General features: G+C 44.7%; 4 protein-coding genes across 9 annotated transcripts; 2 read left to right on the forward strand and 2 right to left on the reverse strand.

Moving 5' to 3' along the window:
* The first annotated feature begins 7,685 nt into the window (after window positions 1-7,685).
* bend7 (BEN domain containing 7) lies at window positions 7,686-13,070 on the forward strand. The gene is given in 11 exon segments (XM_065009969.1): window positions 7,686-7,755; window positions 8,971-9,048; window positions 9,140-9,484; window positions 9,768-9,917; window positions 9,920-10,248; window positions 10,360-10,467; window positions 10,541-10,658; window positions 10,775-10,888; window positions 10,968-11,012; window positions 12,369-12,419; window positions 12,565-13,070. Coding segments are annotated over 11 exon segments (1,467 nt in total). The 3' UTR covers window positions 12,624-13,070.
* An 11,182-nt stretch (window positions 13,071-24,252) lies between these two features.
* sephs1 (selenophosphate synthetase 1) lies at window positions 24,253-36,757 on the forward strand. Of its 3 annotated transcripts, none has more exons than XM_029634424.1 (10): window positions 24,253-24,339; window positions 27,188-27,316; window positions 27,630-27,726; window positions 27,812-27,915; window positions 30,705-30,812; window positions 30,907-31,061; window positions 31,243-31,333; window positions 34,618-34,717; window positions 35,002-35,214; window positions 35,307-36,757. In XM_029634424.1, the coding sequence occupies exons 2-10, from the start codon at window positions 27,221-27,223 to the stop codon at window positions 35,519-35,521; spliced, it is 1,179 nt and encodes a 392-aa protein (XP_029490284.1). In that variant the 5' UTR covers window positions 24,253-24,339; window positions 27,188-27,220; the 3' UTR covers window positions 35,522-36,757. The 3 variants fall into 3 exon arrangements, with proteins under 3 accessions (XP_029490284.1, XP_029490286.1, XP_029490283.1); XM_029634426.2 differs by having other exon boundaries at window positions 24,306-24,353; XM_029634423.1 differs by having other exon boundaries at window positions 24,332-24,418.
* A 382-nt stretch (window positions 36,758-37,139) lies between these two features.
* Window positions 37,140-47,775, reverse strand: LOC115109485 (carnitine O-palmitoyltransferase 1, liver isoform-like). 4 transcript variants are annotated; one of them, XM_065009773.1, is made up of 20 exons: window positions 47,588-47,775; window positions 44,153-44,249; window positions 43,703-43,842; window positions 43,213-43,384; window positions 42,960-43,061; window positions 42,667-42,804; window positions 42,412-42,489; window positions 42,193-42,300; window positions 41,769-41,853; window positions 41,361-41,556; window positions 41,043-41,228; window positions 40,784-40,889; window positions 40,089-40,175; window positions 39,779-39,895; window positions 39,418-39,582; window positions 39,130-39,264; window positions 38,420-38,572; window positions 38,210-38,323; window positions 37,922-38,014; window positions 37,140-37,797 (listed from the first exon to the last, which is right to left on the reverse strand). In XM_065009773.1, the coding sequence occupies exons 2-20, from the start codon at window positions 44,228-44,230 to the stop codon at window positions 37,705-37,707; spliced, it is 2,346 nt and encodes a 781-aa protein (XP_064865845.1). In that variant the 5' UTR covers window positions 44,231-44,249; window positions 47,588-47,775; the 3' UTR covers window positions 37,140-37,704. The 4 variants fall into 4 exon arrangements, with proteins under 4 accessions (XP_064865845.1, XP_064865844.1, XP_029490280.1 ...); XM_065009772.1 differs by having other exon boundaries at window positions 44,090-44,249; XM_029634420.2 differs by lacking the exon at window positions 40,089-40,175.
* Window positions 47,776-48,599: 824 nt separating this feature from the next.
* On the reverse strand, window positions 48,600-52,962 carry LOC115109486 (kelch-like protein 42). The gene is made up of 8 exons (XM_065009775.1): window positions 51,963-52,962; window positions 51,593-51,781; window positions 51,254-51,438; window positions 50,747-51,098; window positions 50,504-50,649; window positions 50,051-50,205; window positions 49,732-49,889; window positions 48,600-49,638 (listed from the first exon to the last, which is right to left on the reverse strand). The coding sequence occupies exons 1-8, from the start codon at window positions 52,212-52,214 to the stop codon at window positions 49,456-49,458; spliced, it is 1,620 nt and encodes a 539-aa protein (XP_064865847.1). The 5' UTR covers window positions 52,215-52,962; the 3' UTR covers window positions 48,600-49,455.
* Between the last annotated feature and the right edge of the window lie 17,959 nt (window positions 52,963-70,921).

Consider the following 70,921-nt stretch of genomic DNA (forward strand, 5'->3'; position numbering starts at 1 on the left):
CCCAGCATGAGGAGGGCAGGCGTGCAGGAGGTGGAGTCTTGGACGGCGGAGCGGCATGCCATGAGGACCATAGGCAGGTGCTTGTCCCAGTCACGCTGGTGTTTGGAAGAGACGATGGCCAGCTGCTGTCCAAGCGTTTTGTTGAAGCGCTCCACAAGGCCATCAATTTGAGGATGGAGAGGAGTAGTGCGGGTCTTGTGCATACCCAGCCTCTCACACATGGTGGCGAACACACGGGACTCAAAGTTTCTGCCTTGGTCGCTGTGGATGGACTCTGCAGCTCCAAACCTGCTGAACATCCCCGCTGTCAGGGCGTCGACGATGGTCTCTGCCTCCTGGTCAGGCAGGGCATAGGCCTCGGGCCATTTTGTGAAATAGTCCATGGCCGTGAGCACCCAGCGGTTTCCACTGTCTGTGGTGGGGAACGGCCCAACTACATCCACTCCCACCCTCTCCATGGGAGCCCCCACTGGGAACTGTTGGAGCTGAGCATGAGAGCGGCCTGGGGGCCCTTTCTCGCTGTGCAGTTGTCACAGCGGCGACAAAAGTCCTCCACATCCCTCTTGTGCTGCCCCCAGTAGAAGCCCTGACGGAGACGGCGCAGTGTTTTTGTGACCCCAAAGTGTCCAGTCCCCACCCCCATGAGTACTCTGGAGCACAGCCTCCCGCAATGCTTTTGGGACCACCACCTGCCACCTCTCCTCTCCCGTAGCTGACTCCTTCCATGCCCGCTGTAGCACGCCATCAGCCAGCCGCAGTCTCTCAAACTTCGACCACAACCCTTTGGTCGCGAGTGAGAGCGCTGTCACCTCTTCCCATGGTGGCCTCACCTGCGCCTCTACCCACTGTAGCGCTGGCTGTAGGTCTGTGTCCCGTCCCTGCTGCTGCCGCCATTCAGCCACATCGACAGTCTGCAGCTCACAGCAGACAGGCCCGCTCGCCTGACACACTGTGGCACAGACACCCTCCTCTGCCCGCAGCTCTCTCTCCCGTCCCTCTCTCCGTTCACAGTGGCGGCAGCCGTCTGCAGTACAGGGCCGACGGGACATGGCGTCGGCGTTGGAGTGGCGTGCCCCTGCCCTGTGCACCACCGTGAAGTCATACGGCTGAAGCTCCTCCAACCAGCGTGCCACCTGCCCCTCTGGCTCTCTGAAAGACATGAGCCACTGGAGAGCAGAGTGGTCAGTCCTTACAGTAAAGGGCAGACCACCCAGGTAGTACTTGAAGTGTTTGACGGAAGCCACAACAGCCAAGAGCTCCCGCGGGTGACACAGTAGTGGCGCTCATGTTTGTCAAATGTTTTGCTGAAGTACGCCACCACTCTCTCCCCCTCTGGCCCCACCTGGGCCAGCACCCCACCCATGCCCACATTGCTCGCGTCTGTGTCCAGGATAAAGGGCAAGGTGAGGTCAGGGGGGGCGAGCACGGGGGCCTCGATCAGTGCACGTTTGAGGGTGTTGAACGCCTCCTCACACTCCACTGTCCAAGTGAAATCCTTGTCCTTCGGCAGCAGGCGGTTCAGTGGAGCAGCAACGCTTGAGAAGCCCCGTACAAACCTCCTGTAGTACGAGGCCAGGCCCAGGAAGCTCTTCAGCTGTCGGTGGGGGTGGGCCAGTCTCTGACAGCCCCTACCTTGTCCTCCATGGTGCTGATCCCCTCCTTCCCCACTCGGTGGCCCAAGAAGGACACCTCTCTCCTCATGAAGTGGCACTTCTCGGGGTGGAGCTTCAGACCTGCGGCAGCCACCCTCTCCAGCACACGCCGTAGCGCCCCCAGGGCTGACTGGAAGGAGCTGCCATGGGCCAGGATGTCATCGAGGTATACCAGACACTGCTGTCGGGGGATGCCATCCAGCACCCTGTCCATCAAACGCTCAAAAGTAGCTGAAGCGTTGCACAGGCCAAAGCACATGACCTTGAACTGCCAGTGTCCTCTGTTAGTGGAGAACGCAGTTTTGGCTCTGGCCTCTGGGGAGAGGGGCACCTGCCAGTAGCCACTGCGGAGGTCTAGTGAGGAGAACCAGGAGGACCCCCTAACCAGGTCCAGCGACTCATCGATACGTGGTATGGGGTATGAGTCCTTCCTGGTTACCTCATTCAGCCGCCTGTAGTCCGCACAGAACCTCAGCTTGCCCCCCTTCTTCGGAACCATGATGACTGGCGCCGCCCAGGGGCTGTCTGAGGGCTCAATGAAGTCTGCCCGCTGCATCTCCAACACAGTCTTGTCTGCCGCCTCCTGGCGTGCCAGCGGGATACGGCGGGGACGCATCTTGATGGGTCGAGCATCACCTGTGTCGATCTCATGCTGCACCAGATGAGTCTGACCCACCTCTTCCTCACTCAACGCAAAGCTGTCTCTGAATTCAAACAGCAACTGCCACAACCGTTCCTGCTGCTCGGGGTCAAGACCAACACAGTTCCTCCCCATATCTCCCTCACTGCAGACAGTGTCCTCTCCTCTCCCATCTGGGGTAGCTGGGCTGGGGGTGCGGCCCGGGCTCACAGAGGGCTGTATCATGGAGGTAGCTGGGGGAATGTAACACACCGCCGTAGGTGACAGGGGGACTGGGGAAAAGTCACACACAGCTGTGGGGGGGGGCGCAGCCATGAGTCTCTGCTGCTTTAACTGTTGGAGTAAAGGGTTTGTTGGGTTGAGTGAATGTGACATTAGGGGGGCCATGGTGACTTCCGTCCCTCCCTGGAAGCTCAGTGTGCCCCTATTTAGGTCTAACTGGCAGCCTGTGCTCCTAAGAAAGTCCAACCCCAGGATACAAGGGTCCTGCACAGCCGCCACCCACACAGGATGACGCACAGTCCTGCCCCCTACTGTCAGAGTCATTATTCCCTTCCCTTTCATGGGTGCCAGCTCACCTGTGACTGTGCGGAGCTGCACAGTTGTAGGCTCACACTGAGTCCAACCTGGCACAATATCTGGCCTCACCAGGGTTACTGTGGACCCAGTGTCCACCAGGGCGGAGCAGGGCACCCCCTCCACAGTGACAGGGACATGACAAAAGTCCCCAACACAGGTCCGGCCCACCACAACAACAGGCTCCATCCGCTTGCCCTCGTCTGCTTCTGGGGAAGTGGAGCCTTGCTTCCCCGTCTGTGCCGGTGGGCTCCTCCTGAAGATGATGGTGGTTGGGATAGAAAGCCAGGGGTCCGCACTACCCGGTCTATGCGGACCCCGAGCCGTTTCCCTGAGCTCTGGGGGACATGGGGCAATCCCGGCGCAGATGGCCTGGCTGGCCACAACCCCAGCAGACCCTGGGACCAGGGCGTGTGTTTCGTTCCGCCTGTAGCGACACAGCACGAATGAGTTTTGTCATTTCGGCCACCCAAGCAGGCTTTTCCGGCTCCGGGCTGCTCTGCCCCCCAGCTCGCACAGAGGGTGTGTCTCCCTGCACCCCCACCAAAGCCCCAGCTGAAGCCCCAGCCCACACCAGCTCCCTCTCCAAAGCCATCTCCAAGGCTGTCTGCAATGACTCAGGATGAGCCAGCTGGGTCTGTATGCGCAGCTCCGTAGGAGAGAGCGCCTGTATGAACTGGTCCCGTGCTAGCTCGCTCTGCACGGAGGGGGGCATGTGAGCATATGCCCGCCGAGAGAGGCTCTCAATGTCATTAGCTAGCACCCGTAGAGGCTCTCCAGGCTGCCTGCGTCTATTACTCAGTTCGGAGCGCAGTAGCCCGGGCTGTACACACTGTCCATAGCGCCTCCTCAGTGCTCCCACTAAAGCACCATAATCATGCCTGTCCTCGGGGCTAATCAATATCAAACAGGCCAGAGCTTCATCCGTGAGGCATAAAGCCAACTGCAGTGCCCTTTCTTCATCCGACCACCCCTAAAATGAGCTAACAGTTCAAACTGAGCATGAAAAGCTTCCCAATCCGCCTTAGCGGAATACTTGGGGTCTTAACAGATACGGACGCAGCCGGGAACTGGGCGCCGCCATGTTTGTTTACATCCTGAGCCCCAGATTCCTCGTCACGCCGCGTCGACGTCACCACTTCGGTCCGCCCACCAGAATCCGCGCGAAATACAGTCGACGAAGCACTCATGCCCGCTTCATCCGCCATCGCTCTAACGTCCTCCCTCAAGCGGCCTCTGCGCTCCGACGCCCTGGCGATCTCCTCAGACAGAACCCCCGACGTCCATTCACACGCACCTCCTTGGCCATAATCGTCCCCTACCTCCACCTTCACTTTCGGATTCCCTCGAAGCATTTTCAATCCCCGTTCTCACCTACGGTAGCTAGCCACATAAGTCAGCTAGCTAGCTGGCTAACTTGTATCAACGTTTTTACTTCTGACACCAATGTAATAACCTGACTAGATCATAAATGAACAATTGTCCAGGCAGAGGCTTGAGTTTGCGAATTGACGGTTTATTAAACCAACTTTACACAGGCTACTGTTTGGGCCGTAGCACACGCCAAAAAGATGACACAGAACCCACAAGCCAATCGTGACCTTCTCTTGTGAAGCCCAGACGTAAGAGAGAGAACAAAAGCTGAACCTGGTCATAACTTCCAATGCTCCACCCCCCTGCCCAACCCCCCTCCACGCCACTCCGCCAACCACCAGGATGCCCGGCATCAGAACATTCCAGGCATTCCCGTGATTGGCAGATAGCAGGTTGATTGACATGTCGGACCCCGCGAACACCGGGTACTGGTCAGTACAACACAACCACCTCCTAGCCTAACACATAACACACAGCTGTCTGTGCGGGTCGCTACAATATTTAAGTTAACTGTTAACGCTAGCTAGTTAAATCATTCTAACGTACCCTGACAATATAACCGGTAGTGTTGTAGGCCTAACTATTAGTTCACGTTATTTTGTATTATACGTTTCAGGTACACAAAAGACGAGCCGATGGGAGTGACCACCCTCACCCCTGCAAAATACCTGTCCCGTCGCAGATTTAAACAAACCACTGCCTCAGAACCACCATGATTCAGAAACTGTCGGATCAATGGCGACCGTCATTCAGGACAGGTGGGGCAGCCTCACCTGTTTTGAGCGACACACTTTTTTTTTTTTAGGGGGTGCGGCGCTTGCCTGTTTTGCTTGTTATTTTGGCATTAATATATGTTATATCAGTTTGCAAACAATGTAACAAAAAAATGTAATTGAGTTAATAAAGCCGCATACAAACATGGTATCTTGCTTTCTTGCGTAAGGCAGCTCAAAAATGCAGGCGTTTCAGCCTAGCGCAGTGCTGTGGTGGTGTGATTGGCAGGAGAAAATACGTGAACTTCTTAATCGAAATTACGGGTGTAGTCTTATACCATAATTTGTACATCTCAATTGTCCGTAGAAACCACATTTGTTTCAGCAAGTCTGCCATATCAGCTATGCATTTTTTAAAGGCATTAAATGAGGCTGAATGAACTGTTTCGCTGCCAGACAAGGCTCAGCTGAAAGCCAGGTTTAGCAGTTGGAATGAACTTTGCTGTTGGGACAGCTTTATGTAGGCCAGTTTGTAGGCACCGTTTGTCACCGTTATAATGCAATTCATGTGTTGTGTAGTGGCTTTGCCATCCAGATATACATGCTAAAATCGCCTGTGTGATTGCTTGACTATAGGCGCGAGGAATACTCTGTCAAGAGGACACAGATTCGCAATCTCTTCAAAAATACTGGAGGCCAAATCTGGAAGCATTATTCTCAGACAGCACAGCAGCAGCTCCCCCATCTAAAATAACAAGCTTCCATTTCCAGCTGCGTGGAGCCAACAACAAACGATAACATATGACCATTTTTAAAACGTGTACACAATAAATAGCAACATTCAGATCAACATGAATAAATCATTTGAATGTGTTGGTCACTTTAGACGTGGCGCTAATGCTCGGTTTTTGCCTACATTTAATGTAAGCTTGCTAGCTAGCCTGTGGTTGTTGCATAGTAATGAGACTTTTGTCCGGACTACTTTTTCTGGCGGAATTGATTTATTAAAGCAACATTTTCAATTTAGATGTGTAGTTCCTTGCCATACTGTGTTGGCAACCGGTTTATAAAGGTACCTCGGGTGTTAATTGTATATGGCCTATATACCACGGCTAAGGGCTGTATCCAGACACTCCCTTAGCTGTGGTAAATAGGCCATATGTCTTATTGCTTAACAATATAGCCCAGTAATACCGAAATAAAATCGTATAGAAACTAAATATACTGTTACAATAAAGTTTGTACGAACATTATCATGTATTTTGTGTAGGCTACAACATGAGACAAAATCACTCTTGAGCCATGGAATGCATATATCGAACATGTTGACCATATCTTTAGTGTACAACATGAAGTTTCCCCCTCCGTGTCAATAAGTGGAAGAGGCAGCTGAGTAGTGGGTGCACTGAGCACCTACCCTGGGCACCCAGCTAGCACCAGGACTCAGGCCAGAGTCAGCATTGAGTGTCGTCAACTGGACCAACACCATGCCGACTTTGAGGGGGTGGATGGGTATTATTAATAATTAATATGAATTTATTAATATGACTTTGCATCGGTACACTTCTGATGGGATTCTGGCAAGATACCGATTCCAGGGTGGCGCAGTGGTCTAAAGGCACTGCATCTCAGTGCTAGAGGCGTCACTACAGACCCTGGTTCCAGGCTGTATAATAACGGCCTTGATTGGGAGTCCCATACGGCAGCGCACAATTGGCCCAGCTTCTTCAGGGTTAGGGTTTGTCCGTCATTGTAAATAGAAATTTGTTCTTAACTTACTTGCCTAGGTAAATAAACAATACAAAAAAAGTTATGGTAGACAGAATCAACCCGATTCTGGGCAGTCATTCAATATGGCACCCGGATTCGACTGATTAAATCAGTTCTGGCTCGCCAGAATAGGGCCACGATTGGGCCAAGTACTTGTTTTCTAGCTAGGCAGTAGCTACATAAGAATCATACACGTGCAGAAATATATGTATAATTAGCCACAGCAAATCGGGTTCCAGAAAATCCGAAACCGCAGCCACATCGTTCACCAAAACTCTTACCTAATGTAGCAGGAGCCAACAGTGTTGAAAAATAAAATTATAATAATATGAAATTAAGAATGTGTTATTAAGACTGAATAATCAAGTCCTATAAAAAAAATTACATCACAAGACAGAACAATACTCTATTGCCAACAGAATATAGAATAGAATATATTGATGTAGCTATTCTAATTTCTCAATCCTATTAATATGTTCAATTGTTATTTAAGTGATAATCCCCGAGATGCCGCTGTTTAAAGAATATATTGGCACTGTTGTAGTTAGGCCGGAGACGAAGCCGGCGTCTCCGGCATTATCATTTGAGTGTTGACCCTCCAGTCCAGAATATAGCAGAGAACTGGATTGTTGCGACCATCAGGTGGCGCAAAGGCATAGATGTGACGAATTTGTAAGAATTAAGTCATTTATTTATTTACATAGCCAAAAAACGGACAGCCCTCTGAGGACAACCCATTTAAAAGATGATTGTGATGAAAAACAATAATTAGTTCCTCAGTTATTATTTGAAGAGCTTTTACAGAGTGAATGTTTGATGGAACTATAAAAGATCTTGAAGGCGAATTTTAACGGAGCATTATTAGGGCAGACGGTCAGTGATCTTCTGTGTGCGGATGCACTGCGCGCTTCGCTTTCTGATGAGGCATCCTCGGCTCTTCAACACACAGATCCTGTAAAGATGGAGTTTAGCGAGAGGAAAAGAAGAAGGAAATCTCAGAGCTTCAAACTGGTCCATGAGCAAGAGCAAGGTAGGGGATACGGGAGACTGCGTGTCTGTCTGTGTGTCTGTGAACGTCTGGCGCTGTGAGCAAGTCAGTGCTACACTGTAAACAATAGGATAGAGATGGCTACGTCAGTACATAGGTATGTACCTGTTATGCATGTATAACTCACTCGTCATGGTTTACAAAAAATAGATAGGTGAGTGAGTATTTAAAAAAGGAAATTCAACCAACGCAACGAACTAAGAAAATCCAGAGAGCATTTAGGCAGTGGATCAGTGATTTTGTACAGAATATGATTATAATATTATTTTATGTGTTTTACTCTTGTATTTGTCTAGCCTTTAGGGCACTTTTTTGTGAACTAGTGAGAATAATCTTTCTGAGAGCTGAGAGAGTGTTTTTAGTGAGAAAGATTTCGTCATACAATACCACCCACAGGTGGTGGATTCTGGGTTGAATGGGAGGAGGGTGGAGAATCATTGGTTTACATCACAGCCCACATAATTACCATAGCATAGTGTATGATGTGGGCCTAGACAGGAATGCAATGTTTTCATACATACACTGAGTGTACAAAACATTAGGAACACCTGCTCTTTCCATGATAGACTGACCAGGGGAATCCAGGTGAAATCTATGATTCCTTATTGATGTTACTTGTTAAATCCACTTCATTCAGTGTAGATGAAGGGGAGGAGACAGGTTAAAGAAGGAAGTTTAATCCTTGAGACATTTAAGACATGGATTTTGTATGTATGCCATTCAGAGGGTTAATGGGCAAGACAAAAGATTGAATTGTCTTTGAAAGGAGTATAGGTGCCAGGCACACCGGTTTGAGTGTGTCAAGAATTGCAACGCAGCTGGCTTTTTCACGATCAACAGTTTCCTGTGTGTATCAAGAATGGTCCACCACCCAAAGGACATCCAGCCAACTTGAGACTACTGTGGGAAGCATTGGAGTCAACATGGTCCAGCATCCCTGTGGAACACTTTTGACACCTTGTAGTCCATGACCCAATGAATTAAGGCTGTTCTGAGGGAAAATGGTGGTGCAACTCAATATTAGGAAGGTGTTCCTAATGTTTTGTACATTCATTGTATGTCAACCCTCATATGTATATTATCATCAGTCATACAAACATAATTTTATTTATTTTAATGTCATTATTTTGGATTTACACCAAACTACCCTGATTGTACCCTAGATATTACAGTTCTCTGGTGTTTTTATTTTCACAGATTTTGACGCAAGGAGTTTTGACAATGCCGTCAATATACATGTCAATGGAGCATCAAAAGAGACTGCCATGCCAGAAGGTATGATATTCATGCTCTTTATTTTAGTCAGGAAAAATACACACACACACACACACGTCCTCTCTTTCTAAGTCCTCTCTTTCCTCCCCAGCCTGGTTGGGTGATGAGGGTGTGGAGATTAAGAGACAGATCACAGGCATGATGCGTTTGCTGAGTGACAAGGCCGGCCGGATGTACCAGCGTGTGGGAGCAGAGGGAAACAGCCTCAAACAGGAGCCCCAGGAGGAGCACCTGAGCTGGGCGCAGCCGGCTGCTTTACTCCCAGACCTGGAGGACCCCCAGATCAGTGTCTGGAGCTCAGCAGGGGAAACAGAGCCCAGTCCCATGTCTATACCCAATCCAGTCCCCAACGGCCAGGGGTCTGGCCAATACGGCACACGCTCCAAGACCCAGAGGATGCTCAACACAACCACCAAAGGCACAGTCAAAACTAATGGTAATGGGGGGGGGGTCTCTTTATGAGGTCTAGAGAGCAGAAGGCCTATCTTCCATCCAGACAATGTCTGCAGAACCAGACAGCCACATCATTATACAGAGCAGTGACATCATAAAGAGGCCTCTATCAGTCCCTGTCTGGTAAGGCAGACAGACAGTGGAGAAGCTTGTGTCATTTAAACAGTCAGACAGAGGCATGGGGTGTCAGAGCTGCCTGGGCAAAACGTTTGTCCCATGTAATGACACGTGTGTGTATATGTGTGTGTCTGTGTGTTCCCGTGCAGATGTGGCTCCTGCAGTGGTAGAGGCTCCCTGCTGTATGTGTAACTGTAAGAGCACCTTACAGGCCATTCTACAGGAGCTACGCACCATGAGGAGGCTAATGCAGACACAGAAAGGTTCCCAGGAGAAGCAGGAGCACAGGGCCCCTCCCTGCCCCCTTGCCCTGTCCCTACAGCTCCGCGTCGCAGACCCCGCAAGAGACGTCCTGTCCACAAGGTTGCTCCACTGAGCGCACCCAGCAAGAGGGCAGCTGTTCCCCCTCCCCCCCCCCCGTCCCCTGCCTGTGTACCCCTGGAGTCTGGGGGAAGGAGGGAGAGTGGGAGCAGAGAGCTGGAGAGACCTGTGCACACCCCTGCCTCACCCTCTACCTCCACCTCACCCGAGCTCTCCATTCAAACCCTGTCCATGCAGAACAAGCTCATCCCTGGTGACGACACACACAATCCTAACTATAGACAACCCAAAGGTCTTCAATCCTCAGAGGTATGGGTCACTGTGTGTGTGGGTGGGGGGTGGGGGTGGGGGGGTGTACTATCAGTCTGTCTGTCTCTGTTGTGAGACGAATATGCCTCTTTTTCTCTCTCTCTCCCCCAGAGTGAGGTGCGTCTAGCGGAGGACTATGAGGTGTTTATTCCCAAGGCCCAGCTGGACTCAATCCTGGTCAACTACACACGCTCTGGAAGCCTGCTCTTCAGGAAGTTGGTGGGTCTTATTAATCTTATCACTGGCTTTATTCACTTTATTTATGTTGATTGACACACCATCTTGGTCACAGGTGTGCGCCTTCTTTGACGACACCACGCTAGCTAACTCACTGCCCAACGGCAAGAGGAAGAGAGGTCTGAACGACCAAAGGAAAGGACTGGACCAGAACATTGTGGGAGCCATTAAAGGTAGGAAAGAAACACACCATGAGAGTGGAGTGGAGAGAGATCGGGCATGGAGCGAGAGAGATGTAATATCTACTTGTTTTGTTGGGTTTTCTGTAAATCTCCCGTGCTGTGTCTAGTGTTTACAGAGAAGTACTGCACAGCTCACAGAATAGAGAAGCTGCCAGGCCCTCGAGATTGGGTCCAGATACTACAGGACCAGATCAAACTTGCCCGCAGACGACTAAAGAGAGGTGTGTGTGTGTGTGTGTTTGTGTTTGTGTGTGGGTTCAGAATGTATCTTACTGAAACTCTGTTGTTTTGTGGACTCAGCAGAGGCTACAGACCCTCAGGACATCTTCAACAGACCGTGCACAGGTACACACATATGCACACACATGACAACAGTCGCTGCACCTGACATTACCCCTTCCCCTCCTTCGCTCACCCATCTGTCCCTGGTTTATGCATCTTGGGTGTAATGGCTCTGTCTTTGGCCGGTATGTTTAAGTGAGGCGATCCCCCTGACATTTGACATTCTCTTCTCAGACTCCCAAAATGTCAGCTAATTTGTTTCACACGGTGCTACTCTCTCTCCTGCTCCTCTCTATTTCAACTTACTCTTTCACACACACACACACTCCCCTTCTCTCTCCTCTGTCTCCTACGCTCTTTCACCAATCCCTCTACTCTCTTTCTCATGTCTCCCATCTTTATCTCTCTCGCACTCTTTATTTCTTATTATTTCCCTCGCTCCCTCTCTTTTTCTCTTTTTTGCCCTCCACATCTGTTTCTGTCTTCCCTCCCTCTCTGTCTACCCTGCTCCTTTCTCCCTCTGTCTGTCGGTAGTTCTCTATTACCTCATTGTGTATCAGTCCAGAAGTTCTGTAACATTAGGGTGGGGGATGTGGACACTGTCCAGAGGATGTACTGAACTGTGTTAGACTGGACTGAGCTCACCCCCTTTAACTCTCCCCCTTTTTGCTCTCATATGAGAACAGCAGTACACTGGAGACTAGCAAACTCTCTACATTAACAGTAGTCAGTGGTGTAAAGTACTTAAGTAAAAATACTTGAAAGTACTACTTAGGTAGTTTTTGGGGTATCTGTACTTTACTTTTACTTTACTACATCCCTAAAGAAAATAATGTAGTTTTTACTGCAGACATTTCCCTGACACCCAAAAGTACTCTTTACATTTTGAATGCTTAACAGGACAGGAAAATGGTCCAATTCACACACTTATCAAGAAAACATCCCTGCTCATCCCTGCTGCCTCTGATTTGGCGGACTCACTAAACACAAATGCTGCATTTGTAAATTATGTCTGAGTGTTGGAGTGGGCCTTTGGCTATCCTTTTGATACTTAAGTATATTTTAAAACTAATACTTTCAGACTTTTACTCAAGTAGAATTTTACTGGGTGAATTTCACTTTTACTTGAGTCATTTTCTATTAAGGTATCTTTACTTTTACTCAAGTATGACAATAGGGTACTTTTTCCACCACTGACAGTAGTATCGTAGTAAATGCTGAACATCTGTATGTTTGCTTCACACAAAACTGTGATACAGCCTGAAATCAAACCAGGGTCTGTAGTGACGCCTCTAGCACTGAGATGCAGTGCCTTAGACCACTGAGCCACTCGGGAGCCTAGTTAAATAAAGGTTAAATAAATAAATACATTTTTTAATGTGGATTGATAACTATGGTGATATCATATTCTTGCAATAGAATCTCCTCAGCTGTCTGGAGAGAGGGAGGAGAGGGAGTTTCTAACAACAGGTAACACCACACACACACACACACACACACACACACACACACACACACACACACACACACACAGAAACACACACACTCAGGTTATAATTAGATAATTTAATTACATTTGATATAACACTGTTTTAATTGAAAATGTGTCCTGTAGGCTGTGACTACAACAAGCCAGCATGTTTGGTTAAGGTGGGGAAGAATGTGACTGATTGATTCCGGTGCTGTGAATCAACAACTTGCAATGAAGATACAACGCACTGTACTTTATGTCTTTGTTGCTCCACTAACTTGATGCGTTGTGCCACTTTAGAAAGTCCATTTTGGAAGATGTATTGTTCTTTTACAGCTATGTCAAAATTGTATTGTGGTTGTAGAGAAAAAAACGGAACAGTGACCAAAATAAGTTGGTTAGTGAAATGTAGTTAGTTTCCATGGACTGCTTTGTTTTACATATGCACACCACATGCACACACACACAGACACACACAGAAATACACACACACACACCAGTCTGACCAGTATAGTCTAGCTGGTTCTGCTGGCTGACCAGCAAAGTCTAGCTAGTTATGCTGGAAGACCAGCATGGTCTAGCTGGTCTGACCAGCATGGGCTAGCTGGTTAAGCTGGCAGACCAGCCTTCGTTGTGTTTTCACTGGTGACCTACCTGCATTGTGTTTTTGCTGGTGACCAGCCTTCGCTGTGTTTTCGCTGGCAGACCAGCATCTGTTGTGTTTATGCTGGTGACCAGCCTTCGTTGTGTTTTCGCTGGTGACAAGCCTTCGTTGTGTTTTTCGCTGGTGACCAGCCTTTGCTAGGTTTTGGACACTGGTGATCATTGAAAAATATGCTAGCTGATACCCAGAGACATAAAAATGGTATCCACAATTTCATCTGACTCTGGGGAAGTAGATAAAGCGGTTCATTGCCAAATCTTTCACGTATCCCTTTTCACGTATCTTGTTCAAAACAAGATTCATGTTAGAAATGAAAGGATTGTCTAGAGTCGAGGTCATGTGGGAAACACTCCCAGCAACAAGCAAATGTGCCTCCCCACCATAGACCAGGGTTCAAATCCGACTCCACCCTTAATGCTATGTGTCTGTCTAAGTAATGCAAAAAATACTAAATGTAGAGTGGAATTCCACTCTCCATAAAATTAATGAGTTTTTTTTTTTAGTGCAGGACTTAAATTAACACTCAGTGTAAAATAACCCCTTGGTGTTAATAACCAGAGTTGAGCGTGATTGTATCATTTCTAGTCTGTAGTAAAACATTGACACTCAAAACCACACCTGTCATATTTCCCAGCATGCTTTATTGCAGGTATATTTTTTAAAATTTACTCTGGCCTTGGCATGTGCGCTCTAGCCAAACGCTTGCAGATACAGTGCGGGTATTTGATTTGATTTGGTAGGCTGTGCGGTGGTCTACATGATGAGATTATTATGAATAAGAGCGAGAATATATTTTTGGGTCAAATGGCAGTCAAGCATCAATCATCATGTCACCTGAATAATACCCTCAATATTTATTGTAAAGGTGCATCAATATCACTGTTCACTTTCACCACCCTGTGAAGTTCATCATAACCTTTTTGATCTGTAGCCTAATAAACTGCATGGTTTCCCGAGTCATATTGGGAGGACTACACACCATATCATCTCATGACTCCAAGTTTACTTCGAAATGATGGTTATCATATCAATATTTGCGCATAAAGGCGATTCCAACACAACTTCTTTCATAGTTAATTTTACCAACACAAAAAGATTCCACCATGTCGAACGAACAAATGATCTGTCAGCATTTATAAAATTGTACTGAAACTACCTGTTTTCATCACAGCTGACGTGATTATTTTTTAAAATATGGTATGACTTTACCCACATTAAAACTGGATGGAAATATGGTGACTGACAGTCACTCAATTAGCCCATGTCAACCAACATTTTTTAGACTGCTAAATTAGTCTAGCCAGCTATCTAAACTTAGTAATCATGGTTGAATTACATGATTTTGTTTATCACTCTCCCTCAGATATCATATTAAAAACTGCAAACATTTCTCTCCACCCTATGGAAAAATGTGAAGATTTGCAGGAAATTAGCTGTTAAATTGTAAAATATTTTATATGCCCAATGGAAAAATATGTAGAGTGGCAAAATTATTTTTTGAAAAATATTATTTCAGGAAATGAACTTCAGTTTTTTTTCTCCTGTCCAGCGGGGACACTAAAATGTTAGGGCCGGCTTTGACTGCATATGTGGGTATGGATGTGGTTACGCAGACCCGCAAGCCACTGTGGGCCCCTCATGATGAGTTCAGATTTTTTTGTGGCCCCCATCCCGACCCAAAGTTGCCCATCCCTGGTTTAGGTGGTTTTCTTTGTCCAATTCTCCCTACCTTGGCAGTCATTCTAAATGCAGGTTGAAAATTCAAATTGCTGGGTATTACATATCACTTTGCAAGCCAGCATAATGTGACATGCCTGTTGTGCCTGTTGTGGCCTGCAAACCAGGAGTTTCAGACCACTGTGTAAGGGTAAAACTAGGCTGTTGAGGTATAGCCTTATGATACAGTATGTAATGTATTGTCATGAAGGGTAACATTTTAAGGGTTTTTTCTTTTGGAAAAGTTTTATTGGCACAATTCCTTTAAAAACAGCTCATACATTTTTTACATCATTTATACACATAAAACGGCAACAAAGCAAAACACAGCATTCGAACGTTACATTTAAATTTGTTAAAAAGTAGATGTTGTTAAAACCAATGAAAACAACCATGAATATAAGTACTTTCTTTGTAAAAACATCAAATCTGTAAAAGCCATTTAAAATGTGTACTAATGATCTAACAAAGGTAAAACATTTTTAAGGCATGAAAAACATGTTAAAAAGCCACTTTGTTAAAAAGCTGTCTTCAGTCCCTTGTACAGGAGCGGGGTGAGTCTTTATCAAGCTCACCTCATCCTGCTCTTCTGAATAGATCATCGTCCCGTCCTTCGGGGCCCAGAGGAGATCCCTCCCCTAGGCGCATCGCCCTAGGCGCCGCAGCGCTGTCAGGCCGTGGCCGCCGGGACCTAGGGTGTTGTGGGGGACCCTTCGCCTGGGGTCGAGGCCCCCTTCCTTTCGTACCACCCCAGGGCTTCCGTGGCTACCATGGCCACTGCCTGGGGGGTGGTCTCTACGTTTTTCGCTACCAGCAGGTTACGGGAGGACCACAGTGCTTCCTTCAGGCACGTGAGGGTGGGCCAGAGTTTGGTGAAGGTCTTCGATGGAAGGGGCCTTCGGCCCACCCCATACAGCACGAGCTGAGGGTTTAGGTCCTCCCCTGCTGGCAGACACGAGGAGATCAGGGGGCCTGCTTCCTTCCACAGGTCCCTGGCGGCTCTGCACTCCCAGAGCATGTGCCTCACCGACTCTTCTTGGCCGCAGCCTGGTCGGGGGCACGCGGATGTCCTCGCCATGCCCCGTGAGTGCATAACGGCCCTGACCGGGAGAATCTCGTGGGCAACCATCCAGGACAGGTCCCGATGCCGATTCAGGAGAGCAGGATGGGCCACGTTGCGCCAAACCGTTGTGGGCTCACCTATAGCGAGCCCGCGCACTGGACATACTGGTTCCCGATCCTGCACAAGAGAGAGAAGAGAGCGGTGTTTTGTTAAGACCGTGACTGTTTCTTTTTCCAGTTTAAAATGTCTTAAAAACTTCTGGAGCTGGACGTAGGGCGGGGGTAGCAGGAAAGAGACTGGGGCTCGCAGGTCGACTGGGATCAGCCTCAGAGTCCTGAGGTAAGATCCCAGCCAGAACCGTGCGAGGGCCTGTGTCATGTTGTTGACCGGGAGGTGGCCAGAGTCAGATGTAACGCTGTGTAGCGGCTGCCCAGGAACAAGTAGAGGTCAGGCATGCCTTTCCCCCCCTTGGACCTGGGCCTCTTGACCACCTCCCTCCTCAGCCTCTCCCACTTGCCTCCCCACAGGAAGTAAAAAAGCATTCGCTCCAGGTCTAAAATACTCCTTCGAGGGGGGATAAAAACAGAACTGATTAATAAAAGCACAGGTAAAATCACAGCTTTAATGATTAAAACCTTGCCCTCCAAAGTCAGCTGTCGTAGTCCCCAAAAACCCAGTCTCTGTCTTACAGTCCCCAGGATTCCACTCCAGTTACCGCTCCCTCCTCCCCCGGTCAAACTTTACCCCCAGTACCCTTATGTCCGTCAGTTTAACTGTCAGAGGTAGTCTGGTCAAGTCTGGGTCTGCCCACGGTCCGAAGAATTGGGCCTCTGTCTTGTCTCTGTTCAGTCTCGCCCCAGAGGCTCGTCCGTACCAGTCAGTCCTGTCCAGGGTCCTGTCGACGGATAAAAGGTCGGTACATAAAATGTTGACGTCGTCCATGTAAAAGACGCACTTGGCGGTCATCCCCCCACTCCCCGGGATACCCACCCCACTGATCCCTTGGTCCCTTCTCAAGACCTGTGCCAGTGGTTCAATACAGGCCACGAACAGAAGAGGAGATAACGGACAGCCCTGACGGACGCCGCAGTGTACTCCCACTGCTTTTGACAGATGCCCATTTACAAGGATTTTGCTGGTGATGTCCCCATACAGCAGTCCCACCCAAGCTAAGAACCTGTCCGGGAAACCCATTTTTTGCAGTACCTTAAAGAGGTACTGGTGCGAGACCCGATCAAAGGCTTTTTCAAAATCTAAATTTAGGACTACAAGCCGCATGTTTCTGTCTCTCGCATAACAGATGGCATCTCGGATCAGTATCAGGCTGTCCGTGATCTTCCTTCCGGGCACGGCACAGGTTTGATCCGGGTGGATCACCTCCCCTAAAAAAGAAGACATTCTGAGTGTTAAAACCTTGGTAAAAAGTTTACAGTCAAAGTTTAAAAGGGTAATCGGTCTCCAGTTTTTCAGGTCCGTCCTGTCGTTTTTTTGTATAAAAGAGTCACGATCCCCACTCTAAAACTGTCGGGTAGTCTGTCAAGGTGTTCGAAGTCGGTAAAAACAGTCAGAAGTTCGTCGGCTAAAACATCCCAAAAGGTCAAATAAAACTCCAAAGGGAGGCCGTCCTCCCCCGGTGATTTACCCCTCTTAAAATGTTTCAGTCCTTGGTCAATTTCTGTCCTCGTCAGGTCTTTTGTCAGGTCGTCTGTATTGGGTAGGGTCTTGTCGATGTATGTTAAAAGGTCCCCCATTGTTTCTTCGCACACATCTTTTACCCCAAACAGTTCCCCATAAAAATCCTCAACTACTTCTTTTATTCCTTCTGTATCTGTTTTTTAAAACCCCATCTTTATTTTTTAAACGAGTCATTAACCTACCCTTACTAACTATTTTCTTAAAAAAGTACCTTGTGCACTTCTCCCCCTCTTCTAATTCCCTTTCCTTGCTTCTTAAAATAACCCCCTTGCTTCTCTGTTCTGCTAAAAATGCCATTTCGTTTTTTACTTCTTTAATTTCTTGGTTAAAATCAAGGCCCTGTTGGCATAGGTTAAAATACCGTTCCAGTCGCTTTTGCAGTCCCACCATGCGTCTATCTTTTTCTTTGCTTTTTTTCTTTCCTATCTCTCTAAAGAAGGTCCTTGTCCTTCCCTTCACCATTTCCCCACCACTGTGCTCGCGTGTCAAAGAAGTCCTGTAGCGTCTGCCACTGGCTGAACTGCTCTCTGTACTGACTAACTACTCTATCGTCTTCTAAAAGGGAGCAGTTCAATTTCCAGGGCCCTCTTCCCACGGTCACACCCGAAGATAGTGAAAGGGTGCACGTCAGCATTACGTGATCTGAGAAGAAAGCAGGGGTTATTCTAGCATCAGTTGGGGGACAGTCCCGGGTAAACAGATAATCAATGCGAGAGGCTCTGGTGCCATCACCACTGGTCCAGGTGAAGCCCTCCTCTCTTGGATGCAGGGTTTTAAAACAGTCAGTCAGTTTAAAATCCCTGCACAGCCCTTGCAATAAAACACTTGACCTGTCTACCTTAAAATCCCCTCCTGCCCCTCTCCTGTCTGCTCTACTTAAAACACAGTTAAAATCCCCACCCACCACTAGAGGATCCCTCCCTAGCATGTGGGACTGCAGGTCTTCTAAAAGTGTGCACCGGTCATGTTTATCGTTAAAACCATACACATTTAGCACGTTAAAATCCCTCCCCATAAAAGTACAATTGGCTAAAGAGCACGCCCGCCTACCACCACCGTGCTCCCCTTCACCACCACCTGTGGGGTCTTGATTAAAATGGCAACACCGTCGTTCTTGTTAAAATTGGAACCACTCCAAATGGAGGGCCCGTGCTGCCACTTATCCTCCCATTTCCTGTAAGAGGATAAAAAGGGTAGACCACACTCCTGTAGTAAAAACACATCAGAGTTAAACCTCTCTAAAAAGGATAAAACCGACTGTGCTCTTGTTGCTGTTCTTACACTCCTCACATTTATAGTGGTGATTTTAAAAGCCATAAAAGGGGTGAGTAAAAACAGTGCTAAAAGAAAAAGCATTGAACAGTTAAAAGGGGGTTAAGTTCTCAGGGACTTTCTCTCTCTCCCTCCGGGGTAAGGGGGTTTGGAAGGGAGAGGAGGTTAAAATCGGGCTTAAAAGGAGACTTGATTGGGGAGTTGGAGGGGAAGGTTCTGGGTTCTTCCTCCCCCTGGGAGCTCTCCCACTCCACCTTTCCCTTTTTCTCCTCACCCTGTTCGGGGTCAGAGAGCTCCTCAACATTTCTTTTACGTGGGGGGAGGTGAACCTCCAGAATCTCCCCCTCCTCCCCCGTACCTTCTGACACCGTCTCCATGGTGCTTTCCGACACCGACCCTATAATATCTGACCCACTTGGGGAGCTTTCGCTGAGCATCTCTCCGGAGCCGTCTTTCTCGGCCCTTTCTCCTTCAGGGGTCACATTAGTCTGGGGTAGGGGGATTGGGGTGGGGAGGGTTTTGTCCTCTCCTCCCACTTCTTCCACCACTACACCTTCCGCGCCCTCCACTACAGCCACCACCACCACTGGCTCCACCACTGTCTCCTCCACCACCACTACCGCCACCTCCTCCACCACCACCGGCTCCTCCACCACCACTACCGGCTCCTCCACTACCACCTCGGCAACTGCCGTTCCAGCCCTCTGGCGCTCGAAAGCCCGGTCCGCGGCCGCCCACTCCCTCCTTCCAGCCTTGGCCCTGTTGGCCCAGGAGGAGGGGCAGTCGCGGATGAGGTGGGACCGCTCGCCACAGAGGTTGCACGACCTTCCGTTCGTGCATTCCTCGTAGCGGTGGCCCACCTCCCGGCACTTCATGCAGACGACCTTCTGGCAGGCGTCTGCAAGGTGGCCATGTTCACCACACTTACGGCACAGCTTGGGCTGGTCCTGGTAGTGAACATGGCCCCTGTTTTCTCCGAGGACTATGGTGGATGGGATGGCTTTCAACCCACCATAGCCCCCAGGGTCCTCCCTTTGCTGGACAGTGACCCTCCAGGCCCCTGTCCAGATCCCATCGAGGTCTTCAGGGGACCCTTCACGTTGCAGTACCTGTCCAGCCATACTGCAACGTCCTCCGGCTGTACGGTTTCATTGTACATGCAGATAATAACGGTTTTAATGCTATTATCCGTCAGCTTGGTCACCTCAAACATTGCTGTGAGGGACCCCTGGGTGTTCAGGGCGTTCTGGAGTTTCCCCCAGAACTCCCTCAGGAAGCTGGCGTTGGCGAAACTGACATCGAAGCCCTTCCTATAGGGGAGGGCTAAGATGCAGTTTACCTGCGCGGGATGAAAGCCGAGCTCTTTCTGGAGGAATTTCCTGGAGAAATCCAATCGGGATAACTCCATTATTTTTCCTCCCCTCTCCTTTAGAAGGAGGCGCACTGCATGGTGCCTCCTCATGCCAGCCTGTGCTGCTGACATGATGGAGGCCCACTCCCTTTACAGCCCAACACCAGTGAGAGGGGAGGGAAGGGGAAGGGGTGAGGGAGAAGGGGGGGTGTAAAACAGCCAAGGAACTAGCAGGCTCAGCCAGGCTATGCTGAACAGGGCCTACCAGTACCACGGGACACACAACAAACTATCTAGCACAGCACCAAACTAATCTTATCGACAATGGGAAGGGACACAAGGAGGAATTTTTTTTTTTTTTTTGTGTGTGTAATTTTTTTAAAATTAAAGACACGAAGGGGAAAGACAAAAATTAACAAGGCACAAACCAACAAGGAACGGGGGGGGGGGGGGGGAACTAAAAATCTAATTTAGGTGAGGGGAAATAAGGGGAAAACAAAAAGGAACACTGACCAACACAACACCTGCCAAACTTGAGGGCCGATAGGGCTAGCCGGCCTCACCAGCCGACCAGACCAGACCAAGCCAACCAGCTAGCGAGCCTCGCCAGCAGACCAGGCCAAGCCAACCAGCTAGCAAGCCGGCAGGCAAAGGTCCCCCAGTTGACAACACAAAACAAGAAACAGAAACAAAAGGCAATTTTAGGGGGTGAACTAACAAGTACAAGGTGGATGGGAACAAGGACAATACAGTCAGACAAACACGCAACAATGCAATTGTGCCTAAAGGGCCAGGAGGCAACACAAAACTCAAACAGTAGGGATAATTGAAGGGGGGGAAGGGTAGGATACAAAATGGAGGAGAGGTACAAAACGGGACAAACAAGGGGAAAGCTGAAATTTAAATAAAATAAGAAAGAAAAGGACCAGAGGGCCTTTAAACTCACCCTACAGGTGCTGGTGCACCTGTAGACCACCACCAGAACCACCACCTAACCCAGGACAAAAACAATAGTGAAACAATACAACAGTAATGACTTTAAACAGAAATAAATAGCACAAAATCCTCCCGGCGCCCTCCGGCCTGCGATCGCTTCTCTGATCAGGTGCAGCACTGTCAAAGGCACTACACGTGATCTTAGCCAAAAGGCCGAGAAGCGAACATTTTAAGGGTACTATATTCACTTAGGCACTCACTTGGTGAAAGCTACTGGTTTGATAAGAATTAAATGCAAAACCATGTTTCTGTCAATAGCTAACACAGTCACGGTGACTCACGGGTGGTAATTCCAATGTTCACTAACTGGCACTTTGGGATATATGCAGATATTTGCCTACATTTGCATATATCCCAGTGTGCTAAATGCATTAGCTCCAGTAAATGTAAATTGCACAATTATAATACAATTCAAGTTTGACCATTTTTAAAATTCCAATTCCATTCATTGGGATGTTTTTATTTTCCAATTCAATTCCAATTCCATTCCAAGGATGGTTTTGTTCTTCAATTCCAATTCAATTCATATTCAGACAGTCTAAATCCAATCTAATTCCATTCCAAGGTTCATGTTCAATTCCAATTCAGACAATCAAAATTCTTATTTAAATCAAATTAAGTTGTTTGAAGATTGCTGCAATTCCAAGTAAATTCTGTACTTCCTGCTTGAATTCGAGAATTGAATTTGAAATACAATTGGAATTGACCCCAACCCTGCTGGTCACCAGTGAAAACAAAACGAAGGCTGGTCACTAGTCTGTGCTGGTCTATGCTGTTTTTTTCAGCAGGGTTGTTGTCTCTTTATGACTGTTTATCTGAAAACAAAGGTGGATAACTTCCTGGTAACTCTTTGTTTTGCACTTGTAAAGTCCCTCAGTCCTACAAAATAAAAACAACATCTCTTCCAGGTGACATCTTTGAACTTATGAACCTCAAATGTACGGATTGCGCCTTTTAAAATAGTTATGGTTTTGTATACCATGTAGACTGTAATGTGTTGTCTTAATGGCATTCTAACCTGCCACTCACTATGCACCTCAGTGCCATTTCTGTTATTAATGTGACCAATAGGACAGTACTGTTTTTATTTGTGTTCACTGTGCCACCTGCCAACACCTTCATGTAAGGCTCCTTTGTGTACATGTACAGTTGACTGTGTATAATACATATTAAACTAAATATGATCTGATGGTACTGTGTTTTAGTTGATGATGAGTGCTGCTTTGAGAGCAAACACTGTAAATGATAGCTCCTTTGATTATATCAGTATCGTGCTAGAATTATGAACACGAGTTCAAGTGAGATTGTCAGAACTGATAACGAGCAAGTACAAGGTGTTGGGTTGAAATTAGGGTTTGAGTTAAAGGGCAATTCCACCACTTTCCAACCTAATTTTCATTATCTCCAGCACAATACCAATACAAAGTTAAAAAGTTCTACCCGATGACATCATTAAAAGTTTAAACATTTTTAAAACAGTGATTTTCTCCATCTAGTGTTTGCCAGGAGCCCAACACCATTCTGGTTCTGTTGGAAAATATCAAACGCCTCCTCTCCTTACCACAGACAGGTGGAAACATCTTGGGTGCGTTTGAGTGGTAAGGCGAAAGCAACTGACTGTAGACAAAAGTTGCGGAATGAAGTCGGGAAAGGTGTATCTGCGACATCCGAAAGTCGGACACTAATGTAGTTTTCCAACAGCAGGGCTCACATTGCAGTGTTGCATTTGTTTATAAACATTTTTCTTTGTAATGTCGAAATAAACATGGCTCCAACCCTTACATCACACACTCACAAACTGAAATCATATGTGTGTACATTGTACAATCAATCAGTGAGAGAGCATCAAATATCACATTCATTTGTATATATCCACTGTATACAGGAATCACGGCAAAGTTGTTTCCTGTTTCAGTCATGTCTTTGGTCACATTCGCGTGGGTCAAACAAAAACACCGTAATGATTGGTTGGCAAAAGTCTCCCGCAATGCAGGTGATGGCTGCAGGATGAAGTTGGTAACAACTGCAGAAACTTGCAGTCGACTGCAGTCAAAAGTTCCGTTCCTCTGATCAGACGTTGCTGACGCCTGCCAGAACTTAAAACACCTTAATATGTTACGTATCAGCTAACCACATCATATGTTATAGCAATATTGTGCCCAACTGCGGTTGACGTGGTATGCAACGTCTGAGCCGGGGAACAAGACCAAAACCTTAAATAACCCTTGATCACATGATTTTTGTAAAGTTCATACAGTCGACATGTAGGCGCTAGTCGGACATTTTTAACCCCATAATGCAATATACTTTGAAAGATGGTCACCAATTTTACAAAAACGATCCACTCGAACGTGCCCCTAGACATTATGAATTGTCTACTATAAATTATAGTTTATGTTCCCATTGCTTAACCCTCATATCAGCACCATTCAGTAGTTCCAGATGCATCAATGCCTTTGTGCTGACATATTATGAGTATAATTGTAAGACCTAATTAAAAATACATTTAGCAAGTCGATTAATGCAAATCATTCATTCAGTCATTCATTTGCAAAGTTATCAGTCTTTTCCCACATGGTTAAAACCACACACTAATGACACGTTTTTATAAAAAACCGATAGCCTACTGAACATATACTGGAATTCAGAGGTCATTTAACATTGAATGTACAATCATATAACATTACGCATGCACTGTTTCTACTGTGAATACTATAAACTAGATTACAGCATATGTAATACTACTGATGTGAGGGATCACATTGGAGGGAAAATACTAAATTAAAGGTACAATCCATTGTTGACTTTTTATTGCCAGACTCTGCGGTTCTTTAAAGGGGAGGTAAAACCGCCAGTCTCCTTGTGAAGGACCCTTTGTGATCTCATGCCACAGACAAAATAGTATTTTTGCTCGTGCTTAATCAAAAAAACTCCCCAGTTGTGATTACTTTCCTCACGTTGCGATATAATCTGACGCATGTACATCTATTTATTTTATGCACCTCCCAACGCCGAATAAATGTAATATTCTGTTGTAAAACAAGAAGTAAAAATGAATGTATTTTTCGTCAGGCTATCTTCAGAGGCACCCGATTTACTCCAAATGCATTCTGGTACCGTCCCTTCTCTTGTATCGGGAGACCCGAAGCTAAAGCAAAACCGGTAAGGATAAACTGGTGAGAGCAATTAAAGGGGAAATGTTATAGGAATACACCTCCGCTTCAGCCCTGTAAATGCAAGGGTGGGTACTTTAAATATATCGTAGGCAGCATATGATGACAAACGGTGTGCAAGTTGCATGTATGGCACTATTTTATTGTTACAAAGTCTGTTGTTGCACGTCTCGCATGGCGCTGGACACGAAGGGGTTAATTTTTCCCACCGCCGACATTTTTATACACTGCGCCTCCCGCTTACTTCGAACCATAAAATGCTCCTTATTGTTCTGGTTTCTATAACGGAAATGATGAATACAGTACTATTCTGTACGTTTTTAAAATCCTGTATGAGGCCCAATCAGTCATACTTGATTGATAGCTAACTCTTTGATTAGCAAACGTTAGCTCTCAGGCAGGTTTGTTCAAATCGGTGGGCTTTTCCTGTCTTGCAGCTAGCCCACCGAATTATTTTTAACATCATGTTTTACTGTCTGTAGATAGTTAATATTTCAAACTTTTGACTGCTGAAGTTGAAAGTTGGCTGCAAATGACTGGTGCATGATTTAACTGGAGCTGGCGCACACTAGCCCAACTTCACATCCTCCTCGCACTGTTTCAGGAGCCTCCAAAACGCCCCTGTTAAACCGTTTCAAACTAGGCCCTGAGCGCAACAATTTAGCCAGAGCCATGATGAAATACAGGCTCGATCACACAGGGAAAGTTTGCTCCTAGTCCGAGCCTGCGGCTGGGATTTTCTTTTTTATTTATCAAAGAAATGACATGAGTTAGGTCTGATTCTATGTCCTTAAAGGTGTTTGTAAACAGTGATGTAGTGCTATTTGTTTTAGGGGAGGGAGCGATTTTTAAAAATGTAAATGATGTCATCATTTCTCAATTAAAGTTGGCACCAACATATGTAGCCTATTTAATTAATATCATTGTAGAACAGGCCTATGCATAAAATGCATCCTCCAAATGTAACGTCTTCCTATGCCCACACATATTGTCAGAACATTTAATACTCATAAACACCAAGTTTGGCATACCTCATTTCAATATATGCCATGACTGTCAGTTGTGAATGTTAAATCTTCACGTTTTACCAGTGGACACTCCAAACTGCATGCCAATCCATTTGATCTCAATACATTTCATGGGAATATGTATTTTGATCTTCTTGATTTACTGTTTCTTACGCGAATTAAAGCAGATGGTGTTAACAAACGATTAGCCTTTCTTGTAGACCTATATTGTTTTAATCAAAACATAGACCTATATCCTGCCTAGTTTTGGCCACGAGGGGAAAAAATGACTATTCAGCTTCAGATAAGAAATGACTGAGGAGGTGTTTTTGGTGTAACACATCTGCTTTAATCTGCCACAAAGCTACAGTGTATATAGGCCCTACTATTATTTTCAGTTCTGTTATGTAACATACTAATTAATAATTGTGAGCTTGCGAGGCATTGATTCAGCTTTGATTACTAAACAATCACCATTGTGAGAACTGATCATCTTCTATTTGTAATAATACTAAGTGATGAGTAGGACTTAGCATGGGCAACATATCTCGTTGAGGGTTATTTTAAGCGATTTGAGGCCCCTTTGAATCGTGGTGGTGAAAGGACTGCACCTTAACCAAGTGGTCACACATCGTTCTGGGTTCCACTACTGAAGAGGGGTCTGTGGAGTTTTCTGAACATCAAGGCAGGCACAGTGAATTTGGTTCCTAGATCTTGTTAGTTTGATGATTCATGGGGTGGATCCGTTTGTTTGCATATGGAATAGGGGTGGTAAGTTTCTGTAAGCTAAGCACTCGGACAGTAGGGCGAGTTCAAGTGCATCGTACGTGATCCCGAAGTCCATAACAACCTGTTTTGAGGACAGCTGTTTTAGCAACGCCTGGTAGAGTTTTCTGTCTGTGGCTTGTTACGTTGGTTTTGGCCAGCACAAAGTGGTCAAGCTTCCGACCGACTTGCTTCTGCACACACGCCAGAGAGAGGGAAGGCAGGGAAGAAACCACCATTTACCTACCTATAGGCTACTATAGCTTACATATTAATTTACTATAATTTTCATGGAATTTGAGTGGTAATTAAATAGAATTGATCAGAATACATTTCCAGAAATATTTTCACCAGCTTTGTATTCTGAAATTGTGGCTCTGCCTGTGCTCCCCATGCAGCCCTATGGCAGCACTACATCCCTGGTAGGCAGCTCACTAGAACAATCAAATAAGATTTAGCAATACTGTCTTTGAAACAATCTGTCTAGATGGATTTATCCTACTTTAAACATCTCTGACTTTTCTAAGAAGTTCACTTTTTCCCTCAAATGTATTTTGAGTAATTCATTTATGATTGATTTTAGATAGGGTTTTGAAACAAATTAAAAACATGAATCAACTGATTCAGCCACTAAACGATACATAAATTAATAGGCAGTTTTGGTTGTATTAGGTATTTGCAAGTTCTCACTTTGGACATTTTGGAGTTATAACCTAATCTCCATTAATAGCACTATAACGTAGTCAATCAATATTCAACATTCTTCCACGCTATTGATACCCGAGGATACATTTGAACCAAATGTCAGCATCCGCTATACCTGTACCTTTTCAGTTTAGTTGTAGTTACACAACAACTGGATATTTCATGTTTTACTCTCTCTCCTTCACTCATCCCTCAGTCCTTCTCTGTTCCGTTATCCTAAGTCACTGTATCCTGATCCCAGATGCTGATTGGTTGAACAGAGTAGAGGTGTAGTCAGTGGTGAATGTCCAGCATTACTCCAGACATGTTTCTCATCCCTCTCTCCTCTCTTCCCTTTTCCCGCTCTTCTGTCCACCTCAGGTTATTGACTGAGATCCCAAAGTGTTTCCAGCCATGTCTGTCAGAGAGTCGTTTAACCCAGAGAGCTATGAGCTAGACAAAAGCTTCAGACTCACACGCTTCACTGAGCTCAAAGGAACGGGCTGCAAGGTGGGTTTTTCTACACCCCTGGCGCTGTAAAGAGAGAGTTATTAGGCGACATCTAAGACTGCCTACTGGTATAATGGCATTAAATAGAATGTTAATGTCCACTCAGTCTTTGCTGCTTACGAATATCATTTGCTGTATCCCTAGCTTCAATATTAAATAATGTTTGGGAGCAACGAGCAGACACTTACTCTATGTTCATAACTATACAATGTAAACTGTGATGAGTGTGAGAAGCACTACAAATGTTAACATTAGGATGATTATGATTATGCTTCACTTGTACTTCTAAGGTAATCTGCATGTTATTCCATAGGTGCCCCAGGATGTGCTACAGAAGCTTCTAGAAGCCCTGCAGGAGAACCACTATCAGGAGGATGAACAGTTCCTTGGGGCTGTCATGCCCAGACTTGGTATGAACACATACACATATGCACTTTAATCACATCCATTCTTTAGATAACTTTTACAGTTTAATAATAACTCTGTTCTATGCAGGCATTGGTATGGACACCTGTGTCATCCCCCTCCGACACGGGGGCCTTTCTCTCGTCCAGACGACAGACTACATCTACCCCATAGTGGACGACCCCTACATGATGGTATGTTTTCATTCTGTACCACTCTTTGTGTTACTGTTTTCAGCTATACCACATGCTTTAGGTCCTGAGAATATCATATACAGTGAATTCTGAAAGTTATTCAGACCTCTTGACTTTTTCCACATTTTGTTACGTTACAGCCTTTTTCTAAAATTGATTAAATCGTTTTCCCCTCTCAATCTACACACAATACCAAATAATGACGAAGCAAAAACAGGTTTTTAGACAAATGTATTAAAAATGAAAAACGGGAAATATCACATATATATAAGTTTGCAGAGCCTTTACTCAGTACTTTCTTGAAGCACATTTGGCAGTGATTACAGCCTCAGGTCTGACGCTACAAGGTTGGCACAGCTGTATTTGGGGAGTTTCTCCCATTCCGCTCTGCAGAGCCTCTCAAGCTCTGTCAGGTTAGATGGGGAGCGTCGCTGCACAGCTATTTTCAGGTCTCTCCAGAGAGGTTAGATCCGGTTCAAGTCTGGGCTCTGGCTGGGCCACTCAGACATTCAGTCACTCCTGCGTTGTCTTGGCTGTGTGCTTAAGGTTGTTGTCCTTTTGGTAGATGAACCTTCACCCCAGTCTGAGGTCCTAAGCACTCTGGAGCAGGTTTTCATCAAGGATCTCTCTGTACTTTGCTTCATTCATCTTGCCCTCAATCCTGATTAGTCTCCCAGTCCCTGCCGCTGAAAACATCCCCACAGCATGATGCTGCCACAACCATGCTTCACCGTAGCAATGGTGCCAGGTTTCCTCCAGAGGTGACGCTTGGCATTCAGGCCAAAGAGTTCAATCTTGGTTTCATCAGACCAGAGAATCTTGTTACTCGTGATCTGAGAGTCCTTTAGGTGCATTTTGGCAAACTCCAAGCGGGCTGTCATGTGCCTTTTACTGAGGAGTGGCTTCTGTCTGGCAACTCTACCGTAAAGGCCTGATTGGTGGAGTGCTGTAGAGATGGTTGCCCTTCTGGAAGGTTCTCCCATCTACACAGAGGAACTCTGGAACTCTGTCAGTGATCATTGGGTTCTTGGTCACCTCCCTGATCAAGGCCCTTCTGCCCCAATTGCTCAGTTTGCCAGGCGGCCAGTTCTACCCTTCCCCAGATCTGTGCCTCAACACAATCCTGTCTCGGAGCTCTGCAGACAATTCCTTTGACCTCATGGCTTGGTTACTGGTCTGACATGCACTGTCAACTGTGAGACATTTATGTAGATGGGTGTGTGCCTTTCCAAATCATGTCCAATCAATTGAATGTTCCAAGGTGGACTCGAATCATGTTTTAGAAACATTTCAAAGGAAACAGGATGCATCTGAGCTCAATTTTGTCTCATAGGGTCTGAATACTTATGTAAATAAGGTATTTTTTAAAATAATTTTGCGAACATTTCTAAAAACCTGTTCTTGCTTTGTCATTATGGGGTAGATGGTAGTGTGTGTAGACTGATGAGGAACATTTTTTATTTAATTCCACAAATTGTGGGGAAAAGTCAAGGGGTCTGAATACTTTCCGAATGCACTGTAGATTGAATAGTTACGGAGAGCTTTGGACAGGACTCTTTCACCTTGAACGGAGTATGTGTTATCTTCATTCATACACTATATATACAAAATATGTGGACACCCCTTCAAATGAGTGGATTTGGCTATTTCGGCCACACCGTTCCTGACAGGTGTATAAAATGGAACACACAGCCATGCAATCTCCATAGACAAATATTGCTATTAGAAAGGCCTTACTGAAGAGTTCAGTGACTTTCAACATGAATGATAGGATGCCAACATTTCAACAAGTCAGTTTGTTAAATTTCTACGCTGCTAGAGTTGCCCCGGTCAACTGTAAATGCAGTTATTGTGAAGTGGAAACGTCTTGGAGCAACAACAGAGTGGTAGGCCTCACATGCTCACAGAATGGGACCGGCAGGTGCTGAAGCGCGTAAAATGAATCTGTCCTCAGTTGCAACACTCACTAATGAGTTCCAAACTGCCTCTGCAAGCAACGTCAGCACAATAACTGTTCGTCAGGAGCTTCATGAGATCTGTTTCCAAGACCGTCGGCTGGAGTGGTGTAACGCTCGCCGATATTGGACTCTGGAGCAGTGGAAACGCGTTCTCTGGAGTGATGTATCACCATCTGGCAGTCTGACAGACAAATCTGGCTTTGGTGGATGCCAGGAGAACTCTACCTGCTCCAATGCATAGTGCCAACTGTAAAGTTTGGTGGAGGAGGAATAATTTGTCTGGGGTTGTTTTTCATGGTTCGGACTAGGCCCCTTTGTTTCAGTAAAGGGAAATCTTAACGCTACAGCATACAATGACATTATAGAAGATTCTGTGCTTCCAACTTTGTGGCAACAGTTTGGGGAAGGCCCTTTCCTGTTTCAGCATGACAATGCCCCGATGCACAAAGCGAGGTCCATACAGAAATGGTTTGTCGAGATCGGTGTGGAAGAACTTGAATGGTCTGCACAGAGCCCTGACCTCACACCTAAACCCCATTGGACACCTTTGGGATGAATTGGAACGCATACTGTAAGCCATGTCTCATCGCCCGGCCTCACTAATGCTCTTGTGGCTGAATGGGAAGCAAGTCCCCGCAGCAATGTTCCAACATCTAGTGGAAAGCCTTCCCAGAAGAGTAGACGCTGTTGTAGCAGCAAAGGGGAGAACCAACTCCATATAAATGCCCATGATTTTGGAATGACACGTTCGACGAGCAGTTCTCCACCTACTTTTGGTCATGTAGTGTTTCTAAATCATGTCAATAATGCCTTCTTGATAACTGTCTGTAGGGGCGAATTGCGTGTGCCAACGTTCTAAGTGACCTGTATGCTATGGGAGTGACTGAATGTGACAACATGCTGATGCTACTGGGGATCAGTAACAAACTGTCAGAAAAGGTAAATTGCATTGACACACACACACCACCACCACCACCAATGGCTAGCACCCAGCCACTAAATTGTCCCTCTCCTTTCTCTATTTCCCTGTCAGGAGCGGGACAAGGTGATGCCTCTGATCATCCAGGGTTTCAAAGACGCGTCAGAGGAAGCAGGCACGTCTGTGACAGGGGGACAGACGGTGCTTAACCCCTGGGTGGTCATGGGGGGTGTGGCCACCACTGTCTGTCAACCCAATGAGTTCATCATGTAAGAACGCTCTCATAGACCCTCTTGTCCAACTCTTGCCCCCTCTCGGTCGCTCTCTCCGTCTCGTTCTTGTTCTCTGTTTAAGCCTCTGAACTATTGCTAGTTTTTTCATGTGAGCTCTGTTTTGCGTTGTGATAGTCATGATATCAGAATTGATCATGTGTTCTCTGCTGTCTTCCAGGCCAGATAACGCAGTGCCAGGAGATGTGTTGGTGCTCACCAAACCTCTGGGGACTCAGGTGGCTGTGGCTGTACACCAGTGGCTGGACATCGTAAGTGTCAACACACAAACCACCTTTCATTTGATTTAATAGCCTATATTGTAACTTCAACACTAAAATGTAAACAAACAAGGTGTCTATTTGTTCCAAAATATCAACCTCTACAGTCGAGTTAAAGCTTTATCGGTGGTTTTCATTAATTCAAAGTGGTCTAATGTCGTGTGTATGTATACAGTGCCTTCGGAAAGTATTCAGACCACTTTACTTTTTCCACATTTTGTTACGTTACAGCCTTATTCTAAAATTGAATTGAAAAATCTACCCAACATAACCCCATAAAAACAAAGCTAATACAGTTAGTTTTTTTTTTTTTTTTTGCAAATGTATTATTATGCCTTATTTACATGAGTATTCAGACCCTTCGCTATGAGACTCTAAATTGAGCTCAGGTGCATCCTGTTTCCTTTGAAATGTTTCTAAAACTTGATTAGAGTCCACCTGTGGTAAATTCAATTGATTGGACATGATTTGTAAAGGCACACATCTGTCTATATAAGGTCCCACAGTTGACAGTGCATGTCAGAGCAAAAACCAAGCCATGAGGTCAAAAGGAATTTTCCGTAGAGCTCATAGACAGGATTGTGTCGAGGCACAGATCTGGGAAAGTACCAAAATATTTCTGCAGCATTGAAGGTCCCCAAGTACACAGTGGCCTCCATCATTCCTAAATGGAAGAAGATTGGAACCACCAAGACTCTTTCTAGAGCTGGCCACCTGGACAAACGGAGCAATCGGGGCAGAAGGGCCTTGGTCAGGGAAGTGACCAAGAACCCAATGGTCACTCTGACAGAGCTCCAGAGTTCCACTGTGGAGATGGGAGAACCTTCCAGAAGGACAACCATCTCTGCAGCACTCCACCAATCAGTCCTTTAAAGTAGAGTGGCTAGACGGAAGTCACTCCTCAGTAAAAGGCACATGACAGCCTGCTTGAAGTTTGCTAAAAGGCACCTAAAGACTCACAGACCATGAGAAACAAGATTATCTGGTCTTTTGAAACCAAGATTGAACTCTTTGGCCTGAATGCCAAACGTCCTGTTTTGAGGAAACCTGGCACCATCCCTACGGTGAAGCATGGTTGTGAAAGCCTCATCCTGTGTGGATGTTCTTCAGCGGTAGGGACTGGGAGACTAGTCAGGATCGAGGCAAAGTACAGAGAGATCCTTGATGAAAACCTGCTCCAGAGTGCTCAGGACCTCAGACTGGGGCGAAGGTTCACCTTCCAATAGGAGAACGACCCTAAGCACACAGCCAAGACAATGCAAGAGTGGCTTCGGGACACGTTTCTGAATGTCCTTGAGTGATCCAGCCAGAGCCCGGACTTGAACCCAATCGAACATCTCTGGAGAGAACTGAAAATAGATGTGCAGCAACACTCCCCAACTTTGTAGCGTTCTACCCAAGAAGAGTCAAGGCTGTAATTGCTGCCAAAGGTGCTTCAACAAAGTACAGAGTAAATGGTCTGAATACTTATGTAAATGTATTATTTCATTTTTATTTTAATACATTTACAAAAATGATAAAAACCTGTTTTTGCTTTGTGATTAATGGGTATTGTGTGTAGATTGATAAGGATTTATTTGTATTTATATATATATATATAAAAACATTTTTAGAAAAAGCTGTAACATAACAAAATGTGGATAAAGTCAAGGGGTCTGAATATTTCTCAATTGCACTGTGTATGTATGTACAGTCATAAGTTTGGACACCTACTCATTCCAGGGTTTTCCTTTATTTGTACAGTTTTCTACATTGTAAAATAATAGTGAAGACATCCAAATGATGAAGTAACACATATGGAATAGTAGTAGTAGTAGTAGTAGTAACCAAAAAGGTCTTTAAAAAATCGAAATGTTTTCTTCAAAGTGTCCACACTTTGCATAGATGACAGATTTACACACATTCTCTCAACCAGCTTCATGAGGAAGTCACCTGGAATCCATTTCAGTTAACAGGTGTGCCTTGTTAATTTGTGGAATTTCTTTCCTTAATGCATTTGAGCCAATCAGTTGTGTTGTGACAAGGTAGGGGTGGTATACAGAATTTGGTAAAAGACCACGTCCATATTATTTGGTAAAAGACCAAGTCCATATTATGACAAGACCAGCTAAAATAAGCGAAGAGAAACGACATTCCATCATTACTTTAAGACATGAAGGTCAGTGAATCCGGAAAATGTCAAAGTTTCTTCAAGTGCAATTGCAAAAACCATTCAGCGCTATGCTGAAACTGTCTCTCATGAGGACCGCCATAGGAATGGAAGACCCAGAGTTAGCCCCGCTGCAGAGGATTAGTTCATTAGAGTTAACTGCACCTCAGATTGCAGCCCAAATGAATTATTCACAGAGTTCAAGTAACAGACACATCTCAACATCAACTGTTCAGAGGAGACTGCGTGAATCAGGCCTTCATGGTTGAATTGCTGTAAATAAACCACTACTAAAGGACACCAATAAGAAGAAGAGACTTGCTTGGGCCAAGAAACACGAGCAATGGACATTAGACCGGTGGAAATCTGTCCTTTGGTCTGATCAGTCCAAATATTAGATTTTTAGTTCCCACCGCTGTCTTTGTGAAACACACAGTAGGTGAACGTGCTTGTGGTTCCCACCGTGAAGCATGGAGGAGGAGGTGTGATGGTGAGGGGGTGCTTTGCTGGTGACACTGTCAGTGATTTTATTAAGAATTCAAGGCACACTTAATCAGCATGGCTACCACAGCATTCAGCAGCCATACGCCATCCCATCTGGTTTATGCTTAGTCCTACTATCATTTGTTTTTCAACAGGACAATGACCCCAAACACACCTCCAGGATGTGTAAGGGCTATTTGACCAAGAAGGAGAGTGATGGAGTGCTGCATCAGATGACCTGGCCTCCACACTCCCCGACCTCAACCCAGTTGAGATGGGTTGGGATGAGTTGAACTGCAGAGTGAAGGAAAAGCAGCCTACAAGTGCTCAGCATATGTGGGAACTCCTTCAAGACTGTTGGAAAAACATTCCTCATGAAGCTGGTTTAGAGAATGCCAAGAGTGCAAAGCTGTCATCAAGGCAAAGGTTGGCTACTTTGAAGAATCTCAAATATATTTTGATTTAACACCTTTGGTTACTACATGATTCAATATGTGTTATTTTATAGTGTTGATGTCTTCACTATTCTATAATGTAGAAAATAGTTTAAAAAATAAGGGAAAACCCTTGAATGAGTAGGTGTGTCAACTTTTGACTGGTACTGTATATATTGTTTGTGTGTGTCTCTCTGTCTGTCCTTCAGCCTGAGAAGTGGAATAAGATCAAGCTAGTGGTGACTCAGGAGGATGTAGAGCTGGCCTATCAAGAAGCCATGATGAACATGGCCCGGCTCAACAGGACAGGTACACACGCACACGTGTGTAAAATACTGAGGCTGGACTTTTCCTCATGAAGGACAATGAATCGTGATGTCTACTGTCCATTTGATACGTTTAGTTAGCTTTAATTTGTCTTAGAAACACACACACACACACACACACAGCCCGACTCGACAGACCAAGTACATTTCCTCAAGTTGTTCTCCCTGCCTTCTTTCTCTTACTTCTCCTCTCCTCTCTTCTGTCTTCTACCATTGTTTGAACCAATATGATTTTAAATATTGATGTCGCTGTTTTTCTCTCTACAGCCGCTGGTCTGATGCACACCTTCAATGCACACGCTGCCACTGACATCACTGGCTTCGGGATCCTGGGCCACGCCCAGACATTGGCACGGCAACAGCGTAGCGAGGTGTCGTTCGTCATCCACAACCTCCCCGTGCTCGCCAAGATGGCAGCGGTGTCCAAGGCCTGTGGGAATATGTTCGGACTCATGCACGGAACCTGCCCTGAGACATCAGGTGTGTGTGTCTGGGCGTTTTTGTCGGTCTGTTGTCTCTTGCTTGTCTTTCACACACATAATCATCACCCACCTCTCTCTACCTACCTGTAGGGGGTCTGTTGATCTGTCTTCCCAGGGAGCAGGCAGCTCGTTTCTGCGCTGAGATCAAATCTCCTAAATACGGTGAGGGCCACCAGGCCTGGATCATCGGCATCGTGGAGAAGGGCAACCGCACTGCCCGCATAATCGATAAACCACGAATCATCGAGGTCGCTCCTCAGCTCTCCACACAGAATGTCAATCCCACACCCGGCGCAACCTCATAATAACCCCCACCCCCCTGCAACGCAGACCAGAACCACAAGCTCGGACAAGTTTTTTTTTTTTTTTTTTTAGCATATTCTTAAACTAGAGCGTGTTAAATGTATACACGTGTGTGTGTGTATGTATGTATATATACACACACACAATTAACTGGGTTGCTGTGTATGCACACCTGCCTCAGACAGAAGCCTTAGGGGCAGGTCATCACACAACTAAAAAGAAAAATTCTCTCAAAAGAATAGAACGAAAGTAAAAATCCATTTGCCTTTTGTGTCTGTTGTAATCTGTTACGTTTAATTGTAGAGGCAGGCAGCTTCTGGGTTTGAGAATTGATGATGATGAAGATTATCCGATACTGTTGATTCATTTTGAATCTTTTGTAGACTGGGTGTCCGTTGCCTTTTGGGCTCTTTTTAAAGGGTGCTAAGCATGTGTAAGTGATGGGTAGCGAGATAGCGTTTTTGTTTGTCCGTTCACTATGTGTACAGTTCAAAAGCCTAGTTCAAGTTGAAAGCTATAAGCGATGCCTTGAAAGATTGAAAAATGCCTTTAAAGAGTGTGAACGTAAGGGTTGCTTTTTTTACTTTGACTTTTTGTATTTTTTCCCCCAAAAGTAAATAAAATGTTTTATTTTCTTGCATTGTTTTACGAGAGCACTGTCAAACTGATGGAATCTAAGGTGGACTCCGTCTGTTCACATTGCTGCCCTGAACTTTAAATCAGTGATATGATCATAACAAGGACATTCAATCATTTTACAGGAAAAGAACACAACGGCCTGGGATAATTTGATATACTCACCTATAGAGATGTGATCACACAATAGGATTTTGAAGAAGTCGGAGCATTCTGTCTCAACTCTGTTGCATTGTACGACTGACTACCTTTTCAGGAAGCAGGGGTCATGATGAGGCAGGTGAAATGGAAAGCACTCAAGTCTTGGTTGACACTTTTCTCCATGAAAATAATACCAGTGTATCCATCTGTAGCAGAGCTTACTCTGATGTGCCATATAATCTTCCAGTACCTAGAGGTTCCATCATTTGTATACCGGTAGTGTACTTTGTTCACAGTATCTCAAATCTACAATCTGTTTCTAATCATCCTGGTTGGGATCAGTGTAGTCTTAATACTCTCCAGTCATCTGATATAAGGCCTTTTCTAATATCTGGTACCATAAAGGGTTGTATGGCACTGCTTCCAAACTGAAATAAAACTGGATCCTCTCTTACACTGAAGGACCGTGTGTTCTCTCATCTTGTTTCTTAAAGCAGGAAGTAGCCATCTACACAGCAACATCAAGGGCTCTATTCAATCTGACTCGTGGAAGTTCAGCATTACAGCGTGAATGAAATTTAAAGGCAACGTTCCAGCATTAGTGGAGACTACATTCACGGTAAACGCTGCATATGTCGGCTCAATCGGAAAAGACCTTAACATTTCCAGCGCGCAATCTAACGCTTCAGCGATCCAGATTGAATAGAGCCCTAAATTGTCATTATGCCATATAGTAACTAACCACCTTGTACACCAGAATGTCATTCCTCTATTATACATGGCAACAGCAGCTGGCCACACAGTTGATGTTTCCAACTGTCCTGGAGTCCAAAGAAGAAGTCAAACAATCAACATATCCTTTATTATAATATACTAATAAACACAAATACATAAGCATAACAGATTCCGATTTACAACCTTATATATTACAACACTTAAAATACTCAAAACAATGGTATATACAAGTGTACACATATTACAATCAGAAGCAAATACTATGACCTCTCTCTAAACAGATGAGTGGCCTATCCTTACAAGGCTACATTCATATATCCTACTACAATCAAAATCAGATTAATAATAGTTCTATATGGCCACCAAGGCATTATGTGCTCCATTGCTCTTGCCAGAATCGGTTCAAAACTATACTCAAAATTCACTGCCCTTTTATAGAAAGGATAGTGTCTGATATAAATAGTGAAAATGCTTTATTAAATATGTATTCTTCTGCAAAGCAATTCCTCCTGCTCTCTGAGTAGATATCCAGAAGCTTTATAACTTAACCCAGTCTAAAGTCGTTACCCAGAAGAGACTAGTCGTGACCAGCCGTTGGGAAACAATGTTGTAAAGTCACAGAGCACAAAAATGTGGTATGAAGGCTATAAAGACCTTCCAGACTGTCTTCTCATCACATCTCCTTCTCCTTCTTGTCTTTTTGGTCGAATAGCGCACGAATATCCAGCATGGCCTGTCGAATGTTCAGTCCAAATCGGTACGAGTCCTACAGAGAACAAGACAGTTGTTTAACCTGATAAATATTCACCTAGATTGCCATTAAGGTAATATGTGAGGGCTATATACTGTGCGATTCAGTAGGTTTGTGTAGTGTTAGACAGTGGTCTCACCGTCTCAGGGCTGGAAAACTTGCTGGAGATGTGGAATGTGATCAGGTTCTCTCCTATAATGATGTAAGAGACGCCATAGCCGTCATCAGCCACCTGGGGGCGCAGGAGAGACAGTACCACTCACCCCTAACTCTGACCACATCATAAAAGTAAAAGCAGACAGAAGAAGTAACAGAGAAGGACACAACGGCAGTAGGACTTGAGATTCTGGTACCAGCTAATTTATTACCGTATGTCTGTCTGTGTGCGTGTGTGTGTATAGCATGTGCGTGTGGGCGGTTGACTCACAGGGCCGAACCCCCCCCCCGCGCCCACGTATCTGGGAAACTTCTTTATGTCAACCATGTTGAGCTGCTGTTGAGGAGTCTGACTAGTGGACAACCTCCAGGGTTCTGACAACACCTAAACGGAGAGGGAGAAGGGTGAGGGGGTAAGCGTAAATTTATCATAAAACTATCATTTAACATGTATAATGGTGTTAACATCACACCCACACACCTGTTTGAGGAATGGTGAGTCGGTGCTGAGGTACTTAGACATGATATAGAGACAGAAGAGGTGTCTGTCGATGCCAGAGCCTGTCATGGCCAGACGGTACATGTTCTGGTGTTTGTCTGCGGCCTTCTGGAAGAGGTCCAACTTTTGGGCACTCTTTCCACAGGGAAACAGAGGATATTCAATCAAAACCTAGATACATCTCAAAAACACAACAGATAGAGCAGTGGTGGTCAACCCTCCACTTGGAAAGCTACTGAGTGTGCAGGTATTCGGTGCAGCCCTACTCAGACACACCTGATTCTACCTATCAGCTGTTTATCAGCACTTTGACATACCTGCTAAATCAGGTATGTTAGCAGAGGAGCAAAAGTAAAAAGTACATAGCCAGTAGCTGGCCAAGTTCAGAGATCAGAGTCCAGAAACAGACATTTGGGTCCTGGTCACCTAGTTTTCAGTCAGAGTGACCTGAGCCTTACTGGAAGTTACATCATGTCACTCTCTATCAGTAACTCCCACAGACAAGGCTACTGACTGTGGAACTACTGACCTGTAGTGCTGAACCCACACTGTGTTTAACATCAGATACTGTCAACCGTCTGATGGTCTGGAACGTACTAGCATGTAAGTGGAAGGTGACTGTTACTGCTCTTGTGTTGTCATTAGTTCATTCTATATTTTCTCTGACATGATTAACCGAGGCGTGTCCTGACCGCAGTGTTCTTGTCCTCCATGGCTCTGACAAAGGCTGTGGACTCTGAGGTGCAGGAGCGAACCGTCTCTGTCCTACCCTCACGGAACATCCGGGTCATTGAGGCCTCATACGTCAGACAGAACTCCCCCTTATCCTACAACACATAGACAACAAATACATTCAGATGCATTGCTATGGACTTGATAGTGTCTTGTGTTGTTAATGTTAACCCAATCATTGTGTTGTATTGTTTGTCTGGTATCATCATGACTATTCATGATGAAAGCACGCACACACACACACACACCCTGAATTGGGCCAGCTGTAGTGCTAGCTGTATGAAGGCATCAGGACTGGTCCTACTCTTCTTGATCAGGCCTTTCCCAAACTCATCAAACAGACAGCCATGAAAGTCCACGTCATCAGCTATCACCTTGGCAACCATGTAGGACTCCTCAATGACCTCCTGGCACTGAGGGACGAGGAGAGACCAGAGGACAGACAGGGTCAGACAAGACACAGGGCAGCCTGTAGAAACTACTGACTGGTCTACAGAACACAACACAGTCTAAACTAGCGTTACTGACTCTACAGAGAGAAATTTCATTCATCCCATTTCCTTTTTACTAAAGCTACAACTTTTATCCCTAACCCATTAGAAGCCATACCTCCAGTGGAATGTCCCATTGTAGTTTGGTGGGGGGAGGCAGGCCCTTGTTGATGTCTCCTTTGCAGTGTCCCTCCTCTGTGTAGCCCAAATGGAAGCAGTCCGTTGCTAGGACATACTACACAGAGACAGCACAACAATCATTAGACTCACACAACACACATCCCAATTAATCACAATGTCATACACTGAGTGTACAAAATATTAAGGACACCTGCCTAATATTGAGTTGCACCCCCCCTTTGCTCTCAGAACAGCCTCAATTCGTCAGGGTATGGACTCTACAAAGGTGTCGAAAGCATTCCACTGACCCGAGTTGACTCCAATGCTTCCCACAGTTGTGTCAAGTTGGCTGGATGTCCTTTGGATGGTGGACCATCCTTGATACACACGGGAAACTGTTGAACATGAAAAACCCAGCAGTGTTGTAGTTCTTGACACAAACCGGTGCGCATGGCACCTACTCCCATACCCTGTTCAAAGGCACTTTTGTCATGCCCATTTACACTCTGTATGGCAGACATACACAATCCATGTCTCAATTGTCTCAAGGCTTAAAAATCATTCTTTAACCTGTCTCCTCCCCTTCATCTACACTGATTGAAGTGGATTTAACAAGTGATATCAATTAGGGATCATACCTTTCACATGGATTCACCTGGTCAGTCTCTCATGGAAAGAGCAGGTGTCCTTGATGTTTTGTACACTTAGTCTATATTTAGGCAATAAGGCATGGGGGTGTGGTATATGACCAATTTACAACGGCTAAGGGCTGTTCATAGCACGATGCAACGTGGAGTGCCTGGATACAGCCCTAAGCAGTGGTATATTGGCCATATACCACAAACCCCCGATGTGCATTATTGCTATTATAAACTGGTTACCAACGTCTTTCAACCAATCAGCATTCAGGGCTCGAACCACCCAGTTTATAATGTGTTTTAGAAAAACTTGTTTGTTCATTAATGCAATACATCCTTAATACCATCAATAATATGGTTATTACCTCCCACATGTGTCCTATAATGGGAGCATCTGCCCACGAGTGTTCTGCATTAACCCCCAGTTTACCGTTCTTATAAGCGATCAGAGTGAAAGATTTGTCAAACCACCTGAGAGAAAGAATGCATATCGGGTTAAACACTGTAACACACTCATCACAAGGCAGTGCACAGAACAGCAATTTACCACTAAACTACAGTTTATTGAAAAATAGGCCTACTTTACAATAGATGTTTTCTTCCTCATTTCCTGTCCTGTCCTACCTGTCATAGCACTTCCCGTGCAGCAGGGACTTGGCATACAGGTCCAATGACCTCAGCTTGTCAGGGTCATAACCATGCACCTCGTCATCAAGGCTGAGGAAGAAAGCTGACGTCTCGATGGCCTCCAGAGAGGCTTTGTTAACACCCTGGCTGAAGTACTTCAGACGAGCCCGCGCCCACGGAACTCTGGAGGAGAGGTGGCTGTTTTATTTCTGATGTGTGTGTAAGGAAGGGGGGTGTATATGTACCCCTCTGTGTGTGTGTGTGCAGGTGTGTGTGCAGGTGTGTTTGCGCTTTCATGCCTATATGTGTAAATACCTGTTGCCGGCTGTGAGGGCAGCCAGTTTGAGTTCCCCAGGCTGTGGCTCGGTGGTGTCGACGAGGATCCTCTGGAACTGAGTCTCCAGCTCAGAGGGCCAGAGGTGACGCCCCCCGTAGTACAGCCACACCTTAAAGAAGCGGCCCTTATGGTACACCACCAGGTGCTTCCGGTCACTCAGGTGCTGAACAAAGTCTGGATCATGGAGAAGGAGAGGGGGAGGGGAGAGAACATAGAACATTATTTGTGGGTTGGGGGGATGCACATAACGCTCCTTTTGAATTATAGCTTTTGTCTTCGATTGTTGGAAGATGTGTCTTACACAAATGCATGTTCATATTTAGTCATGCAACTACCCAGCGATAGTCTGATAGTGTTATGCCCCCAGCAGGCAGCAGTGTGCTCACCTGTCTCTATACCAGGGATACGTGTGGTGTTGAACATCCTCTCCATCTGATAAGAACACATGGGCACCACCCCCAGAGCCCTCAACTAGTGAGAGAAAGACAGAGGGAGAGGGAGAGAGATATAGAGAAAAGAGAGAGAGAGAGATAGAAGAGAGAGAGAGAGAGAGAGAGAGAGAGAGAGAGAGAGAGAGAGAGAGAGAAAAGAGAGAGTGCGGTTACTTTAGTAGAGCAGAAATAAGTCAAAGGCAGTGGGAGGATGATTTAGGTTAACATAGAAGGAGGAGGAAGATGACCTGGGTTATTTAAGGGGTAGAGAGAGGGCCATGGGTCCAAGGGGAATGGAGGAGGGACCTAAATACTCTCAGGGGAAGGGAGAGAGGGAGAGAAGAGCGGTGAGAGAGACAGAGAGAGGGGTTTTCGTTACCGGTGCATGTTCTCCTCTCTCTAGTTTGCGGCGGTACTGCAGCATAGCATGAACAACATTCCCTGCCCGAGCTGCCTGTCTGTGTGTGGGAGTCACGTACAGCAGATCCTAAATCAGATCATCATTACAGCATTAATGAAGGGTACTGGATGCATCTTATTTAATGCCATGTTCCCTGTATAATGTCTACAGTACACGTACAGTACAGACATGTCTTACCATGGAGTAGAAGTTACTGTTGACCATGATGGGACCCCTGCCTCTAAGGTAGATGTACTCCTCCCACCAATCACTCACCTGCAACAGGTAAAACAATCTATTACAATCATTTGTTTGACTACTATTTTGTTTTAAAGAGCAATTTCATCACTCACCAAAACAGTAATACAGTCATTTATTTTTTATAAATAAAGCTACCAAAATTATTGTTTAATGTATCCTAGCATGGCACTTTGAAACAATCTGAATACGTACATAGTTAGTAGCCCACCAGGATTTGAGGATGAGGTATTTCTGGAGTTTGGGTGCCTGGTCCTTCTTGAAGTCATTGGCCACCACCTCCATCTGGTTGTACTGCTCATCATCCAGCAGGGGGCGCACTGACTCCAGGTACTGCAAGGTCATAGAGAGATTATATGATATAATACCGATATGTAGTGTACACGTATGGTTATATACTGGTCCTGGTCTCTCCTGAACAAATTATCAGTTTGATATTGTATTTCAACCAAGCATATGAGACACATAAACATCTCTCTTTATCTCACCCTGGTTATGGTGTCATCCACACTAGGCACATGTAGTCTGGGTAGGGAGGTCTGGAAGCTATAGAGGAGAGGTCTGCGCCCAGAGAACATCTTCACCAGACTCTGAGGAGAAACAACACAACACAATGACTGGGTTAATTGCCAGAATAATCCAATACTGAGCTCAGACAATATATTGTCTTGATTCTGAGCTATGAGTGAGCTGCACTTTTGGTCATGTTGATTTTGAAATAGAGACATTTAACAGACATACCAGCCAGAGTTTGGTGCAGAAGCTAATTTTGCCGTGGGACTCAAAGATCCAGGCATGGTAGGAGAGAAGGGCCTTGAGAATGTACCTCAGCATGAGGATGAGAGAGAGCCACAGGCCTGTGGAAAACAGGATGGCACTCAGCACTGTCCGGGTCTGCACTGTCATGTAGCCACTGGAGTGAGGGGAGACGAGAGAGTGGAAAGGAGAAAATCCAGTCAGGTACTGCAGCAAGCAAACTTTTAAAAATGGTTTTTCAAACGGATTGGCACTCATCACTGTCATGTAGCCACTGGACACAGGAGAGAACACAACTTTACCTAATTTTACCACAACAAAATAGCATTAGGCAAAAAGTCAAACCATCAAACAATCAAAATTATGTTTATTTTTCTTCACAAGGAAATTATTTTGACAGATAACCACAGGCCGAAAAGAAGATGTATCGTTGTTCCACAGTGCCTGTTCATCATTGTGTTATTTGCTCACTGACCTGACAGACATGGTCCTCTTGATGGTGTCTATCATTCCCAGTGATGGGTCTATCCTGGCATATATGGTGCTCAATATGGCTATCACAACGATCAGCAAACTAGATGGGCTGGCAGGGTAGACACCTGTCAATATCCCATTCTGAAATAAAATCATATAATTCAATGTTCATTTAGGTAGTTAGCCTACAAACAGACCAACTAGGCTATTCCTAGATGTGCAAGCATTTGTCCCAGCTCAGTAGTAGGCTACACACACCTGAATAAATCAAGGCAATAATAATACTTGACTAATTTGTTTTATTACTGGACTGCAACAAACACCAAGCTAGCTATCATGTCCAGGATTGGTAATAACTGTAGGGCTACTTAATAATTGGAAAACAAACTTTAAATCTTATGGCGCGCTTTGTCCATGACGTCACTCCCGACAGGTAGATGTGTTTGAGTACCTCGCGGCTCAGGTGGAGGTCGATGCCGTCTGAGGTGACGGTGAACTGGAAGCCAACTGCCTGATGTGCCTCTGCCATCCCGGTGACGTCGAAGACCCTGTTAAAAAAAGAGAGATATAGACAGAGGCGTTCAACTTTTTTAACCCTAAATGAGCCAACACATTTTTATCTTAAAAGCGCGAACAGGGATAAAACATTTGACCCCAAATTGGTAATGATTGTGAAGAGATACTGTCTGTGAAGTAGTAACACTTTCTTTCATTAACTTTTTTGTTTGTTTTTTGTTGTTGAATTTTACCCCCTTTTCTCCCCAATTTCATGGTATCCGATTGTTAGTAGTTACTATCTTGTCTCATCGCTACAACTCCCATACGGGCTCGGGAGAGACGAAAGTCGAAAGCCATGCGTCCTCCGAAACACAACCCAACCAAGCCACACTGCTTCTTAACACAGCGTGCATCCAACCCAGCCAGCCGCACCAATGTGTTGGAGGAAACACCGTGCACCTGGTTAGCGCACACTGCGCCCGGCCCGCCACAGGAGTCGCTGGTCCTTTGCTTAGTAAAGAGCTTTATTGGCACTATGGTGTTGAACGCTGAGCTGTTGTCAATGAAAAGCATTCTCACATTGGTGTTGCTTTTGTCCAGGTGGGAAAAGGAAGTGTGGAGTGCGATTGAGATTGCACGATCTGTGGATCTGTTGGGGCGGTATGTGAATTGGAGTGGGTCTCGGGTTTCTGTTATGATTGTCTTGAAGTGTGCCATTACCAGCTGGTCAAAGCACATTATGGCTACCGACGTGAGTGCTACGGGGCGGTAATCATTTAGGCAGGTTACCTTCACTTTCTTGGGCACATGGACTGTGTGGGTCTGTATGAAACATGTAGGTATTACAGTCTTGGCCAGGGAGAGGTAGAACAGCGAATGTTGACCTGTTTAAAGGTCTTGCTCACATCAGCTATGGAGAGCGTGATCCCACAGTCATCCGGAACAGCTGGTGTTTTCATGCATGAGTCAGTGTTGCTTGCCTCGAAGCGAGCATAAAAAGCATTTAGCTCGTCTGGTACGCTCATGTAACTGGGCAGCTGGTTTCCCTTTGTAGTCTATAATATTTTTCAAGCCCTGCCACATCCGACGAGCATCAAAGCCGGTGTAGTAGGATTCAATATTAGTGTTGTCACCGGTGGTTTAAAACCCCACCCATGCAAAACAAGTAAAAATGTCAGGCAGGCTTTTCAAACAGCTCATACACTAAAAGAACATTATGTTAATTTTCACAATTTCACAGTATTATTTCAACTTCATAGTGTGGAAATATATTTAAAATATTAAATCCTTATTTTTTTCCGCGCAATTATCAAATAGAGCATGTCTGTTTATATTCCTAAAAACCAGGAAAGTAGTTATTTCTGGTTGGTTCCAGTCATTCTTATGGGGGATATGAATGGGGAAAGAATGGGGTTATGGGATAAATGCCGGCAATAAGGTCTAAAGTTAACACAGGCTTATGCCTGTTTCACAAATATATTATGACGCCATTTTGTGGCGTTTTTGTTAATTTCGGTGTTCGGCAGTTTTTTTTCCAGCTCTTTGCCACACACATCTTTCTTGAGGCAAGTTGAAATTTGGTAGCTGATGTCTATGCCCCTTCATTGGTGATTGGTCAACAGTAGGGGTAGGACCTATGGACGGTATTGTTCAATGAAGTGTTTGCTGTCATTCAACGAGAGACAAGAGAGCTAAGCAGCAGCTAGGCCCTACTGTATGTGCACTACTAGTTTTCATGCACAATTTTTCACTTGAGAAGTACTGCACCAAACATCTTAGGTAGATGTCAAACGTAAAAATGTATTACAGATTTCTTGATTTTTCTTTGATTCATTCCGACTATTTTGAGGAAGTGCATGGAAATGTTGTTGCCATGGTGGCTCTAGAGACAAACAACAGTAATATTGCTGCTTTTTTCTAGTTTAACAAACAATGGTTTTTAAGGAGTATGTGAGAACAGACGTTCACTTCTCCTAGCCGAGTTCTGATAGGACCTAACGGAACCTATGTATGCGCAATTAGGAGATCATATACTTTTTTTAATGAGTCAGTTAACATGACCTTTATGAATATGAAGCCTTTAGGTGCTTGTTTTGATTACATATATGCTTCGAAATTCACAAAAATGACGTTAGCCAATGAAGATCATAGAACAAAACGTATAAGATCTCCTAAGCCTGTGTTAACCACAGACCTTATTTTTGGCCTTTATCCAAAAACACACAAAAAAACAGTAATTTCCCCATAGGCATTGGCCAACGAGCCATGGCGGAGTTAGTGCCTACTAAAAGACGCCATTACTATTGCTCTAGCCTAATGGTTAAAACCAAACCAACTTTAGGCTGACGGTTGGAAATGGATGCATGCAGGAATGTAGTCGAACCTCTCTCACATCAATTTCAGGTGAGAGAAACGTTCATTTTCATAGACTCATGGAAACAATGACTAAGAAATAGCCATAGGCAGCCCTTTTGTAATTTCAAGGATTAGTTCAATATTTTGTAACTGTATGTGGAGGTCATAAGTCTGTTTATGTTGTGGCCCGGTTGACTGACAAGTTGGGCTTGAATTCCTTTTTCCATGTCATATGCCGTGCCCGGCAGCCAAGTAGGGCAAAGTTGAAATGGCAGATATAGAGGCCGGTGTAGCCTGGGTTACTGGCATGCGCTCAGAAGTGGAACCGGTTTATAAATATAAACACTGCAGACTAGGAAGAGCAGCCTACTACACCACTGACCACATAACAAAACATTTTGCATGGTGTATTCATAAAAAATATTCTAATAATTAGGTTTGATCACCAGGGCCATAATACAGTGCCAAATACATAATACAGTGCCAAATACATATTACAGTGCCAAATACATAATACAGTGCCAAATACATAATACAGTGCCAAATACATAATACAGTGCCAAATACATAATACAGTGCCATCAGTGCCAAATGGATATTTCTCCAGTATAGCTTTATAATATGTGTCCGGTCAGCTAAAAGTTTAGATTTGAACAATATCAACTGAAGAATGAGACAATTAATTTCCTTCAGTTAACATTTACTTTTTCAAATCAATTGTGAGGATGCAGACTTCCTATGAATTATCTTTCCGTTAGCCTATTACACACACTTATTGTGTGGCACAAGGGGGCTAGAGAATAACTAACTTTTGACTTGCTTTTGTTTGTCAAGCATCTGAAATGTTTCCTATAGCTCTCAGGTGCACAGACGGTGACACCCAACCCAGCACCAGCAACAAATCTATATGGTAACTAACTACGCTAGTACAGTATTACATACTTAGTGTTTCTCAGAGACATAGACAGCTACAGTAGCCAAAGAATTGATACATAATAACAATCCAAAAACAAAACATTCAGTAATTCAATACCTTGAAAATCGATTCAATTCAAGCTTGGCTGAAGTGAAACAGAAGAAGACAGTGACTTTGGTTTCTCACAGTGGAATCCCTCTGGACCAGAGCTGAGCTCTCTGTGTGTGTGCTGCCTCTGTGCTCTGTCTGTGACTCCTATGCCCTTGAAGCGGCTTTCCTCAGGTACTGGGAGCAAAATTCTACCCTCTTTCTTTTCTGCAACTGGACACCATCTAGAGCTAGACTGTATCCTCGTGTGCCTGCTGACCACATAGCATTCAAACCCCTGTAGAGTACTACTAGAAACACCTGATGTTTATTCATCAATCTATTTACATATATATATTACGTTTTGGCCGTGGTACCCAGTGACAAATGGTTAATAATTCATAGTTATGAGGCAACTTTTGAGGCGAGTTTCATCTCTCTGTGAACAGTGTGTCTATCGTTGCTGTGTTACGTAACAACCCGCCATGTTCCACTTTTCTATCACTACGTCTGTGGACACACTGTTTTTTATGGTTTGGCAGGCTTTCAGCTTTAGGCAGTCAACCAAGCAGTTAATTCTCCTTTAACCTCTATATCACAAATACATTTGTCACAAAGTGCTTATAAGTAAGTAAACTTCCCAAAAGAGTAAACAAAGGTAATAGTAGTTATATTTCAATCCAATTGGCAACTGATTTTCACACACGGATACTCCAAATTCTGCATAAAGAAAATGTGTGTTTCCACCAAACTGACATGTTTCTGTTAAAAATCAGTATGTGATGATGTAGTGCACACTAATGATGTAGTGCACACAAGCTTTCATGTACTGAATAAATATCTAGAGTTCATTGTGTTTCTATGCCTATCAAATTCTACCGATAATTTTGTCATCAAAACTGTTGCATTAAATAGCAAATGTGCCTACTCTGTACTTAGCATGTGCGCTCTACACAAGAGCTGGCAGATACGGTACAGTGCGGGTAGGCTGTGCACAATGTACGGGTAGACTAGTGAGTCTACATGATGAAATTATTATGGATAAGAGACCGAATATCTTTATTTGTCAAATGGCAGTCAAGCATCAATCATCATGTCACACTCAACATTTATTGGAAAGGCGCATCAAACTCATCACCGCACACTTTTGTGAAATTCATCATAACTTATTTCATCTGCATCCTAATAAACTGCATGATTTCCCGAGTCTTAGTAGTAGGACCACACACCATATCATCACACGTGACTCCAGGTTACCTTCGATATTGTTATAATATATCAATACTTGCGCATTAAGTTGTTTCCACTGCAACGCCATAATGAATCTTACCAACACAAAAAGATCCCACCACGTCGAACGCTCAAATGATCTGTCGGCATTTATACAATTGTACCAAAACTTCCTGTTTCCACCACAGCTCTCATGATTTTATTTATTTATATGGTATAACTTCACTCACATAAAAACTGGAAGGAAACGTGGTTACTGGGGAAATCTCCCTATGAAGCCTTTAAAAGGAACCTGACTAAGAAGAAAATGAGATTGGGAGCCCATCCTCCTCCGGGTAAAGATTTAAGAGACGGCCAGACCGGTAGGATTGTCTAGCATCTGCTGGCGAGAGTACTTAGCACCTCTGAACAGTCTTGGCTGTAATTTGCAAACTGAACACAAGCCGGAGGACACCGTGCAAGCCCCCTACTGTACAGACCAACAAAAAATTGTCATGTAAGGCAGAGTGAAAGCAGGACAAGGCATATTGTTGCTGACACAGAATGGTGAAGTCCACATGTAGCAAAGACCCCCTTGATGACGAGTCTGCGTTTGTCCAGCACTAACCCTGACCTGAACCCCAGAAACAGCAAGGCAAGTCAAATCAGACTAATTGATGAAAGTTGTTTTAGAAGGAAAGGTGAAGGAGGGCTTCATAGCGAATGCAGATGGGTAGAGGAGGGAGGACAGTGAGAGATAGGGAGTGGAGATCCAGCCTTACAGCAGCGTTGTGTTCTATACCTGGCATGTACACCTGGTCACCCAGCACTGTCCCCTGTCCAGCTAATGCTACCTTCTCAGCCCCTTTCACCTAGGACCAGAAACGGGAGGATTAGAGAGATAGGCCTATGGCATATAAAGCAACTTAATCTCATTCAAGATAACGCTTAGGTGGTGGTCTCACCTGCCCCCACTTCCCAGACTCCACACAGAATGATGTCACCACATTCTCTGAGTTGTTTCCTCCAATCACAAACAGCCGGTCCGTGGCACCCAGGAAGTAGAGGCTGGGGAGGTCAGCATTGGCTTTGGTTAGGGTAGGGAGCAGCTCAGACCATAAGTCTGGGAAAGACAGAGAAAACAGGAGTGTGCATGTCTGTCTGTGTGTGTTTGTATGTGTGTGATAGGGGCTCAAAGGCTGTTATTGATTAGACTACAGCCTGCAATTGACCAACATGTAAGGTTGCAAGGAACAACTCCACTCAAGATTGATACTGCTTTACCTTGCCTGGTGTCATACTGTAGAAGCAGCTTTTCTCCAGTCCTCTGGATGTTCCCCAGGACATAGAGACGGGAGCCCAGGCTGGTGGCCAGAGGGAGGTCATGGGACAGGGTCATGGTGAACTGTAAGTCAGTCAAAGGCAGAGAGGAGACAAACCTGCAGCAGAGAAAACACACAAACCTATAGGTTAGACTAAGAGGTACAGTAGCAGCTAGGGCTGTCAGAGTTAATCCGTCAACTCGAGTTACTTTGGACAAAATCAAGACATCGATATTCTTGTAATGCTTTTTGTATATATAAAAAAAAGATCTTCCAATTCTGAATTTGTGATTAATCGCGAGTAAATAATCACAGCAAATACTGTGATTAAGACGATGACATGTTTTTATCGTTTGACAGCCATAGTAGCAACATAATAATACACAATAATATCCAGGTAGGAGCCGTATCCTACGTCCATGTGTTGTCTCTGGGGTGGTATCGCTCCACAGCAGTGTAGAGGGCTGTGCTAGAGTCAGGAGTCACCAAAGAGTCCAAGTACCAGCCTCCCACAGCATAGATACAGCCATCACATGACACCGCACTGAAATGCCTCCTGTGCTGTCGGGAAGACAACAGATACAGACACTTAATATACCTTTTATATAACAATGATTAACAATGATTGATTTTCATGAGGTGGATGTCTTTCCTGTACCTTGATGAGAGGTGCAGTGGAGACCCAGGTGTTGGTGAAGGGGTTGTACCTAAAGGAGGCCATTTTGAACTCCCAGCCCCTCTTAGCCCGCTGCCTGTAGCCACCGATGAGGTAGAGGTAGTTGAGTAGAACCACCGTGGTGAAGCACCATTTATCAGCCATGAAGGGGAGCTCTGTTAGTGGACGCCAGTCACCAGTGACCTCTGATCCATCTAGGGTGAAGAGGTGGCGGGCGGCTTCTGTTTCTAGGTCATTCCAGGAGGTTAGGTTCTCCTTCCTCACGCAGCAGAGCCGGAGATCACCCTGCCACCTTAGACGGGTCAGTTCGGCCCTGTCTTCAGCCGGCAAACACCTGGCCATGCATTCACAATATGAAGAATAATCCATTTTCAGTTGGAAGGAGAGTTCACTCCTTGCAGCTGAAGATTATTTGCTTGGTGTGGAACTTGAAGCCCATGAAGTAGGCCGATTAAATGAGGTCAAGTATTGGGGAATGTCATGCTGTACCTGGTGAGGTGAGACAGCTCCAGAAGGTGTCTGCTGAGGTAGGAGAACACAGTCGTCTCCAGCTCAGTACAGCTGATGTCCCGGGCCAGAGCCAGGTAGGACAGGCAGGTGTCTGGGGTTAGAACACCAGACAGGGCCAACAGGCACTGCGACACAAAGGCCTCAGCCAGCAGGTAGCTGCCCACCTCCAGAGTCAGACAGAGAAATTGAGTTATCATACATACGACATTTCAAACAATAAATTGCTGGTGCTCTGTGTGATGTGCCAGCCTGGGACAGATTAATTTCCATATGAGTGGAAAATAAGTATGATATATGGGGAATAAGACATCCACCCACTTGGATGTGTTCTCCCAACTCCTCCGGGGGAACGCTGAAGTCATTCCGGAAGCAGAATTCTAGGAGGGAATGGAAGACTGAGGAGGGAATGTGGTCCAGGACAATCAGGCTCTCTGTGGTCTCTCTCATACTGGACTGGGACAGGGCTCTGAAGTACTCACTACAGTCAGTCAGTCGACCAAGGTTCACCTTATACACACAGAAAGAACAAAAAAACATAGATGGAATGTTATCTTTGTCATTATGTCAAGTTATGGAAAAATTCTGCAGTATGTCTGATGAGACAAACTCCATTATGGAGAAGTGAGGTGTACCATTTCTAAAGGCAATGCAGGGATGATGTGATGACATACAGCAGCTGTTAACTTACGTAGAAGGCATGTGTGCTGGTCTGGACTGTAACCATTGTTCCACTTCCATGGTGATAGGTACGATACACCTCATTGGTTAGCCACTCCTTTGACAACCTGTCATACAGTCCTTCACCTGAGTTGCCTGGTGATGTCACCCAGGTGTGTGGCACTGAGAACGGCATTCTCCACACCCTCTCTAACGCATACTTCAACCACCCGCTGATCCACAGCACCACAACTTTCACATACGGTCTGAGATGACTTATCATACTGAGGAGAAAATATGATTTACTAATATTAAAGGGCGTTACCTCATCTATCTCACAAATCGATCTTATTTTCTGTCTCTCAAAACTGTGTTAGGTTCTAGCCAAATATATATTTGTGTCATTTTTTAAAGATTCATGTCATACATTTGACCAATGATGCTAATACTGTATAACTATTTGTCTTAGGAAGAAAAACAGGCATATGTTAGCCACTAACTGTGAGAAACCCAGATTTAAACTTAGATCCAAGAAACATTGAACAACCTCCTGCTATAGAGAACTCAAGGAGAAGGGCTTGCATTACACAACAACAATACAGAGCACGAAGGAAACACACTGAACACTGAACAGACACTCGAGGGTCCTAACACACATTTATCTCCCTGATCCATCGCAGCTCAGAGTCACATGTCTGATAAGATAACAGTCCAGCAGCAGCAGCAGCAGCAGCAGCTGTAATACTCGCTGAATGCCACACACCAGTGGCCACACAAAAGAAGAAAGAAATGCAATTGGTCCACAGCAACTATGTTGCTTGGACCCCTAACAATGACATCCCAAACGTGCATAAATCCAAAATCCAGCTTCGATCCCCATGTGAGAGTAGACAAGGTCAGTTATAAAGCCTCTTCTCCATAGACAGTCCAAGCAGGGCTTACATGGAACTGGGTGCAGAAAAACAGCTCTACAGGACTGATCTATTTTAGGCATCATGGGGGACTTGTGCCTAATTCCAAATGAACCCATAGCCCCTACCCCTAGGTACTCCCCATTCCCCTTCCTTCTATGCACTGAAAGGAAGAAATATAGATGTTAGTGATATAGTGAAACTCCCACCTAGTTAAGAGGTGCAGCTATTTCCATATTGAATATGTACCCAATCCTTACAGATTAGCATTAAGTATGCTAGTGTGAAATACGACTCCCCTAAATCTGCTAAGAATTGTACCATTAGGGGGAGCTCTGGTTCCTGAACATGTATTGTTTTTCTACAGTACACGTACAAGGTGAAAAGAACTGTTTCCATATCAATAAATTAATAACCATAATCAATCAGGTATCAAGCATGTTTATTAGCTGTTAATTTATCATATTTACACCGCAGGAGGATTTTGGACAGGATTGAGATGTAATGTAAAATACTCAAAAATGGAGCTAGATGATGACGCACTGGCTTCTAAAGTAGGCAGTTTCATATTCTCTAAAATCTAACACCGGCCTATATCCACAGCATACATTCTAATTCTGATATTATAGGGTCAATTCATAGGGAAACCTTTACTATAACCGACATACCAAAACTGAGGGTACTGCACTTAGCAAACAAATATACTAAATCATTTACAACATTAGAAATTATACTGAACAACATTTTGACGTGTTCAAATGATTGCCATTCCAAGGAAAAAAATAACTTTTCTTTCAACCTGATCCCATTTTCATTGTCTTTGGATCTGAATTTAAAAATCATGCAGATGATATTACACTTGGTTTAAATAATACTTTAGGCATACGCAAACAGTGTCCAAATGCACATTTTAATCAGACACAAAATCTGTTGTTCAAAGTCATGAACAGTTTTATTTAGCTATTGTGGTTCTTGGTATGAAATGGAAAATGACAAACATCTAAACATTGGGCATAGTTGTCACGTCCTGACCTTAGTTCCTTTTGTATATTTCTATTTTAGGTTGGTCAGGGCGTGAGTTGGGGTGGGCATTCAATGTTTTTGTTCTATGTTTGATATTTCTGTGTGTTTGGCCTGGTATGGTTCCCAATCAGAGGCAGCTGTCAATCGTTGTCTCTGAGAACCATACTTAGGTAGCCTGTTTTCCCACTCTTGTTTGTGGGTGGTTGTTTTCTGTTTAGTGTATGTCACCTTGCAGAACTGTTTAGTTTCTTCCATTCACTTCGTTATTTTTTTGTGTGTGTTCAGTTAATAAATTAACATGGAAACTTACCACGCTGCGCATTGGTCCGATATTTCATACTCGTCGTCAGACGACGAAGAGATCCGTTACAATAGTCAAATTGTGACAGACAGTTCTATACCATTTACTAGTAATGGAACAGCTTTAGAATGCAAGGTAAACCGAGTCAGATTGCAATGACTTCATAAAAGCCAGAGACGGCTTTCAGCAACAACAAAAAAGGATGACGATATTTAGCACATTCTGATACTGAAAGCTGTACAGTATATAACTGAGATTATTATTTTCAAAAGCTGCTCTCTGAGATATGTTGTGCAATTAGCTTCCATTGTCTATAACCAAAAACATGTTTTTGAATCATTTAGTTTCACTCCTTTATACATTTGCTCATTTGTCATGCAAACATAAAATGTGCAAAATCATCCTGATTGTTGTGAAGAGGTAGAATGACTCTAGAGACTCTTAAAACAGACTGGCTATATAGTTTAACTAGAGAGAATGCTGAAACAGGTAGGCCATACATTGAGTTTTAGGCCCCATTCAAACAGACCCCATCATAGAGAAAGGTCAAAAACAACATCCTGTTTAAGAACATATTTGACTTACTATGCAATTGAGCATCTGCTTTTTTCCCACAGCGTTAACACTTTCACTGATAGATGACGATGATCATAAATGTTAACATACAATCTTGCCCGGCAACAAAGTTGTTGTGTTCCTCCGGCCACTTAGTTACTATTTCTAAATGAATAGGACCATCAATCTGTGTTCCATACTGTACTACAAAGCAACAGATAACTACAGTATGAATGGAGTTCTGAGCTGCAGCTTGATTCTCTGCCATTCTATGTATTATGTCCATGCCAGCACCCAACACCATGCACAGAGCACCCAACACCATGCACAGAGCACCCAACACCATGCACAGAGCACCCAACACCATGCACAGAGCACCCAACACCATGCACAGAGCACCCAACACCATGCACAGAGCACCCAACACCATGCACAGAGCACCCAACACCATGCACAGAGCACCCAACACCATGCACAGAGCACCCAACACCATGCACAGAGCACCCAACACCATGCACAGAGCACCCATCACCATGCACAGAGCACCCAACACCATGCACAGAGCACCCAACAACATGCACAGAGCACCCAACACCATGCACAGAGCACCCAACACCATGCACAGAGCACCCAACACCATGCACAGAGCACCCAACACCATGCACAGAGCACCCATCACCATGCACAGAGCACCCATCACCATGCACAGAGCACCCAACACCATGCACAGAGCACCCAACACCATGCACAGAGCACACATTTACCAAACAAGAACACACATTTAACAAACAAGTCAAGAACAAAACAGGCAACACAAAATGTGCATATTTTGACCCTGAAGTCAAATGTGTACTGAAGTCCAACAATAATCATTTAAATTACGAGGTGGGGTAAAATAAAAAGGTGAATTGAATGACTGTAAAAGAATGCACATGAATACAGAACAATCTGACTACAGGTTTTGAAAATAAATGTATGGAACCAGTAGATAACTAATGTAAACAAACAACATACATTTTTGCTGTGCTTTTTCACTGAATTTCGTAATTCATAGTAGGGGTTGATGAGTGCATTTAGTTGGATTGCAAATAAGTCCCTGCTTCACCGTTACTTGTTACAGGCAGTGCAAAGTATTGGATGCAACTAAGCAAAGATACTATATGGATGGTATAGTGGTATATTATAAATATAAAAGTTCAAACAATGGATTATCTTGTAAAAATCCACCTCAGACTCTTAGTGGGTGTTTTTCCCCCTTATTTGGCTTGGTTTCACCACTTAATACATCTGCCTTGTTAACCATGTTTCTGCTACGTTATCATTTCACTCAACTCCCTTTATACATACTTTGAGTAAATGAACCAAACTAAAAAGGTAAAAAGTAGCTTTTTCTGCCGAAGTAAGCATCAAATCGAGACTGGGCATAGTCCTGAAATGACAATGTAAATATTGATGTGTTTTGGAAGCACATGCCACTGTTTATCCAGGTCATATAACCACTCACTTAGCAACAGAAAGAGAAGTGGAGAGGCCATAGAACACCTATACCTGCAATGTCATGTGAATTACATTAATTGATGTTACAATACGCTGAGGCACTGTGCGTGAGTTTTCCACCTTATTATGTCAAGCGCTATGAGCACCTAGGTGGAAAAGCGCAGTATAAATCCAATCAGTTATGACAATCATATAATGATAAGTAGTGTAGATTACTTTTGAATTCAGAAAATCAATCTTCGATTTAGGAGTGAGCTATCTCTTTTGGGCTAATTTGTGGTATATGTTTTTGTCTTACCGATTTGCTTCGAGGAACATCTCCAGCTCTTTGCGAGCTTGGTCCTTGTGCATAGTGCTCTCTGAATATCCACCCATCTCCAGCAGGTAGTTAAGAAAGAAATGCAGCTGAAGAGAAAAACACACTCGCTCAGAGATGAGGGACACCAAATAGATTTAATCTATACATGGATTTCCCTGGCTTGTATCAATAACCTGAAAATAATGCATTTGCAATTGTGTCATTGTATTAGACGTTTGACTTCATGAGTTCTGGAAATGTGTATGCATAGTTTGTTTCCACTGAATGGCGATGTGGTCAGAAAAACAGTTGCATACAACTGGACAGACTGGACAGACATAATGTACATCACACAATTAGGAAATAAAAGATATACACTGGTAGTGAACCCACAGAGTTTCTAAACCCATAGGCGCAACATTGCGAGACTTCCGGGAACACTTGTGTAACAGACGAAGCAGACCAGGCTGGGGTTTGAGAAGTCATTGGGCTCATTTGAGTGGTAAGGCTAAGAAGATTTATTGTGATTAGAGCCGATATATCAGACCAAAAAAGGCCCTTCTCGATCGGATTTGCAGATAGTTCCTTCACAAAGCAAAACTGCTGCTATGCCAGCCGCCACAAGCTCATTCTACAACTGAAAGGTGCAGTATTGAGAAAAAGTTGAATTGACACAGTAACCAAAATGTAACTCCTGTTGTAAATAGTTTAGTTTAATTCACTAATAATATGGCTTGTAGCTAGATAATCAGATAGCTAAGTGACTTGTTAGCAAAGATTATGAATATTAAACTGTATCTGTGATGTTAGCTAGATATATTGCTACTATGGTAGTTAGCTGGCTAGATAAACATGGTGCTAAGATATCAGATAGGAGCTAATAGTCAACATAGCTAGCTAACGTTAGCTTGTTGTCATTTTGAACATGAACCATTTTCGGCAACGAGCCATCTGTAACGTTAGCCATTTACTAGTTTGCTGATATGACCAGCCGCAATTGTATCCATAAATTGACAGCTAGTTGGATTAGAGGATTGTCATAATAGGGAAAGAAAGAAGTGTTTTAAAATGCCTAAATAAAGGTTAGCAATAGGCCTACCTAAGAATTTTCCTGCATGTTTATGGACCATAAAGATGGATATTAGCGTGTGTGTGTGTCACGTTCTGACCATAGTTCTTTTGTGTTTTCCTTGTTTTAGTATTGGTCAGGACGTGAGCTGGGTGGGCATTCTATGTTGTGTGTCTAGTTTGTCTATTTCTATGTTTGGCCTGATATGGTTCTCAATCAGAGGCAGGTGTTAGTCATTGTCTCTGATTGGGAACCATATTTAGGTAGCCTGTTTTGTGTTGGGATTTGTGGGTGGTTGTCTCCTGTGTCAGTGTTTGTGCCACACGGGACTGTTTTCGGGTTTTCTCGGTTCTTGTTTTGTATTCTGTTCATGTATAGTTTCTCTGATTAAAGAACCATGAACTTTAACCACGCTGCATATTGGTCCTCCGATCCTTCTCGCCTCTCCTCTACGGAAGAAGAGGAGGAAATCCCTTACAGTGTGCGCATTCTCACATCTCAAACTATGGGCAGATTTGAGTAATTCAGACTGAACGTGTATCGTTGTTTCATCTTTTTCCCTACCCTCGCTCTCCTTGTTAGACATTACACACATTTATAGCTTGCTAGCAAATGTTATCGCCATTGAGCTAGTTATCATAGTAGCAGTAAACAGCAGCAAGTAATGAGTGATGGAGAGAGATGTGAGGCGAAGCTCCAATCGTAGCAGTGGGAACCTGACCATTTATTGATAGGTAGATGAACTAGCCAATTAAGTTGCTTCAAATTTCGTCCTGGCAGCTGAGTTGTTTAGAGATGCATCCTGAGAGCTGAAACACATGTTTTTTTCCCGATCATGGAAAATGACAAATACTATACTGAGACCAGCCACCCGGACAGCTGATGAAACCAAAGAATTTATGCACAAACTGTCAGAAACCATCTTGGGGAAGCTCATCTGCATGCGTGCTCGTTGTCCTCACCAGGTCCTTGACCTGACTGCAGTTTGTCGTCGTAACCGACTTCAGTGGGCAAATGCTCAACTTCGATGGCCACTGGCACCCTGGAAAAGTGTGCTCTTCACGGATGAGTAGCTGTTTCAACTGTACCGGGCAGATGGCGCCGTGTGGGCGAGCAGTTTTCTGATGTCAATGTTGTGAACAGAGTGCCCCGTGGTGCCGGTGGGGTTATGGTATGGGTAGGCATAAGCTACGAACAACGAACACAGTTGCATTTTATCGATTGGCAATTTGAATGCACAGAGATATCATCGTGAGATCCTGAGGCCTATTGTCGTGCCATTCATCCACCACCTTCACCTCATGTTTTAGCATGATAATGCACCGCCCCCATGTTGCAAGGATCTGTACACAATTCATGGAAAATGTCCAAGTTCTTCCATGACCTGCATACTCAGCTGCATACATGGTCACCCACTGCGCATGTTTGAGATGCTCTAGATTGATGTGTACGACAGTATGTTCCAGTTCCCGTCAATGTACAGAAACTTCACACAGCCATTGAAGAGGAGTGGGACAGAATTCCACAGGCCACAATCAACAGCCTGATCATCTGTATGCAAAGGAGATGATGCGCTGCATGAGGCAAATGGTGGTCACACCAGATACTGACTGGATTTACGATCCACTCCCCTACCTTTTTTAAAAAGGTATCTGTGACCAACAGATGCATATCTGTATTGCCAGTCATGTGAAATCCATAGATTAGGCCTAATGAATGTATTTCAAATGACTGAACAGAATTTTGCGTTATTTGTAACTTATTTTGTACATAATGTTTCTGCCACCGTCTCTTATGACCAAAAAGAGCTTCTGGATATCAGAACAGCGATCACTTACCTCGAACTGGACAAATATTTTTGTATTTAACGAGTTGGACACAAAGGATTTACTGCAGATACCGGACAAGGCCCAAATCCCTGTCATTCGAATGAAGAAAAGATGCCGATTCAGGGGACGCGGGTCCGGGTGCCTTGTGAGAATTTGTGAGTGAGTGTGTACTAGCCAACATGCAATCATTGGTGAATAAACTGTGAATAAACTGGATGAGCTCCGTTCAAGACTATCCTACCAACGGGACATCAGCCACCGAGTCGTGGCTGAACGCTGACATGGATAATATACAGTTGGCTGGGTTTTCCGGGCATCGGCAAGACAGAGCAGCTACCTCCGGTAAGACAAGGTGCTAGCTGCCCTACTTTGAGCCAAGCAACACTGAAGCATGCATGAGAGCACCAGCTGTTCCTGATGACTGTGTGATCACGCTCAGCTTAGCCGATGTGAATAAGACCTGTAAACAGGTCAACATTCACAAGGCCGCAGGGCCAGACAAATTATTGTCTTCACTGACATTTTCAATCTGTCCCTGGCCGAGTCTATAATACCTACATGTTTCAAGCAGACCACCATAGTCCCTGTGCCCTGAACAACAAGGTAACCTGCCTAAATGACAACCGATCCGTAGCACTCACGTCTGTAGCCATGAAGTACTTTGAAAGGCTGGTTATGGCTCACATCATCTGCATCATCCCAGAAACCCTAGACCCACTCCATTTTGCATACCGCCCCACTCATCCACAGATGACACACTCTCTGTTGTACTTCACACTGCCCTTGTCCACCTGGACAAAAGGAACACCTATATGAGAATGCTGTTCATTGACTACTCAGCGTTCAACACCATAGTGCCCTCAGAGCTCATAATTAAGCTAAAGACCCTGGGACTAAACACTTCCCTCTGCAACTGGGGTAAGGTTAGGCAACAACACATCTGACACGCTGATCCTCAATACGGGGGCCCCTCAGGGGTGTGTGCTTAGTCCCCTCCTGTACTCCCTGTTGTACTCTCTGTGTGGCCAAACACAACTCCAACACCATCATTAAGTTTTCCGACGACACAACGGTGGATGGCCTGATCACCGACAATGATGAGACAGCCTAGAGGTCGGAGGTCAGAGGCCTGGCAGTGTGGTGCCAGGACAACAACCTCTCCCTCAATGTGATCAAGACAAAGGAGATGGTCATGGACAACAGGAAAATGAGGGCGGAGCACACTCCCATTCTCATCGACGGGGAGTGGAGCAGGTTGAGAGCATCAAGTTTCTTGGTGTCCACAACGCCAAAAAACTCTCATGGTTCAAACACACCAATACAGTCATGAAGAGGGCACAACAATGCCAATTCCCCCTCATGAGAGTGAAAAGATTTGACATGGGTTCTCAGATCCTCAAAAAGTTCTACAGCTGCACCATCAAGAGAATCCTGACTGGTTGCATCACTGCTTGGTATGGCAACTGCTCGGTCTCCGACCACAAGGCGCTACAGAGGGTAATGCGTATGGCCCAGTACATCATTTTTGTTTTGTTTTTTACTTATCTATTTTTTACTGAACACTTATTATTTCTTAACTGCATTGTTGGTTAAGGGTTTGTAAGTAAGCATTTCACTGTAAGGTCTACACATGTTGTATTCGGCACGTGACAAATAAAATGTGATTTGATTTGAGACTATGTTAACTTCTGTACTGACAATGTGGTGCCAAGCAAAACAGTGAAATGCTATGCAAATAATAAGCCATGGGTCACAAAATAAATCAATGAGGCACTGAACAGGAAAAATAAGGCTTTTGAACCTGGAAATAGGGATGAGTTGACAGAAGGAAATTAAAGAGCTGATCAGGAAAGGCAAACACAAATACGAACTGAAGCTAGAACGCAAGCTGCAAGCGTATAACATGAAGGATGTCTGGGATGGTATGAAGAAGATAACCAGCAACAGCACAACTACACGTGATGAGGGAAGGGACAGAGCCTTTTTTCTCCCCAATTTCGTGGGATCCAATTGGTAGTTACAGTCTTGTCTCATTGCTGCAACTCCCATACAGACTTGGGAGAGTAGAAGGTCGAGAGCCATGTGTCCTCTGAAACACATCCCAGCCTGGACTCAAATCAGGATCTCTAGTGGCACAGCTAGCACTGCGAGGCAGTGCCTTAGATCACTGCGCCACTCGGGAGGCCATAACCATTTTTTTTTTTTTTTACCAGATTCAATAAGTACGATTTCTCAACAGAGCAACAGCAGATGAGGGAGGTGCTGGACTCTGATCTGGGAAGCACTGAGCCCATGAGAATCTCTGAGAAACAAGTGGTGAAGCAGCTGAAGAGGATCAGTCCCAGTAAGTCAGCAGGGCCTGATGTTTTTAATGCCAGAGTACTCAAGGTATGTGCTAATCAACTTTCATACTGCAGTATACAATATATTTCAACCCTAATACTACCAGATATTCCTACTAAATGGAAAACATCCTATATAGTGAGGTGGCAGCCTATCTGTATCCTTTGCAATTTGCCTACCGCCCAAAACTGGTGTTGAAGATGCTCTGCTCGATCTCTTCTACAGAGTATATGAGCACCTGGAGAAACCCGGCTGTGTGGTGAGAACAATTTTCTTTTGACTTCTCCAGTGCTTTCAATACCACACAACCCCACCTGCTGGCCCAAAAGCTAAAGAAAATTCACGTAAATCCACACACAATAAATTGGATTGTGAACTAACTGACCAATAGACCACAGTCTGATGACTGCTATAGTGAGCTGTGTCAGGAGAGGATACGATGCTCATCACAGGGATATAACGGAGTCCTGTGGAATGGTGTGAGGCCAATTAATTGGACCTGAATGTACTAAAGTATCAAGGAGCTAGTGATAAATTCTAGGAAAAAGAAAGATGCTTTTAATCCCATTTCTATTAAGAGATTGGCACTGTTGACTCTTATAAGTACTTGGGTGTAATAGTGGACAACAAACTGAACTGGAAGGAGAATCCTCAGTGTCTACAAAAAATCCCAATCCACACTGTACTTTTTAAGGAAGCTTAGATCTTTTAATGTATGTGACAAAATGGTCCGTATGTTCTATAGCAGTGTCGTGGCGAGTGTAATGACCTATGCCATTGTGTGCTGGAAAGGGAATTTAGCTAAGGAAGACTTTAACAAGTTTGACAAAATCATTAACAAAGCCAGTGCTACAATTGGCTGCAGCCTGGAATCAATGCAGGACATGTTCATGAAAATGCTGCAACTAAAAACACATATGGTTATGTACATTGACACACACCCACTCCACAGCACTCTAATGCAACACAGGAGCAGCTTTAGTAGCAGGTTCATCCTGCCCAGATGTTCCACAGAGAGGTTTGGACGGTCATTTTTACCCACAGCCATGAAGCTTTTTAATGGCTTTTTAACACTTGAATCGGACTATTATTTTAGGGATACTATGGTTGGTGCATGTGCCTTTGTCTTAATGTGTTTTTTCCCCTTATTTTTATCATGTGTTGGTCATAGTGTGTTCTGTCATTGTAAGTCATTAATGATGCATGCTGTGATAAAACAGATGTTACATGTTTTCTCAAATGTTAGGATGATAAAATGTAACTTTGCAAACAGGTTGATAACTTGTAGCTACACAATTCCCTTCCATTCATGATCCCCTTTCTTACGTGCTAAAGGGTCATTGCTGAGGAAGGCCTGCAGGATGAGGAGGACCATGAGGTCATGGACTTCTTGGAGGAAGATACTTTTGATGAGGAGCTACTTGGTGAAAAAGAGGATGACAATTTTGAGACACACACAGATAGGACAGACAGGTGAATATTGACTGGTTTGAGAAGCAGCTGAACTGGTTCCCCCCTAACCCTCCCAAGTCGACGCTGGTGAAGCCTAAGCTAACATTTGGTTGATTTTCAGAACAGAAATAGGGATACTTCAATTTACTTGGTGACTGCTCTAGAAATTCTTGGCTTTGTTACAGGAAAGATAGAAAGGAGAATATGATGTGGTTTGGTTGTGTGGCAACTTTTTATATAACCTTGATTTTGACATGGAAGACATATTGAGACCTAGGTATATTTTCCAAATGCGCCCTGTATAATACAATTTAAAATACACAGTAAACAAACCAATAAAATACACATATACATACAGTGCATTCTGAAAGTATTCAGACCCCAGGATTTTTAAATATTTTTTTACGTTACAGCATTATTCTAAAATGTATTCAATTGTTTTTCTCCCTCGTAAATCTACACATAATACCACATAATGACAAAGCAAAAACAGGGTTTTAGAATGTTTTGCAAATGTATAAAACATGTACATAAGTATTCAGACCCTTTACTCAGTAATTTGTTGAAGCACCTTTGGCAGTAATTACAGCCTCAAGTCGTCTTGGGTATGATGCTTCAAGCTTAGCACACCTGTATTTGGCAAGTTTCTCAGATTCTTCTCTGCAGATCCTCTCAGGCACTGTCAGGTTGGATGGGGAGCATCATTGCACAGATATTTTCAGGTCTCTCCAGAGATGTTCGGTCGTGTTATGGTCCAGGCTCTGGCTGTGCCACTCAAGGACATTCAGAGACTTGTCCTGAAGACACTCCTGCATCGTCTGGCTGTGTGCTTAGGGTCATTCTCCTGTTGGGACGTGAACCTTCGTCCCAGTATGAGGTCCTGAGTGCTATGGAGCAGGATTTCATCAAGGATCTTTCTGTACTTTGCTCCGTTCATCTTTCTCTCGATCCTGACTAGTCTTCCAGTCCCTGCCACTGAAAAACATCCCCCCTAGGATGATACTGCCACCACGCTTCACCATAGGGTTGGTGCCAGGTTTCCTCCAGACGTGACGCTTGGAATTCAGGAGTTAAATCTTAGTTTCATCAGACCAGACAATCTTGTTTTTCATGGTATGATAGTCATTTAGGTGGCAAATTCGAAGTGGGCTGTCATGTGCCTTTTACTGAGGAGTGGCTTCCGTCTTACCACTCTAAAATAAAGGCCTGATTGGTGGAGTGCTGCAGAGATGGTTGTCCATCTGGAAGGTTCTCCCATCTCCACAGAGGAACTCTGGAACTCTGTCAGAGTGACCATCAGGTTCGTGGTCACCTCCCTGACCAAGGCCCTTCTCCACCAATTGCTCAGTTTGACTTGGCAGCCAGCTCTAGGAAGCAAATTTCATCCATTTAAGAATGATGGAGGCCACTGTGTTCTTGGGGATCTTCAATGCTGCAGAAATGCTTTGTTAACTTCCCCAGATCTGTGCCTTGACACAATCTTGTCTCTGAGCTCTACGGACAATTCCTTCAACCTCATGGCTTGGTTTTTGCTCTGACATGCACTGTCAACTGTGGGACCTTTATATAGACAGATGTGTGCCTTTCCAAATCATGTCCAACCAATTAAATTTACCATAGGTAGATTCCAAGTTGTAGAAACAGCTCAAGGATGATAGATGGAAACAGGATGCTCCTGAACTCAATTTCGAGTCTCATAAAGCAAAAGGTCTGAATACTTACGTAAATAAGGTATTTCTGTTTTTTATACATTTGCAAAAATGTCTAAAAACCTATTTTCATTTTGTCATTATGGGGTAATGCGTGTAGATTGATAAGGAAAATGTTTAATTTAATCCATTTTAGAATAAGGCTGTAACGTAACAACATGTGGAAAAAGTCAAGAGGCCTGAATACTTTCCGAAAGCACTGTATGCACACATTAAAATACAGGCTGTATGACAATCAAGTCCCCTAGGGCAGCACACAAACGTCGTCCGGGTTTGGCTGATGTAGGCCCGACATTGTAAATAATAATTTGTTCTTTACTGACTTGCCTAGTTAAACAAAGGTTAAATGAAAAAATGATTTAAAAAAACATTCTGAGAACAAATAAAACATCCCAAATCACCCAGAAAAACAGTTACTTTCCTCCACAAATAAATCACTAAATCAATACTTTAAGTTGCTCGAACAGCACTAGAACATCAAGATTAAATGTATTTTTAAAATGTTGTTCCAGCCATATGGTGCATTGAAACTAAAACCACATTTACCTAGCTCGGTGGTGTAATGTATAGGCAGGAAGTTAGAAGGTTAGTGCAGAAGGTTAGTTTACTAACAAGAAACATGAAGATAAACAAAATAGGAGTAACATACTGAACATAAACAAAGCCAATACTGCCTGAAGAGGGAGGCTAAGGAGGGCTAAATAAAGGGAGAGTAAACAGGGTGATGAAGCTCAGGTGTGCGCAATTATGGTTGCCAGGTGTGCTTAATCTGGGTTGCCTGGACCGGTGGTTAGTAGAACGGCGACATCGAGTACCAGAGCAGTAGTAGGCGTGACAGTACCCCCCGCATCCTGATGTGCGGCTCCAGCCGCAGGACGACGCTAGCCAAGGGGAAGGCCCAGATGGCGAGGAGCGGGCCGGTCCGGACCGTAGAGGTGGAAATCCCGGACGATGTCGGGATCCAGAATGTCTTCCACCAGGACCCAACAGCGCTCCTCTGGACTGTACCCCTCCCAGCCCACCAGGTCCTGGAGCCAACCCCCACAATGTTGGGAGTACAGGACGGACCTGACGGCATAGGCGGGGCTCCCATCAATGTCCAGGGGAGGTGGAGGGTTGTAACGGGGAACAGCACCAGCCAGAGGACCAGGAACCACTGGCCTGAAGAGGGAAACATGAAAAGAGGGTGATATTTGGAGGCTCACGTGGGCATTGTTACTTAACCTCCTCTGCACACCTGAACCACTCGTCCACCGCAGGAGCTTCGGTCTGGCTTGGGGTTCACGGAGCCAGGGCTGGCTGATATCCCAGGATACACTGGAAGGGGTTCAACCCAGTGGAGGAGTGACACAATTCTGGGTGTCCTCCGCCCAGGGAAGGAACCGGGCCCACTCCCCCTGTCGGTTCTGGCAGTTATTCCTAAGGAACCTCCCCAGCTCCTGGTTCATACTCTCCAGCTGCCTGTTGGACTGAGGCTGGTTCCCAGAATTGAGGCTGACCGTGACCCCCAGCTTCTCCATGAAGGTTAAATTGAATCTAGTGTTAAAAAGTGCCCACCTTGCTTGGTTAGGGTTCAGCCGCCTTGCTGTCCGTATGTACTCCAGGTTCCGATAGTCGGTGAGGATGAGAAATGGGTCCTTGGCCGCCTCCAGCAAGTGTCTCCACTCTGTTAATACCAACTTCACTGCTAAGAGCTCCCGGTCGCCAACGTCATAGTTCCTCTCTGCCGTTTTTTGAGTAGTATGCACATGGATACAATTGCTGTGGGTTACCTTGATGTTGGGACAGGAAGGCCTCCACGCCCACTTCTGAAGTGTTCACCTCCACCACGAAGGGCAGCATATGTCTGGGTGTTTCAGCAATCAGATGAGATTGTAGGCACTCCGCAGCTCTAATTGGGTAAAAGACCAGGCCCCGCAGAGCTGTTCGATCGTGGCCAGCACCAACGGGAGAGGGTAGCGGCAGTTGGTGATGATGAAATTGAGGCCTCTGTATTCGATGCACGGGAGTAGACCTCCGTCCTTCTAGGCTATGAAGAAGAAGACTGCCGATGTAGGGGAGGTGGATGTGCGGATGAAACCCTGTTGGAGAGCCTCCTGGATGTACTCCTCCGTAACCTTGGTTTCAGCCCCAGAAAGAGGGTAGATGCAGAGGCTCAGATCCTGAAAGCTGGTCCATGGCAAAGTTCCAAGGGAGATGAAGAGGGATACAGGTGGAGTGGGTCTTGGAGAAAACCTCCCTGAGATCCTGGTATATCTCCGGGATGTTGGGCTGGAGGGCACCACAAGACTCTCAACCGACGTGGAACCACAGGGGAAGGGAAAGCATGTCCTCCAGCATTCGGGTGCCCAGCCGGTGATTCTCATCCTCGACTATGAGATGGTGGGGTCATGACGTTCGAGCCAGGGGAGGCCGAGGATGATTTGGTGTACTGGTGCATTCATGATGAGGAAGGCTTTCTTGATGCATGGGTTCCAATGTGAGGGTGAGTGGTGCTGTGATGTGAGTTATGGTGCTGGATCCCAATGGTTGACTATCCAGTGCTTGGACTGGAAAAGGAGAGGAGAGCAGGTATGAGGTGATGTTTAGGGAGGAGGCGAGGCCTGGTCGATGAAATTCCCACCGACCCTGGAATCCACTAGAGTTGTAGAGACAACACATGAGGGATAGCCAGCCAGTGAAATGGAAACCAGAAATGGTTTTAGTGGAAAGTGATGACGTAATACTCGTGCCTACCCCGGGAGACGGTTGATCACGGGGCCGCCCCTCTGCCCTCGTGGACTCCCGGTTGGAACGCACCCTACACCGCTGGAGCTCCTGACCACAATAGGAACAGAGCCCTAGTTGTTTCCGGCTATGCCGCTCTGCCGCAGGGAGGTGTGTGGCCCCTACCTCCATTGGTTCAGGCTCTGTTTCAGGACGGCCAAAGGAGGAAGGCGAGAGACGAGGAGGGTGCTGGCGCTCTCAAAGAAGGTTATCCAGACGGATGGCCAGTGCTATGAAAGCGTCCAAGGAAAGGTTGTTGTCCCAACACGCGAAGACCTGAACAGAGCCATGAACCTCTCATAGGAACCCAGCTCCTCCTCTCCTCTCTTCCAGATATCTGTAGCTCACTCCAAAGCCCATCCGGTCAGCAGGGAAATAACTGTTGCAACCTTGGACATCTTGGTGGTGGGGGCTCCTCTCTGATGAGCGAAATAGAGAGATCACTGGGAGTAGGAAGCCACAGCATGTCGATGGAGTCCTGTCATATTTGTCTGGGAGGGACAATAGGGAATCGCTGACCTGAGCAGACTGCTGGATGGGCTGAGGGACAGGCTCGCTGGGACGACTCATGGTAGAGGGTCCTCCTCTCGGGTGTTGTCGAGGTGGTGAAGAACGCAGAGGACCTTATCCATTACCGTACCCAGTTGAGTTTGGAAACCCTGATTTACTGTGTTTGGCTTTTGATATGCAGAGGCCTATCGTATGCCCTGTATACATGGAGGGCCTAGTATCTGCAGGTTTTAGATTTTTCCTTTCAATTAAGCTCAAGACAACCAGGGGAGTTCCTTACTAATTAGTGACCTTAACCTGTCTAGGAACGGTGACTCCTCTCCTCGCCAACAGCCAATGAAATTGCAGGGCGCCAAATAAAAATCAACAGAAATCTCATAAATCAAATTTCTCAAACATACAAGTATTAGGCACCATTTTAAAGATAAAATTCTCGTTAATCCAGCCATGGTGTCTGATTTCAAAAATGCTTTACAGCGAAAGCTCCACAAACGATTATGTTAGGTCACCACCAACTCACAGAAAAACCCAGCCATTTTTCCAGCCAAAGAGAGGAGTCACAAAAAGCACAAATAGAGATAAAATTAATCACTAACCTTTGATGATCGTCATCAGATGACACTCATGGGACTTCATGTTACACAATACATGTATGTTTTGTTCGATAAAGTGCATATTTATATCCAAAAATCTAATTTTACATTGGCGCGTTATGTTCAGTAATGTTTTGGAAGCATTTGATGATCTTCATCAGAATGCACTCCCAGGAATCCCAGTTCCACAATAAATGTTTGATTTGTTCGGTAAAGTTACGAATTTTTGTCCATATACCTGCTTTAGTTAGGGCGTTTGGTAAACAAATCGAAACGGGCTTGCAACTTCCAGCGGAAAGGTCGGACGAAAATTCCAAAAAGTTAGATTACTGATCCTAGAAACATATCAAACGTTGTATAGAATCCATCTTTAGGATGTTTTTATCATAAATGTTCAATAATGTTCCAACCGGAGAATTCCATTGTCTGTAGAAAAGCCATGGAACGAGAGCTAACTCTCTCGTGACCGCGAGTCACGAGCCTGTAACACTCTGCCAGACCACTGACTCAAAGAGCCCTCATTCCCCCCTCCTTTATAGTAGAAGCCTCAAACAAGTTTCTAAAGACGGTTGACATCTAGTGGAAGCCGTAGGAAGTGCAATTTGACTCCATAGACACTGTGTATTCGATAGGCCAAGCTTTGAAAAACTACAAACCTCAGATTACCCAGTTCCTGGTTGGATTTTTCTCAGGTTTTCGCCTGCCATATGAGTTCTGTTATACTCACAGACATCATTCAAACAGTTTTAGAAACTTCAGAGTGTTTGCTATCCATATCTACTAATAATATGCATATATTAGCATCTGGGACTGAGTAGGAGGCAGTTTACTCTGGGCATGCTTTTCATCCAAAAGTGAAAATGCTGCCCCCTATCCCAAAGAAGTTTAAGTAATCAATCGGTTTTCTTTTTTTTCTTTTTTGCCTTTACCTCCCTTATCTCACCTCATTTGCTCACATTGTATATAGACTATACTGTATTATTGACTGTATGTTTGTTTTACTCCATGTGTAACTCTGTGTCGTTGTATGTGTCGAACTGCTTTGCTTTATCTTGGCCAGGTCACAATTGTAAATGAGAACTTGTTCTCAACTTGCCTACCTGGTTAAATAAAGGTGAAATAAAAAGTTTGAGGGAGGAGTGAAAACCGCAGATATTCGGCCCTCCGTGGAATGAGTTTAACACCTGTGCTGTAGATAATGATGGCATTCTGCAGGATGGTCCATAATGCAAACAGGCTGTTCTGGTCCTACATCTTCTGCTGACCTATTGCGTCTTCTGGTGACCTATTGAAAACAGTACAACAATGATATAGCAAATTAAGATGTGTGATGTATGCCTTTGGTTTTGATGACAAAACAAAAAAGCCAACACACCTGTGGAAGTTTGTGGCTTTCAGATTCCAACTCCAACTCTAACTGACAGATTGAGTACCACGTGCCTTTTGTTTTTCTTTTTTTAAGGGTAAGGAGTGGGCTCTAGATAATTATATCAGCCAATCAGGGCTGTATGTAAATATATTAAAATGTGTATCCCCATGCCCATACAGTCAGACTGAGCATTTCAGTGGCCCAAGAAGGCCCAGGGAAAATAGTAAAACATATATTTGGGAGTTATATGAAAAATATGAAAAAATAAACTTGATTTATTAGACAAAGTGATGATTTAACAGTATAATTAAAAAGACTGCATGGGGGCTTTAAACATGCTCACATGCACCTATCACTTCCATTTAAGTGATAATCCCCGAGAAGCCGCTGTTTGGAGGACACTGTGTTGTGCCAATATGCCCCCCAAACACCAGCTTCGAGGGCATTATCACTTTTATACAACAGGTTACTGTTAGGAAATTATGATTAATATGACTGAACAAATCATTTTAAATGGAACTGTAACTAAGTAAACTTATACTCTGTTTTATTATATCTGGTTAACAATATGAGTTCATAAGAAGGGATTGTGTGACACGGACAAGGAGTAATAAAAAGTTAATGAACTCCATTCCAACTAGGCAGAAACAAATGGGTTGGGGACTGTGTAAACACATAAGGTCGTTAGCCTATGGTTGACCCTACAGAAACTTAGCGCTGGGGTTTTTAGATAAGGCAGTGAGTGCATTCCTAGGTTTTCTGTTA

The sequence above is a fragment of the Oncorhynchus nerka genome, linkage group LG25 (genome assembly GCF_034236695.1).
Source record: "Oncorhynchus nerka isolate Pitt River linkage group LG25, Oner_Uvic_2.0, whole genome shotgun sequence".
Lineage (NCBI taxonomy): Eukaryota > Metazoa > Chordata > Actinopteri > Salmoniformes > Salmonidae > Oncorhynchus > Oncorhynchus nerka.

What these genes read in the sequence shown, in the direction of transcription:
- sephs1 (XM_029634424.1), top strand. Translation starts at nt 27,221, where the DNA reads ATGTCTGTCAGAGAGTCGTTTAACCCAGAGAGCTATGAGCTAGACAAA. An exon ending in TGGACGACCCCTACATGATG is followed by an intron (nt 27,916 to 30,704) that starts GTATGTTTTCAT and finishes AACTGTCTGTAG; the next exon opens with GGGCGAATTGCGTGTGCCAA. An exon ending in GTAACAAACTGTCAGAAAAG is followed by an intron (nt 30,813 to 30,906) that starts GTAAATTGCATT and finishes TTTCCCTGTCAG; the next exon opens with GAGCGGGACAAGGTGATGCC.
- LOC115109485 (XM_065009772.1), bottom strand. Translation starts at nt 44,230, where the DNA reads ATGGCAGAGGCACATCAGGCAGTTGGCTTCCAGTTCACCGTCACCTCA. An exon ending in TGGATGACACCATAACCAGG is followed by an intron (nt 42,805 to 42,959) that starts GTGAGATAAAGA and finishes ATGACCTTGCAG; the next exon opens with TACCTGGAGTCAGTGCGCCC. An exon ending in AGAGAGGAGAACATGCACCG is followed by an intron (nt 41,854 to 42,192) that starts GTAACGAAAACC and finishes TTCTCTCACTAG; the next exon opens with TTGAGGGCTCTGGGGGTGGT.
- LOC115109486 (XM_065009775.1), bottom strand. Translation starts at nt 52,214, where the DNA reads ATGATAAGTCATCTCAGACCGTATGTGAAAGTTGTGGTGCTGTGGATC. An exon ending in CCAGCACACATGCCTTCTAC is followed by an intron (nt 51,782 to 51,962) that starts GTAAGTTAACAG and finishes TGTGTGTATAAG; the next exon opens with GTGAACCTTGGTCGACTGAC. An exon ending in GAGCTGTCTCACCTCACCAG is followed by an intron (nt 51,099 to 51,253) that starts GTACAGCATGAC and finishes ATGCATGGCCAG; the next exon opens with GTGTTTGCCGGCTGAAGACA.